The 71,915-nt window shown below is 49.2% G+C and overlaps 2 long non-coding RNA genes across 3 annotated transcripts; both read right to left on the reverse strand.

Moving 5' to 3' along the window:
- Nucleotides 1–7,542: 7,542 nt before the first annotated feature.
- On the reverse strand, nucleotides 7,543–36,658 carry Gm42359. 2 transcript variants are annotated; one of them, XR_881606.1, is made up of 3 exons: nucleotides 36,455–36,658; nucleotides 9,649–9,790; nucleotides 7,543–8,860 (listed from the first exon to the last, which is right to left on the reverse strand). It is a non-coding gene; the product is annotated as a predicted gene, 42359 (long non-coding RNA). The 2 variants fall into 2 exon arrangements; XR_881607.1 differs by lacking the exon at nucleotides 36,455–36,658 and adding an exon at nucleotides 11,656–11,680.
- Nucleotides 36,659–43,156: 6,498 nt separating this feature from the next.
- On the reverse strand, nucleotides 43,157–46,874 carry Gm31118. The gene is made up of 3 exons (XR_391001.2): nucleotides 46,432–46,874; nucleotides 45,570–45,875; nucleotides 43,157–43,723 (listed from the first exon to the last, which is right to left on the reverse strand). It is a non-coding gene; the product is annotated as a predicted gene, 31118 (long non-coding RNA).
- Nucleotides 46,875–71,915: the final 25,041 nt, after the last annotated feature.

Genomic DNA, 71,915 nt, shown 5'->3' on the forward strand with positions numbered 1-71,915 from the left:
TGTCTTGGTTAGGGTTTCATTGCTGTGAAAACATTTAACTGGGGCTGGCTTATAGCTTCAGAGGTTTAGCCTGTTATCATCATGGCAAGAAGCATGGTGGCACCCAGGCAGACACAGTCCTGGAGAAGTAGCTGAGAGTTCAACATCTGGAACCACAGACAGCAGAAGGAGAGACTACGTGTTACACTGTATGTAGCTTAAGCATAGGAGACCTCAACAGCCCTCCTCCACAATGGCACAGCTTCCCCAACAAGGCCACACCCACTCCAACAAAGCCACACCTACTCCAACAAGACCACACCTCCCCCCAACAAGCCACACCCACTCCAATAAGGTCACACCTCTCCTAACAAGGCACATCTGCTCCAACAAGGCCACACCCACTCCAACAAGGCCACACCTCCTTACAGTGCCACTCCCTATGGACCAAGCATTCAGGCCCATGAGTCTATGTGGGCCATTCTTAAGTCAAGGGACCACAAGCATCCATGATGAAGGGTGACACATGCACAGCACTTATTTATCAGATGTGTTGAGAGACCCCCCCCCAAGCGTAGCAATGGTAGCTGCAGATCCCAATGCTGTCCAAGTCTGAGCAAATCCCTCCCACCTCCCCAAGGTCTGAGGTTCATCCTAGTCATAGAAACGCAACCAGCCTTTCTACTCTCCCTAAAACCTGTTCCTCCAGCTCTTCCTGTCTCCTGTCCAAAGTCACTGTTGCTGATAATCAGAGACTCTCTCTGTCCAGTGGCCAGGATACAGTAGTGTACCCCACCTGACCAATGCTCTACACCAGGGTTCTGGTTTGCAGGACCCTCAGGGAGTTCTACACAAGAGGGAAGCCAGACCACAAACAAGAAATAATAATCACAGCGATAACACATGTTAAAGGGAATTAGAAGTGCTGGCTGGAATGGAAATCATGGAGATGGGGAAAGGGGTGAGAGGGGCTGTGTTGTGAGGAAGGAGCTGCTGAGGCCTTCCATCACAGGGCTCTCGGGTGAGAGAATCCAGAGCACTCACAATGCAATGCAAACATCCTGGGCAGACACCACGTGTTGGGCATTGAGGGAGCAAGGCATCATGAACCATGGCAGGCCCACAGCTGTGTACAATGATATGAGCTTTTCTGAGAAGCGGGGTCTGCTGTCTCAGGCCCTGCAGCCAAGGAGCCTGAGGTCAGGGTGAGTAGCTTCCAGGGACCAACAGATCGCCAAGAATCTAGAAGTGGCCTCTGGGTCTTGGGGAGAGGCTAGGGACCCATTTGCAGAGACCTAAGAAAGCCATCATCCCTGTGGTCTGGAGACCTCCTAGTGTGGCTGCATTGCAGTCACCCACCATCCTATCCATGCCCTTTACCCAACTCATTGGTTCCCCAGGATGAACTGTGATGGATTGAACTTTGGTTTGTCATTGGGACTATGTGGGGGAGAGGTAGAATGGCCTAGTCCCTCCCAGGATGTCTCGTGATAGCCTCCCAGAGCAGAGTCAGCACCCAGCCTCAGCCTGCAGAAGAGGCTCCTGGTCCAGATGATGGGTTATCTGTGTTCCCCACGACTCTCTCCCAGAACGGCTCAAATGAGGCAGCCTGGGAATAGCGTATCTATATCTCCTAGACAAAATCTTGCATTTATTTTCTGGGTTGGATTAGCAGAGCGGACAGAAATGTGTCAGTTCGGTCCCTAAAGCGTCTCATGTTTCCTTGACTCCATCCCTACACCCTGGGTCAGGTCCAGGATCTGAAAGGAGCTCTTCCAGATTCAGCTGAGATGCTGTGCTCCACGGATGGAGGTGACCCAGCCTGACAGGTGTTTGAAAACTGGGTCTGAAGCCACAGGGCTTCTATGTCAGTTCGCCTGGACAGGGAAGGGGAGCCAAGCTCAGCTACCTCCTTCCTACTGCAGGAGACATTCCATCCAGTAGCTCCACTTGAGCTAGAACAGGGCCCTCGGGACAGAGCTGGGGTCACACACACACAGAGCCATATCCTCACTCCAGGGACAATTGTGGATCCTTCTGGCCTGGATGTGGGTGTCCCAAGCTGTCCTGAGAAAGGAAAGTAACTGAGCTTCTGAGTGACATCAGACATGCAAAGTCACACTGGCAGGTTACATGTCTATGCCAAGAGGTCATCTTGCAATTAGAGTTTCTGAACCAGAGAAACCTGAGGACATCTCCATCCCAGTCCAAGAGGAAGCCAGGATGACAGGCTGTGCACCCCCTGGTGAGCAGGTCACTTATGTCACAGCACACACACACACACACACACACGCACACGCTCCCTCTCCAACCACACTCTGACCCTGCTCACATTCCCCATTCTAAGCACTGTGGTCCTTTTGGAAAGGTGCGTGCAGACTGAAGGTTCTCACCTGTGCTGTCGGGTTTTCATGTCAACCTGACGCAAGCTACAGTCATCAGAGAAGAGGAAACCTCAATTGGTAAAAACAAAAACAAAAACAAAAACAAAAAACAAACAAAACAAAACATGCTTCCATAAGACCAGGCTACAGACAAGCATATAGGACATTTTTTAAATGAGAGATTGATGAGGGAGGACCCAGCCCATTGTGGGACCACCCCTGGGCTGGTGGTCCTGGCTTCAATAAAAAGCAACTGAGCAAGCCAGTCAGCAGCATCCCTCCATGGCCTCTGCATCCGCTCCTGCCTCCAGGTTCCTGCCCTGTTTATGCTTCTGCCCTGACTTCCTTTGATGATTAGTAGTGATGTGAAAGTGGGAGCCAGGTTCTCCCTAAGTTGCTTTGGGTCATGGTGCTTCCTCATACACAGCAAGAGGAAATCACCCTAGCAATGCTTGAGTGCCTTCATGAAACAGTCTCGTGAGCATCCTCTGTGTGCCAGGCTAATTGCTCTGCTGTCCTCCCTCGGCTCAAGGGCAGCCTGCCTTTGTTCTGGTGTTGAAATATCTCAGTGTGACATTCAACGGTCTCGCCTTCTGCCTCTAAGTCATTTGTGTACCCAGACCTTTCTCCTCGATCTGTACAGACTCCTTCCTTCCGCCCTCTGGACCTGACCAGGGAGAGGGAACCCTCCCACCCTAAACCCCATGTGCTCACTTCAATTTTACCCTCTGCCAATGTCACAGTTCCAGCAGTTTCCATCCACGATGGGCTGTCATGGAGGGAAAACGTGGTTGAGCAAAGCTACTTAACTCACAGCAACCCTGAAACAGACGGGAGGGGAGGGATCCAGGGCAGGGCAGGGCCCCCAAAGTACACCCCTTAGTGGTGTATATCCTTCAGGTGGGCTCCCTCTTCATAGAGTACTCAGAAGAGGTCGGGGAACCAAGTGTTCACTACAGGAGCCTGTGAGGGACATTTCACTTCAACCTGTTATAGCCTTCCTCAGCACCATACAGCCAGAAGACCCCTGATCATGTCCCGCAGAACATGGTTCATCTCCCTTTGACTCTTCCGAGCAGAACACAGCTTGATTTTGCTCACTTAAGACTTTTATGTATTATTTTAATTATGCGTTTGTCATTGTGTCTGTGTGAACTTGCCCAAGGAAGCAGGAAACTAGAGCTACAATGGTTGTGAGTCACCCAATGTGCGTGCTGGTAACTAAACCCAGGTCCTCTGCAGGAACAGCAAGCATTTTTAACTACAAAATAAGTTTCCAGTGCCCTATGCCCAGCACCCTCATCATTGGTTGGCACACCTGTCACTCACAGCAGGAAGCCCCACCCTTGCTGATTTCATTGGCTAATTAGGCTTCCCCGACAGTGCCCTTGAAGAGCTCCGCATCCAATCTTTTATTAAAACCGTTATTACATTTGTTAACTCAATGAGGAAAAGAGAAGGATCTACGTGGCACTCACACCGTGGTGTGCATGTGGCGGTTAGAGGACAACTTGCAGCAATTGGTTCTTTCCTTCAACCACGTGGGTCCCGGCATCTCCCGGGTCCCCCTTTCTGCCTGGAAAGGGTCACGGGAGGGTAGGCCTGCAGGGTTGTGAGTTATTGCTCTGAACTGCCTCAGAAGGCAGCAGTGCAGAGGCCACCCTCTCCATTCCGGGCAGTGACCAGATTCCAGAGCGCCTGCGCTGCTCATCTCTGCTGGAAGAACCTGTCTCCTGTCCCGTAGCCAGCGTCTGGTCTCCTTCCCTCCAGTTGGAACCCAGGCTGCTGTCAGAAGGAAAGCAGTATCTTTTCCTCCAGGGGCTCTGTAAAGCCGAGCCTGGCGGGTGAGCTGAGGTAGAAGGATCATGGGTCTGGCCCCCAGCTAGGGGTGCAGAGCGACATCACTTCAAAAGAAGAGGAAGTGAAGACCACAGCAGGAAAGAGGGAACAGGAGAAATCTGAGAGCGTGGCCTCTCCTCCCTAAATGAACCACTGGGCTGCCAACTCTCATTTCCTCAAAACTGGCAAATGACATTTTAAGCCCATTCCCACTCTCCGATCTTCCCCTCTCTGAAGATGAGTTGCGCAGGGGAGGGGGCGGAATCCAGCGGAGACATTTGTTTCAGCCCAGATTGAAGAATTGCCCAAAGTAAAATATTTATGTTCTCTGCACACAACTTGTTTTCTCCCAAAACCGGAGGTCAGAGCCCTGATGAGGGAACAGACTGTTGACTTCCGTAACTGAAAACACCCAACACATCTCCCACGAAGGCCCCTGCCCCGTCCCTTTGTTCTGTCGATGTTTCCAGACAGAATTCCAAATTAGATTATTTGAATAGCATTAGCAGCTGCTGAACTGGAAGAAGTGAAGGATGGCATTGTCAGAGCCTTGAGCAAGAAAAGAGGCCTCCAGAGAACATCTGGCCCACGCCCCATGCAAGCTGGAGGGTGCTGGGACAGACACTATGGCAGATGGCCGATTGCTAACCCCAAGTCCCTGTGATAAGGCACTGCCTCTTCCTGGGTGCCCATTGCCTGCTGACCACATGCAGTAGTGTTCCTCTGAGGTGGGCACCTGCCTTCAGGAACTGACTGTGCGAAGGGGGCACTGCTTGTATCTGAAGAAAGAGAAAAGAGACAGAATGAGAGAAAGGGGAAAGAGATGTAAGAGAGGGAGAGAAGAGAGGAGCAAGATGTGAGGCAGGGTAGGAGAGTACAGAGAGAGGGGGTGGAGAGAGAGAGAGAGAGAGAGAGAGAGAGGAAGACAGATAGACAGATGCAGGGATGGGTTTTTATTCAGCATCCGAGCCACAGCCACAGTCCACCAGAGAAGAGTTTGTAGTCAGGGCCGCTGCAGTCCCTCACCAAGGTGTTTTGGACTGGGGTCTTCGAGGCAGTCTTCTATTAACAATACCTGTGACTTCCCTAGCCAAGGTGCCGATGGACAATCCAACATCCTTCAGAGTGTTCCTGCAAGTGTGCTTCCTGACATCATTTAAATGCCCAGGGTGTCTCACATGGAGATCTCAGCACGGCAGAGGCAGAGGCAGAGGCAGAGGCAGAGGCAGAGGCAGAGGCAGAGGCAGAGGCAGAGGCAGAGGCAGAGGCAGAGGCAGAGGCAGAGGCAGAGGCAGAGGCAGAGGCAGAGGCAGAGGCAGAGGCAGAGGCAGAGGCAGAGGCAGAGGCTTTGAACTTGATCCAGGAAGCAATGTCTCTTCCTGGTTCACAGAGAGAGGCCTGAGTGTTCAGGACACACCTCTTCCCTGCCTGTAACCCATAATCTCAGGCCTCACATCCTGGCTCTTTGTCTCACAGACCAGGGTCTCCTGAATGCAGAGTCTGTTCTGCAGCCTCAAGAGTAGATCCTGGAGCTACTGCACAGGAATGACCTTTGACCTCTGGAGTGACCTCTTCTGTGGTGTTGCAAACCAACTACTAAGCCCAGTTAGGGTATCACTAAAGGAACAGAAAAGTTGGAGACTGAAGACCAGTTCAATGAGCCAGTGAGTTTATGGGGCCACTCTCAGGGGTTCATGTGAGGGGCTTCTCACAGAAACACGGGCAACTCATGGCAGTTGCACCTCAGCATGATAGCTCAGGCACTCTGCAGCTCTCTTCATGGAGAAACCCCACCCCACCCCACCCCCACCAGCAGCCCTTAGCCACACCAAGGAGCCTTGTGAGTCTTGTAAGGACCCCAGAAACTTCTAAGCTTTGTTTGCTGCTTGTGCCCAAGCCTTGTAAGTTAGTTGATTTGGGGGTCATTGGGGAGTCTCAGAGAGGAAGTGTTTTGATTATGAGGTAATAGCTATAGGACTTTCATTCTCAGAGAAAACCAGCCGCCTTTTGTAAGTCTTCTGTGCATTAGGGAAAGAGGAACACTTGGAACTTCGGGAACTGTGGGAACTGGGTCAAGTGCAGAGAGGTTCTGGATTATCTACAGGATGAATAAGGAGAATTGGTGAACCCTGGGTTTTAAACTCACTCCCATCCTCCTGTGCCTACAGTAGCCATCAGTCCAGCTCCCAAGTGCCACTTTAATGGGGAGAACTCAGCTGGAGATCCCATGTCATCATGCCACCCCACGCAGTGACAACTGCCCTTACCAGAAGGCCCATAGCATGATAGGAAAGGCTCCAATGACAGCTGCCACTCTCAGAGGAAAAGGACCACAATGAGCTAAAGGATGGACGTCATGCTCCGGAGTTCCCTCGGATGCCTGTAGCACTAACAAGCTCAATGCCAGGAGCCAGGGAAGGAGACAGACCCTCTAAAGGGCAAGAGCCACCCTTCCTACCACCTCCAGAGCCTGCCCTTGTTAAAGGCTCTCATGAGCTCCATTGCTAAGGGCAAGCCTGGGCCTGGGGTTTGGCCTCATTTGAACTTTGCAGATGTTGACATGTTTGACATCTGCTTGAAAGATGTCTACATCCATGTTGTCACACTTCTCAGAGAAAACCTAAAGTCTCCTCCATCCAGAACCCAGCCTGGTGTTGAGCGCTAACATCCAAGAGTCCCAGAAGAGAGCATCAGATGCCTCCATGTGGGTGGTGCCTTTAGGCAGAGCATCTCTGCTGGTGCTAGATTATCCTCTAGGCTTCCATGCATCACACATTCTTGGTTTTTATCCTGCACGCTCTTCCTTGTCTTCTTCAAGGCTCTCCATCTCCCATGCTCTCAAATGGGAGATCAAGAAGCCAAGAACTGGAGTACTCCCCTCCCATGCATCCAGTCTCTGGACACTCAGATGTGGCTTTAGATAACCTTAGCACAGTCGTGACTCCAGATTCAGGAGCACAGACAGGATCTTTCCAGAGAGCCAGATTTTCTGTGCCCAGTTGCCTGCTGCCTTAGTTAGGGTTTTACCCCTTTGAGCAGACACCATGACCAAGGCAACTCTCATTAGGACAACATTTAATTGGGGCTGGATTACAGATTCAGAGGTTCAGTCCATTATCATCAAGGTGGGAACATGGCAGACACCATGTCTCAGTTAGGATTTTACTGCTGAGAACAGACACCATGACCAAGGCAACTCTCATAAGGACAAGATTTAATTAGGGCTGGTTTACAGGCTCAGAGGATCAGCCCATTACCATCAAGTTGGGAACATGGCAGCATCCAGGCAGTCATGGTGCAGGCAGAGCTGAGAGTTCTGCATCTTCATCTGAAGGCTGCTAGCAGAATACTGACCTCCAGACAGCTAGGATGAGGGTCTTAAAGCCCACACCTACAGTGACACACCTACTCTAACAGGCAGACATCTTAGAGCAGCTAGGCTAGTAGGGGCATGAGAAGCCAAGGCTCAAGATTAAAAGGCCAGCTCAGGAAGGAAAGCCAAAACCTTGCCATGGCTTTTTTTTTATTGGAAGAAGATGCTGATTTGCAAAACACGCAGCAAAGTTTAAGCTGGGCAGAGTGCTGCATGGCTCTGGGTGAGGTGGAGGAGGTGGCCTTAGGCTGCCAAGGAGTATGTGTCACAGCCTGCATGCTGGATGCCACACAGGGTCCAGGAAGTGCTGTGACCCAATGCTGTGTAACTTCCTGGGGAGATGTGAGCAATATCTACTCACCCCAGATAAGTCACTGATGGCAGATCAATGTTAGTACCACCAAAATACATTTGGGAAACCCAATGTGTTTTACTGGAGTTACTAATATGAATATGGGTGAGGAGTTACTTCCAGGAGTATGGCTAACTTAAAGGCAGAGGCACCATCAAAACATCCTCCCCAGCGTGGTTGCTGACTCATGAAAGCTGTAAGGCTAGGGCTCTCTGCATGACTTGCAGGAAGTCCCACACCTCAGATGGTGTCTTCCTTCTTTATCTATTCTCACTCCTTCTATAACTTTAGAGAAGAATGATCTTATGAATTTAGTGAGTTTCAGAGACTTCCTGAGACTTGTGAGTTGGTTTGCTTCCTAAAACTCTAAGTCTTAGGAGTTTCCTCTTCTGAATGAAAATGTTTTAATTTGGAGGATATCACTACACAGGGTTCAGGAAAAGAGCATCCCAGAAATGGGCTGGCACTAGACACTCCTCTCCCTAACAGTGAGAAAGAATAGAAAGAGAACACACAAACAACAAATATGATAGGCAAGGGTCAACTTCAAGCTGTGCAAGTCCAGACTGGTTCAGGTCACTTCCTTCCCCTTCTTGAAGAGCAGCAGGAGGAAGGCATCAATTTAGAGCTGTGTGTTCTGGAACTGATTCATGAACAAGAGCCAAGATGTTTCAAACCCAAGAACAAAGGCTTGAAATTGAACTAGGTGAACCCCAGGCCTTTCCCCAGCATAGGTTAACATCCTGGGCTTTCCATATCCCATTGAGTTGCTCAAAAATGAAGGTCAGAAGTAGAAACCAAGAGGAAATTAGACAACAACAACAAGTCCATGGTGACTCAGAGATGGCCAGTGTTCAGGCTTGAAAGTAGCAATGACGAATACGTTCAGTAAATTTCAGAACAAGTTACGGATTCTTGGCCCAGAACTGGAAACTATAAACATAAATCAGAAAAGAAATTCTCAGACATAAAAATAAACACCACAAATTAAGCACTTAAACAGACAGAGCAGCCCAGTGAAAGATGTGCAAAAGGCTTCTGCAGCTCCTTCACAGATGAGGATGTCCATACCAGGCAATTAAATATGAAAAGGTACTCAACCTCATTCATCATCAAGGGAATAAAATTAAGGCTGTGAGAGGCACAGCACTCTAGACTGACTGGAATAGGTTAAACTCAAAAGCCTACATGTCAAGTTGGAGATGCTTAATCATCTCAATTTGGGTGGGAATATATGTGTATATATATTTCTTTATTTCTATATCTCTACTTCTCTATCTCTATATCTGTATCTATCTATCTATATCTAAGTGGGCTTATATATAAGTGGACTTATAGATACAGATATAGATAGATACATAGATATATAGACATAGAAATCTATATCTATCTATACCTATATTTCTATCTCTATCTATATCTACAGATACCTATATCTAGAGGGATAGATAGATAGATAGATATCTGTAGATATAGATATGGAAATCTATATCTATCTATACCTATCTATCTATCTATCTATCTATCTATCTATCTATCTATCTACCCATCACTTTGGGAAAGCAGTAGTTGTACCATGGAGAGCAGAAACATGCATACACAGGGGCCCTGCCAGACCTGACACCTCACATCCACTCCCCAGGGACAATTTGAAGGGAATACCACGTGTAATAGAAAGCAGGAACAGTCTGTGTTCATTTTGTGGAGCTGTGACAACGTACCTAAGATTGACAGCTTCTGGGAACACTCGTTTACTTTGGCTCTCGGTTCCAGAAGATTCAACTGGTGGCCACTTGTCTCCATGGTTCTGGCCTCAGTTTGAGGCAGAATAGTATGGTCATGGGGGTAGGAGGAAGAATTTCTCTGTGAAGGACAATGAGCAAAGAAATTGTGCATACACAGGAAGATACAGCCCCAAGAGCAACCTCCTCTGATGGCCCTGGCTCTCCACTCCACCCTCTTCTGAGAATGTCATCACATTACAAATATATCAAGAGGCGAATCCATCAGTTATATCAGATCTGATCGTCTATGAACATGCCCCCAGAGACACACTCAGGGGAATCTCAGTCTAAGCAAACTGACACCCCAGAGTAACTGCTCTAGATTGCTTCTTGATGCTGTGATAAAAATCAACTTGGGGAGTGTCTTGGTCACCGTTCTATTTCTGTGAAGAGATACCAAGACCGAGGCAACTCTTGTAAACAAAATAATTTTATTGGGAGCTTGCTTGCAGTTTTTGAGGCTTAGTTCAATATCATCAGGGCAGAGAGCAGAGCAGGCATGGCAGGAAGGGCAGGCATGATACTGGAGAAGTAGTTGAGAGTTACATCCTGAGCCACAGGCATAGAAAGAGGGAGAGAGAGGGGGAGAGAGTCTGGGCTTGGCAAAGGCTTTTGAAACTTCAAAGCCCATCCTCAGTGACACATTTCCTCCAACAAGGCCACACCCACTCCAACAAGGCCACATCCACTAATCCTTCTAATCCTATCAAAGAGTTCTACTCCCTGTGACTAAGCATTCAACTCTATGAGCTTATGGGGCCGTTCTTATTCAAACCACTACAGGGAGGAAAGGGCTCATTTAATCTTATAGCTTTATAGCCCATAGAGACTTCAAGGTTGGAGTCCAAGGTGGGAACCTGGAGTCAGGAACTGAAGCAGAGGCCATGGGGGAACACTGCTCACTGACTTGCTTCCTGTCTTCTCAGCCTGCTTTCTTACATAGCTCAGGGATATAACACCACCCACACCAGTAAGAAAATGCATCACAAACATGGCCACAGGTGAATTAAATGGAGACAGTGTCTCAGTTGAGGTTTCTTTTTTCCAGATGACTCCAGTGTGTGTAAAGTTGACAAAGACTAACCAGGGAAGTATCCATGACGGCCACTGAGCCACACATCTGCTAGCTTAGAACAGGTGAATGTGTTGTATCATGTTTGAACATGTGAGCTGCAGAAATGAGTGAATCCCTGCCACAGTCCACAGCTGATGAACTGTTTGAGATGCTGAGCAGAAGGAGCCCATGGAGAGAACACACTGAAAGTCTCCATTGCACAGACTCTAAATCCAACAAGCACATCCCATGGCTTTAGGATTCAAAAGTAGTGTTTGCCCTAGGACAGAAGTCTTGGGAGCGAGGATTGGGGTGGCAGTAACGAGAGGGTAGACTAGGCATGCTTTGTTTGTGATGATTTGCCAAACTGTGACCTTGTGGGTTGGGTACTGTCCTATGCAAACATCATTTAAACAGAAAATATTCACACAAAACATCAACCCTTGTCTGAGAAGAAGGCTTAGCCTGTAAAGTGCTTGCAGCTTGAGCATGGAACCTGAGGATATTCCCTAGCACCCACTTACTAGCCTGATATTGCAAGGTGCATGCCTGCCATCCTCTGGGGAGCTGGAGACAGGAGAATTCCTGGGGCTTGCTGACTATCCAGTCTAGAAACCAGTTAGAGCTAGGTTGAGTGAGAAACACTGTATCAAAAAAATAAGGTAGATTGCAACTGAGATTGCCAACCTGACACAAATTAGTTACATCTGGGGAGAGAGAATCTTAATTCAAAACTTTTTAAAAAGTATCCCTAAAATGGCCTACAGAGAAGTCTATAAGGTATTTTCTCAATTAATGATTGGGGCATGTCTTAGGGTTTTACTGCTGTGAACAGACACCATGACCAAGGCAAGTCTTATAAAAACAACATTTAATTGGGGCTGGCTTACAGGTTCAGAGGTTCAGTCCATTATCATCAAGGTGGGAGCATGACAGTATCCAGGCAGGCATGGCGCAGGAGGAGCTGAGAGTTCTATATCTTCATCCAAAGGCTGCTAGTGGAAGACTGACTTCCAGGCAACTAGGGTGAGGATCTTATACCCACACCCACAGTGACACACCCATTCCAACAAGGTTACACCTATTCCAACAAGGCCACACCTTCAGATGGTGCCACTCCCTGGTCCAAGGATATACAAACCATCACAGGGCAGGAGGACCCAGTTCACATCAGATAGTGCCACCCCTGGACAGATGGCCCTGGACGATATGAGAAGGCAGGCTGAGCAAGCCACGAAGCAGTGTTTATTCGCAGCTACTGTCTCAGTTCCTGCCGTGAACTCCTGCCTTGACTTCTCTTCATGGTGAAGTAATTCAATTGCAAACTGAAATAAACCCTTTCTGCACCGAGTTGGTTTTGTGTTTTTCCACAGCAGTAGAAACCCTAAGGAGGACCATGGGTCACAGGAGCAAGGTGACTCAAGGGTACAGCACCACTGGAAAGCCTATCCCATCACAGGTGATGGCTCAAGAGAGATGCATTCCTAGGACTCTCTGTGTCACTTGCAGGCATTGACAGACTTTCAGCTGGTCCAGGAGACTCCAGGCAGCTCTGGTGCCAGTGTCTCCTCTCCCTGCTGTCTTTTGTCACATTTATCACTCGGAGAATGGACTGCAGTGAATCCTTTCCTCTTTCCCAGAAATGAGAAGTTTGTTCACTCTCTGAGTCTCATGAATCCCCATTGCTTCCTGGAATGTTTTAAGTAAAAAAAAAAAATCTGTAAAACACACACACACACATACATGTGAGCATGTGCACACACACACATTCATGCACGTGTGTGTGCATACACACATACACTCATGCACACACGTGTGAGCATGTGCACACCCACACACATGCACATGTGTAGATGCACACACACACACACACACTCATGAACACCTACATACATGTGAGCACATGCACACACACATCTTAGTGCGCACATACACACATATGAACACACATATGTGAGCATGTGCATACACACACACACAGCAGCAGCAGCAGCAGCAGCAGCAGTGGAATGCATCCAGCATGTGCTCATTTCTTGTCTCATCAGCTTCTGACACTGTCTCAACTTCCGGTCCCTCCCATCTGTACCTCTACAGTAGCCACCCAGCTATCACAACCTCCACATTTTTTACTTGCATCCTAGAACCCAAAACCCAGCAGCTGGATGAATGTGGTCTGATCTGGCAGGACTGAGCTCTCAGGCCTCTCGGCCCAATTCCATTCCATGCACCAATGTGACCACCAATCTATACTCCTGGTGTTAGACTCTCTGTCCTGTGAAGACATCACATCCTGGACACAGAGAGTCTGCACTGTCCCCACTGCCTGGTAGGCTCCCGTCTTGCCTGTGGCTTGCCATTGTTGCTCTGAGACCTCCTTGGAGCCTTGCCTTGATGTCTCAGTTGAAGAAGTCAGCTCCTCTGGCTCCAGAGTTTCATTCTCTGCAGACTGGCTCTCCCTCACTGGTGTTCTCTCTCCCCCTCCCTGCTTCCCACCCTGCCTCCCTGCTCAGTAGACAGGAACCTGCAGAAGAGCAGACCCTGTATGCACTTCCAGAACACATCAGACAGTGTTTTGCATATATATGAACATAATAATTACATGTGAAATGAATAAAACAAGTTTGGAAAATGCCCACCGCTTATCTCCCCTGGAAAGTCTAATTTACATTAGCATTTTAATGATTCTAAGAAGTCTTACAGTACAAAGGAAAGCTGCTCAGCCTCCACCAGGCATCTCCTAGTCCTTGCTGAACACAACACAGAATCTTGAACCACATCTGCCAACTCCCCCTGCCGGAGGATGTCCAAGCCTGAGATCCTTGGATGTGTTCACTTCCCTGTGACTATCTCAACCTTGAGAACCTCACCCCTGTCCCATGAAGACATCACATCCTGGGCACAGAGAGTCTGCACTGTCCCCACTGCCTGGTAGGCTCCCGTCTTGCCTGTGGCTTGCCATTGTTGCTCCCCTGCCACACATCTCTGCAGCAACCCCAGAGGCTAAGGTGTTAGCAGGGATAGGTACTAGGCTAAGGAGCGAGATTTCCAGGATCTTGACCTCCTCAGCAAAACCTGAAGTAAAGATTCACATTGATTTGCAAAAGTAGAGATGAAACTTTATTCAAAGCAAATTTTAAAAAAAAAAAAAAGAGGAGGAAGAGGAGAGAGACAGAGAGACACAGAGAGGGTGACAGAGAAAGGCACAGAGAGGGAGACAGAAGGAAACAGAGAGACACAGAGGAACACACACAAAGAGACAGAGAGATAAATGGGGAGGTCACGCTGCTTTTCCTGACAGCAGTGAGTCAGAGTGAAGACATTTCCAGTCCCCATTGCCAGTAGTCTGAGCCCCTCTATAGGGTTCAAGAGCTGAAGGAGCTTGGTTGCTAAGGGGTGTAACTTGGGTGGTTTTGACTGACAGATTACATCAGTGCACAGATCCCTTCCCATAATGCATCCGGTTTTAACCATAGACCAAGCACTTATGGATAGCGATGAGACAGGGAACAGGAGGTTCTCTCTCAGCTCTCGCTTGGCCAGTTTAACTTACTGTCACACACCCAAAGCCAGTTCCAGATGGACCAGCCTGAACTCTCAGACTAGCACACGCTGCTTAGGCATTTGAAGAAAAACTGTCTGAGTCTCATAGTTGAGTGAGCAGAGAAGAAAGTATTCCTTTCTAAGTAGGGTACGCATGCAGCTGGATGCAGCTGGGAGTCTTAGGTTGCCAGCAGGTACTAAGTGTATTGTTCAGAGTCGAGTATATGTGCTTGCGGTTAAGTGTCTCAGGCTGCTAAGGACATTACTCTAAGAGGGTTTGCATGCACACCAAATTCAGGGTGGCCCCAAGTTACTAAACAGTTCCCCATCCCTGTCAGCCTCTGACCTGTCCACCTCACTGACAACCTGGGCATCCTCCTTTTGTTTTGGGGCATGGGGAAACTGAGGCATGTTACACTGATAGAGGCAGTGATATCTGCTGTAGCGGGTGTTGACTTCCACCTCCATACAAAGCAGTAATCTCACCGTCTCAATTAAGAAAGATCATGGCCTAGTGGCCTGTCGGGAAGCACATGGAGGCCAGAAGACATCTTTGTGAAGTCTCAACTCACCCCAGAGCGCACCTCTGGCCAGCACGGGAGCTGACCCATGTGGAGATGACGCATCATAGCAGTTGTTTAGCTTCCTGGGGAAGGCACTCCGCTTCACCACCATGAGACATTCTCAGGCACAGGTCCTGAGCCACATAACGTTCTCTCTCAGGCAGACAGATTTCTGTGGCTTCCACACCAGCCTGGGCTATATACAGTGAGTTACAAGCCAGCCACGGCTGTAGAGTGAGACCCTATCAAAAATTATTTCGTGAAACTTTCACTCAAGCCGACAGGAAAGATGGCAAGCTGTAACTAGTTCCAGTTGACACGATTTACGGCACTCGATCACTGCAGGCTTCTCCTTGTCACTCATTAGGAGCCATTCTAGAAGCTCATCTGTCATGAGAGCTATAATTAGCATCACATTGGCTCTTCCCGACTGGTGTTCTGCTCTACCCAAGACCCTGTGCAGGAGCCCTGAGAGGGGTCCTCTCCCAGGTCAGGTGCTCTTCCCCCGAGGGTTTCCTGACCTCAGCATCTGTGGCTCTGCTGTGGTGGTCTGTCCAGCCTAGGGTGGAATGCCAGGTGACATAGAACATTTCACAATGTCCCCACCCCCACCCCCACCCCCACCCCCACTTAGATCTCTCTACATGAGAACCTAGCATCTATGTCAAGTTAGAAGGAAACAAAAATACCCCGTGTCTCCACGGAGCCTGGCCACCCATAACTCCATCAGAGCAAGGGACCACTGCCCCAGAGCAGAGCCCTCTGACACAGTGCACGGAGAGAGTCTGATCGGCAGTGCATGGGATCACAAGCATCGAGATTCTTCCTTGGCTCTTTATTTTGGTAGAAATATGGATTTCTACAACCAACAAACAGCTTTAAGCAATAAGTATACATGTCAGGAGTCCCAGCCCTGTGGTAAGGTCTACTGGGAAGTAGGTTAGCTGGGTTGGTAATTGGTAATGACTTGTGGATAAGAATGGTGCCAGCAGCCCCTTGAAGTAGGCTGCTACTCGGAGGAGGTCCCCCTCCCCATACTGCTTACAGTGAGGGAAACTTTCCTTCACAGGGCTCCCCTCTCTGAGTTAGCATGACTTCCAGAGTCATGTGAATGCAGGACTGAGTCTCTTGCAGCTTCCCAGCAGAAGCAAGACTCCAGGAGGCCTCAGGGTCCCAGGGGGGGCTCGTCTCTCACAAATCCACGCTGCCCTCTCAAACCCTGATCTGCTGGGCCCACGGGGACATGAAGTCACATCGGTGGGGTGGATGCGTCTGAACCAGCCAGAGCTGTGACATCTCTAGCAGGTGCTGAGGGCTCTGCGTTTCCTGAAAAAGCAGATGTTCTGCTTAAAAACAATTCCAAGGAGAAAGGCATGAGAAGAGTTCCAGAGAAGAGAAACACAGTTCAATCCTGCTGAAAACAGGAGGGAAGGGGCAGGGGCAGGGGAGGGGGAGGGGAAGAAAGAGAAAGAGGAGGAGGGAGAGGGGAGGGAGAAGGGGAAGAAGAGGGGGAGGGAGGAAGAGTGGGGAGAGGGCAGGGGGAAAGAAGAAGGGGAGGGGAGGAGGATGAAGAGGGAGAGGTAAGGGAGAGAGGGAGATGAAGGAGAGGGGCAGGAGAGGGGAAGGGGCAAGGGAAGGAAAGGGGAAGAGAGAGGGGGAAGAAAGAGAAGGTGAAGGAGGGAGAGGGGTCAGGGGGGTCAGAGAGGGAGAAGTGGAGGAAGAGGGGGGAAAGGGAAGAGGGAGAAGAGGAGAGAGGTGAATGTGAGGAGTAGAAATAGGGAGAGGGTAGAGAGGGAGAGATGAAGAGAAGAGGGGGAAGAGGAAGAGGGGAGGGAGAAGGGGAAGGGAAGATACAGAGAGGCATCTGAAGTCTCTGAACCTTGTCCTTTAGGCCACCTGCTTGGGCAATGAGCTCCAGTAACCTCCTGCCTCCATTCCCAGTGTGGATATCACAGGCATGAGCCACCATGTGGATATCACAGGCATGAGCCACCATGTGGATATCACAAGCTTGGGCCACCGTGTGGATATCACAAGCTTGGGCCACCGTGTGGATATCACAAGCTTGGGCCACCATGTGGATATCACTGTGTCTTCTTTTCATGCCTTGACCTTTGTCATGGGATGTCCTTGAGATGTCCTCCAGGGGCAGGCATTGGCACCACACGGGAAAACATAGCAAAATTGAGCAAAGAGAAAACCCTAGAATTCTTGCACACATGCCTTTCCCAGTGGGCTCCAGCTGTGGCTTCAGGCCTTGCTAGCAGGAGGTCCTGGCCCCAGGGTGTAAGTTTCTATCAAGGAATCGCAGGAATCGGGATGGGGATGAAACACCCTCATTCCTGACGGCTTTGCAGAGTGCAAGTATCTAAGTCCCCAGGACTGGTAAACACAAGGAGACATTAGTTTTAATGTTCTCTTCCATCCCCACCCATGAAACAGCTGTAAGGAGGACTCCTCTCTGTTCCCAGTGATGTGCTGGCTGCTGGCAAGGCCAGGGCTAGGCTGGCAGCCACTGCCAAGTTCTTGATCTCTCAGCTCGCCTTTCAGGTGCTCTAGGCATGTACCTGCAGCTCCTAAAGTTCCTGTTTTCACTTATTATTTCTGTGTGTGTGTCCCACCTGTGTGTGTCTGCATGTGTTTGTGTGTATATGTGTGTTTGTGTGTGTGTCTGTATAGTTTGTGAGTGTCTGTGTATATGCTTGAGTGTTCTCTGTATGTGTGTGTGTGTGTGTTATTTGCATGTGTGTGTGTTTGTATGTGTGTCCCCATGTGTCTGTGTGTATGTCTTTGTGTGTGTGTCTGTACAGTTTGTGGGTGTATGTGTGTGTCTGTGTATGTGTTTATGTGTGTTTGCATGTGTGTCTGTGTTATTTTTGTGTGTATGTATTTGTGTGTCTGTGTATGTGTGTTTGTGTGTGTGTCTGTGTGTGTATGTTTATGTGTATGTGTGTGTTTGTGTGTCTGTGTGTGAGCATGCACACTCAAGCACTTGCTGTGTGGTATGGGAAGCACATGGAGGCCAGAAGACATCTTTGTGGAGTTGCTTCTCATTTTCCTCCTTAAGTGGGTTCCAGGAATTGACCCTGAGTCTCTAGGTTTGTACAACAAGCACTTTTCTTGCCGAGCCATCTTGCCAGTCCCTGGTGGTGGTGGTGGGGGTTCTCTCCCTTAGCGGTGTGACTTCTCTCTCTCCCACTTGTTCACTGAGCACTCTTTCTGCACACTAGTGGGATGCAACGACCATAGATTACATGACGATCCTCTCTGCACACATGGCTCCATCTGTGCAGTGGAGTATGGAGTCGCCTGCGCCTGTCGTCTGTGAACACGGAGCACCCTATAAGCATCGCAGAGGGTCTAACGGATGCCAGCTCACCTTTGTTCCCCAGACCACTGTGAAGTAACCCACCAGCCAAGCAAAACTAAGCTCTTTACTTAACACAGCGGAGAGAGTTCCATCTTCACAGAGCTGCAGAGGATGGGAGACACAAGTACTCCTGAGATGCAAGTCTGCGTTTGAGTGGCTTCTCCTCTCACAGATCCAACTAAAATATTCATGTCCCATACTTTAGGTGGCCACAGCTTGGCAAGCGAATTGAACCAAATTACGATGCTTTAAGAGTTACTGGATAAACACATGGCTTAGCCCAGTAGAGCCAGTAGGTATCGTGGGAATGGGGTGTTTGCTTCGGTTAGATAGCTATTGTTCCTCCAGGTCGACATGGAGGGAGGGTGCTTCTGATGTTGGCAATTGTGGTGTCTACCAGGATGCAGCTCCTCTTGCAGGGAGAGAATCACTGGGGAGAGTGAGTGCTTCCATTTTAACTGTCTGATGAAATCAGAAGTTAACCCTGTATCCATGTGACCCTACAGAAACCAGGCAGGACCTGCACCAGCAGGGCAGAGTCACTGAGTGGGAAAGACAGTGTGTCTCCGGACGGGGAATTGTTTCAGGGAATTCACCAGGCTGAGCAGGGTATAGGCTTAGAGACACCGCCAAGCTGGAGAGTGCTTCATAGAGGTTAGAGTGACATTCTGAGGAGAGGGTGACATGCAGCTGGCTGTTCAGAGAAGGAAGATTCCCTGTAAGGAGAGGGATAAGACGATGACACAGAGAGCTTGGCTTTTGAACTTGATCTAAGAGGCCATGGGGATCCACTTAAGATTCTTCAAGGGAGATTTTCTTGTTGAGGAGGAGACTGGCAACATCCGAAGAGCCGCAACGAAGACAAGTTCAGGAAGCGCTGATGTGTCTGATTTACATGGCGTCCAGAAGTTTCCCCAAGAGCCAGCACATCCTTCATAATTGATTAGGCAAATAAAATTTTACCTCTGACTGGCTGGGATAATAGCATAGCTTTATGCCCACTCTGCCCTCCTCCCTGCAAGGTTCAGGTTCATATCTAACCACCCTGAGAGGAGGAATCCGCTGAGCGAGGAGCTTGGTCATCAAGTGCTACCTCACGCTGGTGTAGCGAGGAAGGGTGGGGGGAGTGGGAGTGGGCTGCTGCCTTCCCATATATAAATCGATTCTCTCCGCGTATTCAGGGGCCTTTAAACGTGAGAGGAGCGATCTGTCTTCATTTACGGCTGTGGGAGGGTGGAGTGGGGGGAGAGCTGACACCCGGAATAACCTGGCAGTGAGATGGTGAAGGTCATTATCACAGGGCACGTGGCCCTCCCGCGCTGTCTGCAGCTGCAGCCAGGTGAGCTGCAGAGCCACCCATCCAGCTGTGTGGTGCCTGCCCACACCCCAGACTTCCTGGGTTGAGGTTCTAAACCCTCCGGACCTCAGAATGCAGCTGTATTTATTTAGAGGCACGGCTGTTCTGTAAGTAATTAAGTTAAAATTAGGTCAATGGGATTGGCTCTGCTTCAATATGTATACTGACCTTATAAGGAGACTAGGGTTCAGGTGACCCCTGGGGTATCTACGCAGCAAACAGGGAGACCCCGGGAAAGATCAAGTTGTGAACCCCTCGTTTCCAAGGTCCTGCCTCAGGGACGAGAACAGATACACATTCATTGCTTGGGTCATACTGCTGTCGCAGTCTGAGCAGGAGACACAGTTGACACCCAACTCCATACTGTCTACCCAGTCACTATAAGGCCACACAGCATCTCACAAGTTAGCCATTCTCTGCAGGGAAGTTCGGGTTAACAGGGGAGTTGTTTTCAAACTAACTGAATAACAGAGATACTTGGCCAGTACTCCAGCAAACCTGATTGTTCCTCAGGACCTCTGCTGGCTTTGGAAATGCATTAGAGCCCGCAGGTTCACACCAGCAAGTGGACCGACTCTCTTCAGTCCTGAGACCATGGGCAGAAAGGCTGGAGGAGCAGCCCGCAGCTCTGCTGCCCGTGCTGTCTGCTCCTCCAGCTTGTGAGCCAGGCCTAGTGGAAACTGATTGACTTTAGCAAGGGACTGATCGTTCTGAGACCCTCCTCTTCTTCCCCTGACCCCCAGAGACTGGGTGCTGAGTGGCCAAAACGTCTTCCTTGAAACACCAGATACCTGGTCAGACTGCCAGACTATGAATCAGTCAGATCAGAAATATCCTCAGCCTTCTCCTCTGATCACGGGGCCTGCGTGCTCCTAAGATAACCTTGTTTTCTATAACTCAATCTGGCTATCTTTACCTGAGTCCTGTTCCCAAGTCCTTGCCACCTCAGATGGCTGCAGGGCTGGCAAGAGTGGAGGTTGTCAGCAAGAACGCTGAGGGCAGAAACTGAAGGGGACACTGCCATAGCCAGGCGGGGAGAGGGTTAACTGTCTGCTGGATGGCTAGACCTCCCCAGGAAGGGCCCCCATTCCTCCCTGAGGTAGGGACTGCAGAAATGACCTGCCATTCCAGCAGAGAGAGCAACTGCCCGTAACCCCAATTACTGGGACGGCATCTCAGCAGTACGTCAAGGTGGCTGATACTTGTATCTGATCAGCACTTTCTTCTAAAAGCTGGCTATTTATATCCGTCCCCACGCCGAGGGCCTGGTGGGAGCTGACCGAGGTGGCGTTCTCCGTAATCGGGGTTCCTTAGCCATTCTCTTTTTATGAATCGATGCATTAAATCTCCAGAGAAGAAAAATTCATTCTGTGCTTGCTGGAGTTGATGGGACACAGGAACTGCCACCTCCGTAAAGTCCACGGGGACATCCTCCAACTGCCCTTGGGAGCTTGTGGGACCTGCAGTCAGAAGCACACTGGCCCTTATAGACCACAGATACACTGGGATCCATCTATGGGTAATTAATTCTCCTTAGGACTCCACCACTGTCCTGTACTTAGGTCCTGCCCCGGTGGCAGATTTTCTCGTCACTACAAGAGTTCTGTTTTTCTTCCTGTTGGTGTGGCAAATACCAGAACAAAAAAAGAATCTTATCAAGCAAAGGGTTTACAGGCCTCACGGTTCCATGCCACAGCCTGCCGTCATCAGGAGCCAAGGCAGGGACTCAAGTGGCTTTCCATGTCACACCCCACCCACAGTCAGGAACAGAGAGAATAAACACATCTTCGATTGCTTGCTCTACCTACATAGCCTTCTCTCTTACACAGCTCTGGGCTCAGCCCATTCAATGGTGCTCCCTACATTCAAGGTGAGTCTTCCCATCTCAATGAATAGTCAAGACTATTGGCATCAGAAATACCCATAGGCCAAGATCACCTAAATAAGTCATTATTGAAATCCTTTCTCGGGTGATTCTGGGATGAATGTGGCAAGTTAATATTTAAATATTTAAAGCGAACCCTCACAATGGATAACCACTAACCATGTGCTTACCCAGGCAAAGACTAAGTGAGACAGCCGACAACTAAGTCCCTAAGCTCAAACTTCCAGGCAAGCACGGGGGTCAGCAGTGTTATGTCTCCTACATTTCTAGCTGGGATAGAGACCAAAGCTGCCAGGATCTGGTTCCCAACACAGCCCGCTCAAGAGAACAGTGGACACCTAGTTCTCATAGATATAATATCTGTTTCCAGAAGTAGAAGAGAAGACTCCAGCAGAAGGAGAAAGAGAAGCTGTTCCCAGTGTTTCTAGGGGAATCGGTGTCCTGCAGGAGGCTTGACCTAACTCTCCTGATTGAGCCTTCTGGCTAGGGGTGGGGGGCGTCCTTGAAGATGAACATTGATTTCTTTACGTGTAGGAGGATCCCAGAAGGTCCTGAGGTGGGGAAATGAAGCACCAGGCCCCTGGGTTGTCATTCTTGCTGTCTCAGCCACCAATCAGAAGGCCGTGGCAGAGGGGACTCTAGGCCTCTGTTGGCTGTGCCTCCAGACTCCTACAGTTTCCCTTTTCTCTGTCTTTGGAAAGGCTTTTGCCACCTAGGAATCAGTTACCAAGATGGCTGTACCAGGAGAAACCCAAGCTGCTTCCTAGAAAAGGAGGGATACCCCACTGCTCATGGCCTCCCAGCCACCCCAGCATGGGTACCCTGCTGGAACCTGCTGCTACCAACCCAGCTTCCCACAGCAGGAGAAGAGCTACACTCCAAACACAGGCAGGGAGACGCCAGGTGAGCGCCCCTTCACAGAGCACATTTCTCTGAGGCACAGCAGAGGCTATGAAATCTCTGTTAAGCCACTGTGGAGGGAGGGCAGCCAAGCAAGCTACACTAAGGGGAAGGATGCTTCTTTGTCCTGGTTGGTGGAATACAGACTGAGGTTCACAGTGACGCTTTCTCTCATGCCCCATGGTTCATCGGGAGTGTGGGACAGTAGCCTGACCTCAAAGACAGCTTTGAGCGCCAAACTGAGGCTATGGTGCAGTCCGTGTGTGAGAAAGAGCCTCAACCACTCACCACCTGTGCTTCAGCCACCTCCTAGCACCAGTCAGGATGGCAAGCCCAGCACCTTCTGTCAGTCTGTCCCTCCATCCCTCCGTCCCTCCGTCTGTCTGTTCGTCCATCTGTACCAGTGCATCTGAACCTGAACCTGACTGACTTGTTCTCCCCAGGGTAGAGGGCTGGTTACAGTCACCAAGGCTTGTCCCCCATCAGCCAGTCTGTGGTCACGACTATGCACCAAGCTGCCCCCAGCTCTGTGCCATCTCTAGCCACTATGTGAGCTCTGCTCTCCACGATGCCAGTCGCCTTTACCCTCTGCTCTGTGCTCAGCAGTGCCGACTCTATAGTCCGCCCAGCTGCTGCCAGGCCCTTTAAGGCTCCAGCACAAAGATAAAAGCTCCCAAGGAACTTCCTGAATGTGAGCTGATACCTTGCTTTTTGAACTCCAGCTGATGAGACCCTGGAAGCCACACTAACAAAAACAAAGCATCAAGACCAGGGTGTCCATAGGGTCTGGTCCCTCTTCCTCTGACCTTCAAGTAAGGGGGCTGCTGATCATGGTCAGAGATCTGGGGGCCCATAAATGCATGTGACTCTGGTTTTGGTACTAACCAGGCACCCTAATGAAGACCCTGGGTTCATTCTCCACTTCCAGCAGCTTCTAATCCTGGGGTGCCAAAAATGTTATTGAGTTGGTGGGGTGGGTAGGAAGTGGGGCACTTGAGGAAGATCAGCTGCTCTTACTGAAGCCATCAGATGCCCTGTGGCTTGGCAGGGTTCAGCCAGCAGGTTCAGCGGGTCGGTCACACCCTGGACATGGATACAGCCTCTCTGTCGTAATGGTGACAACAGCGTTGGCATGGATGTGGCCACCATGACACACAGGAGCAGAGTGCTGTCTGCTGGAGACACTCACAGCACTAGACAGGTAACAGGAACCACTTGGAGGCTCTGCCTGACTGGTGTGGGTGACGACCAGAGAGCCACAGACTCCAGGGAGAGCAGAAGCCCGCTCCTCCCACATGGAGGCCCCAAGTCTCTCTCATCCCTTCCAGCTTTGTTCAAGCCCATCACTGCTTTACTGTATTGATGTGCATCTGAACACGCATTATATATTCTTTTCACAAAGGAACACATTATATGCACTGTACAGAAGCTTTATTTAATATTCTATTATTTCAGTATACCCATTTTCTATTATCTGAAACTTTGCTGGTTTGGGCTACCAAGCAATGCCGTTAAAGATTGCACGACAGTCTTACTGTTTCCTTAGGAATACATTTTGTGCCTGGAATTGATGGGTCAAATCAATAGGCAGTTTTAGACTGACACCTGTTTCTAAACTCCACTGGGACACTTCCAGACCCATGGATTTCACATTGCATTTTAAACCTCATTGTCTACAAGAGACATATGTTATGTCCATTTCATAACCAATATTTTAATTTCCTTTTTAACTTATTCTTCTCTCCTATATCATATCCTGAATGCAGCTTCCCCTCCCTCCCCTCCTCTCAGTCCCTGCCCCCACCTTCCCTTTCCTCCAGATTCTCTCCTCCTCCATTTCCCTTCAGAAAACAGCAGGCCTCCCAGGGATCTCAGTCAAACACAAACACAGCATAGCAAGTTACAATATGACCAGGCACATGCTCTCACATCAGGGCTGGAGGAGGCAGCCCAGTAGGAGGAAAAGAGTCCCGAGAGCAGGCAAAGGAGTCCCAGACAGCTCTCCCCTGCCCTCACTATGAGGAGTTCCATAAGAACACTAAGCTATGCAACCACAACATATACACAGAGGACCTAGGTCAGATCCACGCAAGCTCCCTGATTGTCAGCTCTGTCTCTGTGAGCCCCTATGAGCCCTGGTTAGTCGATTCTGTGGACCATGGCGTCCTCGACCCCTCTGACTCCTATGATCCTCCCTCCTTCTCTTCCACAGGATTCCCCAAGCTCTGCCTAATGTTTGGCTGTGAGTCTCTGCATCTGTTCCGATCAGTTGCTGGATGAAGCCTCTCTGATGACATTTGTGCTAGGCTCCTGTCTACAGAGGAATCGCTTCATTCCTTTTTATTATTATTATTATTTTTATTTTTTGCCAGTCATGTTTGGTCTTATCCTAGGTCTCTGGACTATCCAGCCTCTGGGTCCTGGCCAGGGTCCTGGCTTCTGTCAGGTTCAGTGTATCTGGTTTTATGTTGAGGTCTTTGATCCACTTGGACTTGAGTTTCATGCAGGGTGATAGATATGGATCTATTTGTATTCTTCTACATGCCGCTGTCCAGTTACACCAGCACCATTAACATAGTAAAAATATCCATTTTACCAAAAGCAATCTACAGTTTCAATGCAATCCCCATCAAAATTCCAACACAGTTCTTTTACAGATTTTCAAGAACAATGCTCAATTGCATATGGAAAAAAAAATCCTGGTTAGCTAACCCAATCCTAAACAATAAAAGAACTTCCGGGGGTTTTGTTATCCCTGATTTCAAGCTGTATTACAAAGTTCTAGTAATAAAGACTGCATTTTTATTGGCATAAAAGGAGACAGGCTGATCAATGAATTCTAACTGGAGACCTAGACATAAGTCCACACAACTTTGGGCACCTGAGTTTTGATAAAGAAGCCATAAATGCACAATGGAAGAAACCAAGCATCTTGCAGTTCATCTTTTGAGACCAATGGAGTGGAGAAGAGGTTTGGTCGGGCTCTGCCTTGCCAAACATGACCTCTTCAAAGCATAGGACTTGCCTGGGAAGATGACTCCGTGTACAAAGTGTCTGCTGAGTGGGCTTGAGGACCTGAGTTCAGATCTCTAGGGACCACATAAAACCTGGGCACAGCACAGCACATATTTGTAGGTCTAGAGCAGGGTGCGCAGAGACAAGTGGGTCCATAGGCTTGCTGGCCAGACAGTCTAGCTCAGGTTCAGTGAGAGACCCTCTATCTATCCTCTGTTTTCTTCCTTTCTTTCTTCCTTTCTTTCTTTCTTTCTTTCTTTCTTTCCTTCTTTCTTTCTTTCTTTCTTTCTTTCTTTCTTTCTTTCTATCTCTATCTATCTCTATCTCTATCTATCTATCAATATATTAATATCTATCTCTATCAATATCTATCAATATATCAATATCTCCATGTCTATCGCTCTATCACAATCTATCTCTACCTCTACTTATCTATATTTATCTATACCTATCTATCTCTATATATGTATCTATCTACATAGATACATATATAAATATAGTATATATAGTATGTCTGTGTGTGTGCAGGTGTACTTATGGTGAAAAACAATTGAGGAAGATACCAGGCATCAACTGCTGGCCTATACACACACACACACACACACACACACACACACACACTAAAAAGGAGACAAAAACACCCCCCTTAAGATCTCAGGTCTTACTGCATCTTTCTTTCTCCAGGCTGATGCACCTTTGTCACAACAGCAGTGTGTCACATGTCTTAAAAAAGCCCCCACATCAGCTGCAAATCCTTCCTGTTCCTGCCACAGCTGGTGATCTGGGGCACGGTGACAGGCCCATGCTTCCCATATTCATATTATGCAGACAAGACCATCAGGCTGTCTATAGGTGTGAAAATTCAGGATGTCCAACATCGCCCATGAGTACAACCTTCAAAACATTTCCCCACAGACACGGCGTGAAGCATAATTCAAAGACTCTTAAATACACTTTTGTGATGATGGAGAAATGATTTCTACCCACATGTGAGATTATTTTATTATTATGGGCATGCATTAGAAGATTAAGTATTCAAATAAGCAAACACGGCAACAATAACTCGCGATGCTGTCCCCACATAATTTTTGTGTATGATATGTTGATTAAACTCAAGTTCATTACTCCAGGCAAGATTGACCTACTTAGTCCATTTAATGTCATCCAGACGGCTCAGCTCGCCCATGCATCCTCATAACCATCAAACCCGTCCCGGCCTTGATATACGAGTCTCTCTGGTTTGAAGCTTCAACTTTCACACAAGCCACACTGCAAGTGGAGTTCCCACCCTGCCCTGTGCCTGCTGCATTGGGCTCAATCAGCTCATTTGGAGAGGCAGACATTACTCTGAGATGAGGATGTTGGTCAAGAAAACCCATGGAGAAGGGAGGGCTTCAGTGTACCCTCCCCGCACCCCCAACACCCCACCACATTTCAGAAGTCAGACAGCTGCCAGTGGATACACGGAGTGAGTGCCAACAGCCAAGCACTTCAGCTGAAGGGCAACCTTGACCATGTTCAGATGTCATTTGCTTCTTGGCCTCACACACAGCATACTCTAGGCTCTCTCCCTCTTAAGGCAGAGTTTTCCTCCTGGGCAACTGCCCTTTTGTCACAGAGCCTTCCCAGAGAGTTCAGCCTGGAAAGTGTTGACTCCTGCATGGAGCTATCCTCTCCTCAGGGCGCATTCTGATAGCAACACCACTGTTCACACACTCACCACACACACATACACACATACACTCACTCACAAACACCATACACATATACACACATACATACACATACGCACATATCACATAAACACACCACACACACATACACCTACACACACACCCCAAACCACTGACATTGGAGTTTAGAAACCTCCCTTTGTTTGCTGCACTCTTGTATCTAGCACTGGGTCTGAAAACCTGGAAACATCCAAAAAAATACTACTTTAAAAAATGGATTCAGAGCCAGGTGGTGGTGGCCCATGCCTTTAATCCTAGCACTTAGGATGCAGAGGCAGGCAGATTTCTGAGTTCGAGGCCAGCCTGGTCTACAAAGTGAGTTCCAGGACAGCCAGTACTATACAGAGAAACCCTGTCTCGAAAAACCAAAAAAAAAAAAAAAAAAAGGATTCAGGACACTGATCCTAGCACTGATGTCATTCAAGGGCTGACTGAAGTCCCCCATGCATTAACCAGTGAACAACCTGAAGCTTACAAGAGGATCTACTGTGCTCTAGCAAGTCCCACAAAACCGATCACCTTGTGGGACATAGCCTCAACCGTGGAGGGAAAGCATCTCTCATGTCCAGTAGAAGCCATTGTTGTTCATTAAGAAGATCAAATATTGTGCATGTTCCTGAGTGTGCAGGTACATATGCATGAATAAGTACATGTGTACATGCACAGGCTGGAGGTCAACCTCTGGCATCATTCCTCAGATTCTACCCACATTCTTTCCTTGTGAGATAGGACTCCCACTGGCTTGGGGGTCACCACTTAAGCTAGACTGATCAGTAAACCCCAGGTATCCCTTCTTTGCCTCCCCATAGCTTGGATTATAATTCTGCAACACCATGTCTGGCTTCTTACACAGGACCTGGGAGATCTTCCCATCCTGGTGTATAAAGTTGTTCTCTGTTGCAAGAAGCAATGGAGGCTTTGAGCATTGACTCTGACATGTTTCTTCTCATGAGAGTAGTGTTCGGGTTGTGGTACAAGAGCCCTAAAGTTCTGATATAAGACAGCCAAGGGTGTGTACCATGGCAGGAATAGAGCTGATGGGGTCAGGGGGAGCGAAGATGACCAAGAACCTTGGGGCATGCGGCTTCTATTTGTGGAGGTTGTTGAGAGACTAGTCTGTAACAGACAGGCAAACATGAAGGGGGCTCAAAAACTCCAAAAGCAACCTGTGGATATAGACCGATTAAGAAAGCGATAGGTCTCAGAGGTGATGGAGCTCTCCTGCAGGGAGAGAATGTGGGTGACTCTGACCTTTGGTGCTGGAGAGATTTCAGAGCATTTGCTGTTCTTCCAGAGGACAAGGACTTGATTCCTACTGCCCAGGTATTGCAGCTTCATAACCTGCAACTCCAGGCCAACAGGATCTGATATTCAATTCTGGCATACATGACAGATACCCATATTCATACATACACACATAGACACACACAGCACACAGACATATACATAGTCCTGCATACACACGGCATACAACACACACACCTGCACACAGTGACATACACAGGCACATATGAACACACATACACACATACCTACACACACATAGGATGCATATATACCTGCTCACACATATGCATGCACATACACACACATGCACACATACACATACTCGCACATCTACACACACATAGGATGTATACACATCTGCACACACATACATATATGCATGCACATACACACATACACTTGCACACACACACCCCTACACACATAGGATGTATACACACCTGTACACTCACATGCACACACACATGCATGCACGTACACATACATGTGCACACGTGCACACACACACACACACACAATCTTTAAAAATGACCCAAGCATTTGGAGCATGCAGAGAAGTACGTTCCCAGAAGACTAACAAGAAGCAGCTGGAGTTAGTAACATCTGTCTTCCAGGCCAGACTCTCCTCCCAACGTGCAGGGCAGCATCTGTCTAAGTGGTCCTGAAAGTGCCCAGGACACTGTAGTTACTCAACAAACCTTTCTCCTTGAACAGTAGGAGTGACGTGGAACTGATGGTTAACAATGAGGAGGACTGGGAAGCAAGAAGCCATTGGAAGGTGAAGGCTTGTCATGTCCTGGCATTTCTTCACACTCATGAGAAAGCTTCCCCCAGGTGACATCTTCACTCATATGACATCAATAGTGGAATTCTGACACTAGAAGAGGAGCTCTGCTTCCAGGAACAAAGACTCCCCAAGCTCTCGGCTTTCCCTGTCACTAGCTACACTGGTTTGCTTTTGTCAGCATGACATGGCTAGGACCATCTGAGAAGAATCTTCACTGAGGACATGCGTCCCTCAGACTGGCCTATGGGAAAATCTCTGGGGCATCTTACTGGTTAATGACTAAGCCCATGGTGAGGGGTGCCTGGGGAGGAAGTCGCGAGTGTATCAGAAAGCAGGCTGCAGGCTGAGCAAGCCACAGAGCACAAACAGTCTTCCTCCATGGCCTTTGCTTCAGTTCCTGCCTCCAGGCTCCTGTTCGGAGCTCCTGCCTTGACTTTGCTCTGTGGACTATGATCCACAATATGGTGTTCAAACAAACCCTTCCCTCCCCGGGATGCTGCGGCTTCTTGGTGTTTATCACAGCTATGGAGAGCCGATCAGGACAGTGCTCACTCTCAGGCTCAGCTGTGCCTCCCTGTGTGTGGCACGTGTGTGCATGCACACTCTAGCTGCCCTGTGCCACCTTGACGAGGGACCAGTGCTACACAGAATGGTGGGAGTTTTGTGTGCCACCCTCCAGCTCTTCAGCAACTGTGGGTGCACACCCCACACAGAGCAGACCTGGTATCCCGCAGTGGCCTCGGGGTTCCCCTGAGCTCTTCACAGCTCGTGGTATATCTACTATTCACTCTTGCATGCAGTGAATTCTTTCTAGTATATTCCAGGATACATTTCCTATTAAAACTGCAAACCCCCACAGGAGAGATTTGCTTTGTTTTAACCTTCTATCAGTTGCGTATACTGTAATGTGCAGCGAGGATCTAAAAAACACCCAAGATCAGAAGGAGACCCAGGGGGGTCCTGGGTTTCTTACAAGAGAAAAAGGTTGGTAAAGCAGAGGGCACAAGACCAAGAACACAGAGTCTGAAACCCTCACTGGCAACTCTCTCCTCAGCAATTGGTAGAAAAATCTAGATGATTTCAGCAGATAGACTCACAGAATCTCCATTGCTTGCTGTCTTACCTTCAAATCTAGACTCCAAGGTCCTCATGCTAAATGCTACCAAAGAGGCTCCCTGACATAGTTTAGGATCCTGTTTGAGTTTTTCTAAGACCTAAACAATAATTGAATCCCCAGATACTTAGCAGACTCTGACCACACACAGTGAAATTATTTCTTAGTCATAAACTGAAAAGTTAATTGGCTTCATTTCTTTAAATAGATTCAATTATTTAAGCAACAATGAATCTTCCAGAGGTATTTACAAGTCAGGGATGCCTCCAGGAGATGAAGGCTGGAAGCTGGCTACCCAAAGGCCTTCGCAAACTGCCGCCAAGGGGCTTGCCGATTGGGAAGGGATTTATTTGTGCTTATAAAATATAAAAATTGCCCTCAGTGGCATGATTAGATCAGATGCAAGCAGCTTATTAAAAATTAACGCAGCCAAGAAATGGAGCCGTCTTGAAGAAGAGCCTGGTGTTATTGAGAACAGCGGGGGGTTTCTAGTAGGGAGATTTGTGTGTTTTGTGAGGAGTCCACCACCTCCTCAGTGGCTCAAAGAGACAGCAAAGCCATTTCTGAGTTCTCTTGGGCTGCCCCTGTTTCCACTCACTGGTCTGTGACTTGATCTCCATAAATAGGCCTCCATCTTGGGCTCTGAAAGAGATTGTTTCCTAGAGGTCACAGAGGGAAAGGCCACGAGGGATTAGACTAAGGTAGAGTGTCATCCTATAGGGTGTATGTCCGAGAGTCTAGCTCATCTCTCTCTTCTCTCTTCCAGAGCTCTGGCCCTGCTTGGATATTAATTAATCCCAGAATAGTGCCTGTAATTATCAGAGGCTCCGGCCCCACCTTCACCCACATCTTCCCATTGCCTTAATAAAAGTTGCTTCAAAGTGCCCAATCCTGTCTCAGGGTGTACAATGCCTCTCCTCCGCTCTGTCCTCCGTAGGCAATGCCTTCTGTAAGGACATGCCGGGGAGCACGCCGGGGAGCACGCCGGGGTGCACGGACAGATCATAAACCTCAGCCCCAGCTTCCACCAAAGCGAAACTACTCACAGCTGCAGGGTTAGCTGGGTTAATTAGCAGCCAACATATATCTTTCTAAAAAACAAAGGAAGACAAGATATGAGGTCAAGGGACAGATGGGCGTAGTGGACCACACAGGATGGAAGCGGGGGTGGTCTAGTGTTTCCTCTCACGAATCAGAGAAGACAGACAGGAGATGGGAAATGGTAACAAGTTCCTTCTGAGACTCATCACCCGGGACAGCGCTCTATGAAAGGGACCCTCTGCTCACAGACAGACTCTGACACCCCAGAGCTAGCCACAGACCCCGTGCTGAAAGCAGCAGCTACTGAAAAATAGCAGTCCGTTGTGAAATGACAATTCAAGTTGTGCTTGTTCTTGGTCCAGGGTCCAGCAACCACTCCATAGAGTAGCTAGTTGTGCTCGGTCACCTTCCGTGTAAGCTTAAGGACCTGGGTTCAGTCCCAACACTCACACAAGAGTGACAGGTGTGAGGGGTTCATTGCACATTCCAGTGTGGAAGAGGAAGCGATCACAAGACCCCACCCCTAGCTGAGGAGCTAGGGAGGGACAGTTAGCTTTCCTTTGGGGTGTGCCCCCCCCCTTGTAGGTCAACCTTGCTTCAGTGGATGGCACCACCCTCACAAGTGTGTGGTAAGTGTGTGGTCAGCAGAAACTAGACTCTGGGCTGTAACAACAACAACAACAAAAAAGAGGACATGAAGTTACAGGGGAGTAGGGAGGTGGGTTAGGGAGGAGTTAGGGAGAGGAGTGAGTGAGTGTGTGTGTGTGTGTGTGTGTGTGTGTCTGTGTGTGTGTGTCTGTGTGTCTGTGTCTGTGTGTGAGTGTGTGTGTGTGTGTGTGAGTGTGTGTGTGAGTGTGTGTAGTGTGTGTGTCTGTGTGTGAGTGTGTATGTGTGTGTGTGTGTGAGTGTGTGTGTGTGTGAGTGTGTGTAGTGTGTGTGTGAGTGTGTGTGTGTGTGTGAGTGTGTGTAGTGTGTGTGTGTGTGTGTGTGTGTGTGTCTGTGTGTGAGTGTGTGTGTGTATGTGTGTGCTTGTTTATGGGTGTGAATCTGGGAGTACAGACGCCATGGGGGTGTATGTGGAGGTCAGAGGACAAGCTTAAGTGTCAGTCTGTGGTTTCTAGCTTGTTCTCGTGTCTTGTCTGTGGCTAAGCTTCTGGGGAGTCTCCTGTCTCTGGCTTCTGTGTCTCCACGGGAGTGCCGAGATTACAGATGTGTACTACCACATCTGGTTTCCTGTGGTTTCAGAGGATCTGACGTCAGGTCTTTGAGTGGGAGCCGTCTCCCCAGCCACACACCTGCCAATCTTTAAATGGGTTAATGAGGAGCAACACTGACCGGCCCATCTCTGCCTGAGTGGGATTACATCACAGGGCAGTGTGTGGACTCTCCTGCCCTGGGAGTCACGCCTGTTACAAAAGTTCCCTCGCAGAACAATGCCGGAAAGAGGCTGCCATTTCATTGTTTGCTGAACACGTCTCTACACTGCTTGCCTTTCCAGGAGAATCGTTTGACGTTCGAAGTGCCAAAGCCCATGTAAATATGGAATTAATTAAATTTGCCTCTGCTTGAGTCTTTTCAGAATTAACTTATGAAACGTTTGCCAGTTAAATTATTAACATGTAACTCTAAAATAATGAGTCAGTTTAAGGTAATTTAATCGTTGGAAGGATTACAGTGTGTACACCGGAGTCTCTCCACACAGCTCTGTTCTCGGGCATCCACACAGCTCTGTTCTCGGGCGTGAGAAGTTGCTCTGGGGTTTTCTAGTCTAGCCCCTGCAAATGTGTTGTTTCGATGGCTATTTTCACCCAAAGTGATAACGTTTATTTAACAACCGGCTCTCACCCGATGGGTGTGTTCTGAGCCCAGCTCTACGTTGATAGAAAAGTCACTAACAGAAACTGGTCACCGTGCTGGTGTGCTGAGTACCTGGGAAGGGGTAGGTTTCATTTGGAAAACTCAGCCCTGGCTCCACAGGGGCAACTCAAGGGGAGATTCAGCTAATGTAAGGTGTAGGTTCTTCCTAGAAGAGCATGATGGGGAAGGGGGCCCTTCACAGAGGGGTGCCTGGCTGCCTCTGGCACTGATAGGTAGTGCAGGAGTATCTTCTTGTCACTACTAAGAGCTGAGGTCTCCAGCTGCTGGCCTGGGACAGTTGTCCATTGTATGCATCAGGGCTGAGCAGCAAGCTCTCTAACTTTGTCTGGAACAATCCTTATATTCCATGGGAATGCAGCCAGGGGCTGGAGCTGCATGCTGGGACATAAGACCCACACCCCTATCCTGTAGTGCTATTAAAGGTGCCAGCCATGGCAACACTTCATGTTTTATACTGCTTCTCAAGCCAACTGCCAATCACTGGTATATCTCTAAAGACAGAGAGAAGCAGGACCTGTTTTCACTGATGGTGACAGCCTTGGGGAGAAACAAAAAGACTCCATGCCCTCAGCCAGGCTTCTTCATGAATGGGGCTGCAAGAATAGTTGAATATGGTCTGATCTAGAGAACTGGTCATATATTTGAGAGAAAGCTGACACATTAGAACATGCATGACATTCTGTGACACAAGCAAACTTGGGGCTCCGGCTTCAGAGGAAGCCTGTGGTGCCCTGTACTCCCCCACAGAAGCATGAGGACAGCCTTTGAGAAAGGAGGGACTGTGTCTCAGGGTAGAAGATGCCTTTCATGCTGAGGAGAAAGCACCATCAGCAGGCACAGGGTCTCCTTTCTCACCTAGGGCCCAAGAACTCACAGCAAACAGCCACACCCTACTCCAAGCCTCCCCTAGTGAGGAATGTCTGTCTGCCTCTGGTATCCTTTCTGTCTGGATTTCCGTCTCAGTCTGCTCCGTGTTCTCTAAGCACTTAGGGAAGCAGGACAAAGCAAAACGCTACTTCGTGAAACATTTACTTTCACAAAGTGGAAGCCAGAGGCAACTGTATCTCCATCCATCCCTGCTCCAGGAGACAGGAGCTCTAGGCTCTAAACTCAGGGGGCGGAGACTTGAAATGCTGCTGTCTCTCCCCAGGAAGCTCTCTATCTCTGAATGCCAATTTCATGCTTCGGAGAGTTGGCGGCCCATCCGTGGGGTCAGAAAGGACTCCTTTCAGGCTTGGCCCAGACACTTTATGGTGGATGGACAAACAGAAGTTGCAAACTTAGGATTTGCCGTACATGACCAGAAACTAACACTGAGGGGGTGGGTACTAAGGATGGTGGGGAAAGACATGAAAGAAACCAGCTCGGAGATGCCCAAGGGAGGGGAGCGGGTGCCTCCGTATACCTCCACCCCCTCTCGTTTTTAATACCAATGCTTCTGTTGCAATATGATCTTCATAATTCTCACCGCACCCCTCTTGCCTTTGTCTTCACGTGGTCATGCTGTAATTTTCAATTTAATTAGTGAAGTTCTGTTAGGTGGCACTGGGTCTCGCTTTATCTTTGAAGCTAATACCACTAATTGTTCATCCAGCCTTCGGTAATATCTCATTAACTTTATAGGCTATCGTTTCCACATCATCTACGGAATTAATTTTCTGAAAATCTAGAGACGTGGTGGCGCCTGCAAACGTTTTCCTTCGGAAACAAAACAAAACCATTTTTTAAAAAAAAAGCCAACTGGTAAAGTTAAAGAAGAGACCATGTTTGCTGCTGTGATGTCCCTCAAGGAACGTACATCTAAAACGATTCCTTTAATTTTTTTTTGAAATCCTACCTAAGCAATTCATCATTTTTATAACAGCCATTACCCATAAGGCACTTATGAATGCACAGATAAAAGACGGTTTTGCATGCCGAATGTTTGGAGGCAACACGACGGGGACCCTCTGATTATTGGCTTTAATATAATGAAGTGTCACCCAGATGACTTTTATGACATTCATATGATTTCTCGGAATGTTTAATAATAACTATCCCACCGCCTCCTTGGAAACCTCCCCAGGGAGGGTTAGCAGATGACAGAGTGAGGACCAGCTATAAGCCACCGTCACCTACACCCAATCTTTCACACCCCGACTTTGCTCTGGGCTCTTCCCCTGTGCCACGCTGCCTTTAAGCAAGAAGTCTAGCACACTTCTCTTGCCTGGTCCCCTGTGTGTAAGACATAAGGGGGCATGTTAAGCCCCACACCCCAGCACACCCAGGGGATTGCAGGTCCCCTTTCCTGTGTGGTGGACAGCAAGAGGTAACATTTTTTCATTGTCACATATACAAGACACTTTACTAGTGGGACACATCTGCAGGCAGAGGGTACATCTCACCTCACAGTGGAGCCTGAAATCTCTGGCTTTCCGAAAGGCCTCAGAATCTCAGGCTGGTAACGCTGCCTGCGTGTGTCCAGAGGGCCACATCGTCATTCTCTTCTCTCTAGAGGATGCATGGCTTCCTCCATTGCTGGGAATGTGTTTCTGGACAGCTGTGTTTTTATGGTTGCTGCAAACTGGGAGCTGTGACTAGATACCTCAGACTGCAAGCCCTGGGAAGGGGTGTGGTCATCAGTCAGCAGGCGGGGTTGGGGAGGGGCAGCAGGACAGAGAACAGGAAGAATCAGGCTCTGGCTGCCATTGACCTTGGCAATCAGGGCACGGCGGCGGCTTCACTGGTGTTGGGAGAATCTGACAGGACAGATTCACAATGGATGGACAGAGAAGGACTCCAGATGAGAGGTCTCAAGCTTGGGTAGATTGCCCGTGACTACTCACCTTGGATAAGGGTGGTACCCATGCCTCAGCAGGTATCCATGGAGAACTACATGTGTAACTGGAGCACACCTATGTGTCCTGATTTATCTCCCACAGTCCCTGTTCTCTCCCTACTCCTCTCCAGGACCTTACACACCAGGTGCCTTCTGTCCTATCCCCCCCTGAGCCCCCAAAGTATCCTCTAACCCACAACTAGATAACCTTAAGTTGAGGTATCAGCTTCAGGCACATGTTAAAAATGTATCCAGCAACATGTCATGAGTTAATTTTGAGGAGACCCACGCAGAACCCCTGCAGCAGGAGGGAGGCACGGGGTGAGAGGATCACTTTCCAGGGCAGGAGCATCTCTCTCCAAAATGGAAGTGGCTCTCCCCAGAGCACACAGATCACTCACATTTGGGGATTCGTGGCACCAGCAGTCATTCTAGAATCCATGTCTGAGAATCCAAATCGGCCAGTAGTCTCAGAGACTGATCAGGCGCGACACTCGCAGCATAGCATTACGTGACCCAGGGTGTCCAGAAAATGGCTTGACAAACAAGCTTCTGGGGCCTCCATTTTCAGTCTCCCTGGAAACAGCCAGGGCAATTCAATTCCACAAATGTTTCCGGGCTTTGATGGTGGGCCAGAAAAAGCTACGCGCTGAGTGCTTTTACATAACAGTGGTAGAAACCAACTCAAAATAGTGTAAGCTAAAAATGGGATTCGTGGGCTCCTGTGGCTGAGACACCACGGAGCAGGGAAGTTGGCCTTGAGGACCCTCATATTGCTGCGGCATAAACAAGTCCCCTCGAAACATTTGCAGACAAGTCTGTGAGATCCGATTGTCTTCAAAACCGTGGCTGTCCTGGGCCTGGAGAGAGAGGGCTTAGTGATTAAAGTTTGTGCTGGGGAAGTGTAAAGACAGGAGTTTGGATTCCCAGAGACCAAGTCAGATGCCCAGTGGGCATCCAGGTTGCCTGTCGTTCCAGCCTTGAAAGATGGGGGGAGGGGAATCTCCTCCTAAGCAAGTTGGCTAGCAAGACTTCAGAAAGCTTTCAATATCCTACTATTAAATTGTATTCCCTTGAATAACACCCATTGCCCTTCTCCAGATCCCAGAAACCACAGCCATTCTGATTCCTGTCTCTGGGATGCACAGACTGCGGGCATGTCAGATAAATGGACCCTTCTCTCTGTGGTCTCTGACCTGCTGCCTTTAAGATCCCCCTTTGCTGTAATTTGCGTTAATAGTCCATTCTTTTTCTTGCCATGCAATATTCGATTGTATAGGTCTGTCACACACTGGTTAATCCTGTGCCAGTATATGGGTATTTGAGTTAAGTCTACTTCTCAGCAACCAAGACTTAGGATAAGGGTTCATGTGTGTTTGTGTGTGCATATTCCAGTGAACAGGCTGGTCTCCAGGAATGGACATGGTGAGCATATTTGTTTCTTTTGGCTGTTGTAACAAACTGCCTCAAATCGAGGCACATGGACGAGCCAATGGCTCTGGCAGTCAGAGCCCAGCCCAGCTGCACTGGATAAAAACACGGGTGTGTGCAGGGCTGTGTCCCTCCTTGGGGCAGAACCAACTCTTGGCCTTGTCCAGCAGCTCTCTGGCACAAGGATCTTTCCACAACACTTATCCAGGCGTGACTCCCTCTCTCTGTCACTTCTCCCTGTAACAGAGATGCTGTGATTATACTGCACATACCCGGGTAATCCAAAGTAGTTGCCCACCTTGGAACTTCAGGCTTAGCCACCATGGCCCCTGTGAAGACTCCTTTGTGCTATGGAAGGTTTGAATTCGAATTTGAATCTGGGGGTTGGGATGGGGACCTCTTTGAAGATGTCACTGTCATTTGCTACATGTGATAAATAGGATCATGTGACGGTTACATTTTTAAGTTCCAAACTGCCTCACAAAATGGCTGGCTGTGCCATATCACAGCTCGAACCACCGGGTTGGGCCAGTGACCTGCACCCCCAGGGCTTTGCCAGTGTCTGTGTTTATTTATATTCGGTTCCATTTGTTGGTAGCCATATCAGCCGATGGGAAGTGGACTCTTGTTTTCCTAAAGATCAGTGTTATCAAGCATCTTTCCACAGGCCTGTGGGCCATCAGCAGACCTCCTGTGATGAGAGGCAATTTAAATTCTTTGCCCACTGTTATTTGGGTCATTGTTTGCCTTGCTTTGGTTTGTTTAATGGTGCCAAGGATTGGACCCAAAGTCTCCAGCTTGCTAGACCGGTACACTACTGCTCAGCTGTGTCCCTGGACCCTCACATGTCATTTAAAAAAAAAAAAGAATTGTTTGTTTTTTTAGTTTATGAGTGTTTGCCTGTATATGCACGTGGTGGCTTGATATGCTCGGCCCAGGAAGTGGCACTATTAGGAGGTGTGGCCTTGTTGGAGTAGGTGTGGCCCTGTGGGTGTTGGCTTTAAGACCTTCATCCTAGCTGCCTGGAAGTCAGTCTTCTCCTAGAAAGCTTCAGATGAAGATGTAGAACTCTCAGATCCTCCTGTACCATGCCTGCCTGGAAGCTGTCTGTTCCCACCTTGATGATAACGCACTGAACCTCTAACCTGTGAGCCAGTCCCAATTAAATGTTGTCCTTTATAAGACTTGCCTTGGTCATGGTATCTGTTCACAGCAGTAAGACCCTAATTAAGACAGTGTGTTTGCACATCAAGTGTGTGCACCACAGAGGGCAGAGGAAGGTGTCAGACCCCCTAAAACTGGAGTTACAGACAGTTATAAACCACCATGTGGGTGCTGGGAACCAAACCCTCCTTTTCAACAAGAGTAGCCACTCTGGACCACTGAGCTAACTCTCCAACCCCAGCATGAGTCTTTTAAACTATGTAGCTTTAAATATATACATTTATAAATCATGTTTGTGCTTTGCTAGATATGTGAATTGAAAAAGTGTTTCCCCTCTGGGTGTGGTGGCTCATGTCTTCAATCCTAGGACTGGGACAGGAGGATTACTGTTTCTGCAGCCAGCCTGGCCTATCTAGGCATAGACACACCATCCACCTTCTCATCCTTTGAAGGCCACACATTCTGTAATTTTGAGGAAATTCAACTTATTTATGTAGACTTAAATGCTGCTTAGAATTCAACCTACGAAGCCATTGCCTGGATGAGTTTTATGCGGGGATCTTCAAGATGTGCCATAGACTTAGCTTTCACACTTAGACATATAAGCTACCTAGGGTCCTTTCTGGTATACGGTATGAAGTATGCATCTGAGTTTACTCTTTAGTATATGTCCTTTTAGGTCACTACCATTAGCTAAACAGACGGGGGTGGGGCTGGAGAGAGGACTCCATGGTTAAGGCTACCCTGCTGCTTTTGTAGAGAACCAGGTTCCATTTCCAGCACCCGTGTGGTGACTCACAACACTCTGTAAAGTTAGTTCCAGGGGATCTGACACTCTGCTGGCTTCCACTGGCTTGTGTGTACGTGCACACACATACACAGAGAGGGGTGGGAGAAGAGAGAGGAGACAGAGACAGAGACAGACAGAGAGAGAGAGAGAGAGAGAGATCCCTGACTCTACTGTGTTGGGACCCTTGTAAAATTCTATTTGTCTGGATTCCCAGTGCTACCTCGACTGGTCCATGTGACCATCTTGATGCCATTACCTCATAGCCATAACCAATGCTGTGCCTTTACAGTTTGAAACTTGCCCACTCTGGTCTCCTCTCCCCTTTACATTTCCATCCGCACTTTAATGTCACTTTATCAGTCAGAATGAAGCCACAAGTATTTTATCAAGGACTTTATTGAATCTGCAGGGTTGTTACAGGAATTTTCCATCTCAGCTGCAGAAAGTCGCCCGTTCCGTGGGCTTGGGATGTCTTCCCGTGCTCATTTTTCTTCCGGTGGTGTGGTGCTGTTTGGAGCTTCCAGTACACAAGACTTGGGCTTTTTTAAAATGCCACTTCTCGGTGACGTTTCTCTTGTGCTTTGGTACATGCGTTGGGTGTTGGCTTCCTTCTAAGTTGTTTCCCTGCTGCTGGTGTTGGATCACTTGGTTCATGTGTGTTGATCTGTTACACAACACCGCCAAGCTGGCTTCTGAGCTTGCATGTTTGCTGTGCATTGCTTAGAAATCTGTCTACAAGGCCGTGCCATCTGCAAGGGGAGCCAACTATTCCCTTTTTGTAGTCTTCTCTCTCTCTCTCTCTCTCTCTCTCTCTCCCTCCCTCCCTCCCTCCCTCCCTCCCTCACTCTCTCCACCTTGTGTGGCTATATTTGCAGTTCTGAAACAGCACATCCTAATTTGGGAAGGTTTTGTCTTAACTCAGCATAGTAAAATTTATCAATTATTTTTTTTCCTGTGGTGTTTGCTTCCTTTCCTCATTAAGAAATATATCTTCACTCTAGGCATCCTGAGACCAGCACCTGGTATTCCAGCCATTGCCATACTCCCAGATGCAAGCAAGCTTATCTGAAGAGCGCCATGAGTTTCTACGAAATTGTCAACCACGTTGAGGTGGGACTTCATAGTGATGTATGGGTTTGGGGGTCACTCATACCCCCATGCAACCCCTTATGCATGCTCTGTAAGAAAGCCCAATAAACTCAATGGTTTCACCAAAGACAAATTTGAGAGAGAGAGAGAGAGAGAGAGAGAGAGATTCTGTTCTGAAATCTTGGAAATGGTTTCAGCAGTTTCCCAATGTTAGAGCATTTTGCCTTTCCCAGTTAGATGCTCACAGAACTGGAGTTGGATAGGGCAAGAGGCGGGGCCTGAGTTGACCTCATTTACATATGAGACCAATTGTCCACGAGTTGCTTGTGGTACCTCTGGTCTACAGTATATGCCTTCCTGTTGTAACCGCTCTTGCTTCTGCAGACCTGACACAGCCACTCAGCACCTGGGACTTTCTAGTGCCCAGTTGACTGGATTCTCTCTTCCACACACCCACTCAACTGTCTCTCTTCAGTATTTTAAAGTACATCTTTAATTTTCTCCATACAATTTCTATCATCCTCACATAGATGTATTTTTTTAACCTTTAAAAATCTTTTTTCAATGTCCATTTACAAAAATATAAATTACACTTTCCCTTCCTTGCTGACATGTGAAATTGGCACTTTTTCTCTCTTCTTTTGGCTGTCCGTGTGCCTGAGAAATTCGTGTTATATGTCCCTAAGTACTATTCATTATTCCTCAGACAAAGAGGGCATAGTGTTCCAAGTGGCCCTCGTCCTGAGCCCTAAAGCTAATCCTTTCCTGGTGGGGGCGGGGGCAGGAGGCAATCTCTGGTGTTTCCCTGTCTGTGGTGAGTGTCCTATGGAGGGGAGAGAGCAGGGCTTGGGGGTGAGGCAAGCCTTTCAAGGGCATCACCCTGCTGAGCTGGTGGTGTCACATTTGAACCTTAAAGAAGCAAAAGTAAGAGAGTGACCAGCCCTGTGGCTTTGCAGGACCTTTTCTTGATTGTTTGTTTAGACAACTTCCAGAAAAAAAGAGTCTCTCGTGTGGGTTCCGGGGATAGAACTCATGCCCTGGGTTTTGCAGCAAGCACCTTTACCCTCTGGGCCATCTCACTGGCCCCTGGCCTCTTCTTGTGTCTGCACAGGTCAAGCCTCTCTACACCTCAGACTATGACCACGGTCACCTCTGCTGCTGTGTTTCCTGCTGTTGGACCCAGGCATCACTAGCTGAGAGAATCCTGCTATTGGACCCAGGCATCACTAGCTGAGAGCAGAGAGCTGGATCCAGACATCACTAACCGAGAGCATCTTGGTGGTGTTGGTTGGGTTTGTGTGTTTATGTATGTTGTAAAAAGTAAAATGTATATTCACGAGTCCACATGTATGCCTTGGCCATCATTCCTCTTTTGCTACCTACCTTGGTTTGTGAGGTGAGATCTTTCACTGGCCTGGAACTCTGCTATTAAGCCAGACAAGCTGGGTGGGCAGCTAGGACCACAGGTGCTTGCCGCTACTCCCTGCCTTTTTCTGTGGGTTCTGGATACTCAACTCATGCTCTCAAGAGATCAGTTTACTGATAACCCCATCTCCCTCACCTTGAAAGCATCCTGTTTATACATGTATGATGCACACTCTCCCTTGTCTGCCTCACTAGAAGCAAGCCCCCTGAACAGCAGCGGGTGACTGCCCAGCACGGAGCCACTACTGGTCATCCTGGGATCATCGACCTCCTTACGGTCTCCACTAAGCCTGCCATATCCCTGGGCTCCTGTGTGTGCCACCATGAGGGGTCACGAACCACTGCCTTTTCTTTTTCAGTTCCAGGATTTTAGGTTTAAGTCTCGAGGACAACTTTCTCCATCACTGGTACCCACGTGGGGTCGGCAGGTCAGGCACACTTACTGCCTGAGCACATTAAGGATTGCTCGCCCAGATTCTGCATCACGGAGAGGGAGGTCCCATGTGTTTATCTTAGGTTCAGAGACTGCAGGATATGCCTCTTGCATCAAATGGGGCTTGGGAGAACCTAATCAGCAGTAGATTGGTAGATAAGGGACTTAAGCTCCTCAAATCCCTTCACTATGGGAGACTCCGGGTCCATGCGCAAAGCCAGAATAAAGAGAAAAATGAGCCTGTGTTCTAATCAGCCAGCAGATCGCTCCCCCCTCCACAGGTCACCAAGGAGCCAGTGCCAGCCTTGTTCAGGCGCCCATCCCCAAAGCAGGGACATCTGCTTTCACACAGCACACCACGACACTCCTCGTGTAAGTCCCTGCTGATTCCACAATACCTTCAACACTCTCTTGCAAATTATCTTCCTTCTATACTTTCTTTATTGTTGTGTTTTGTTTTACAGTTTATTTAAATCAAAATCCAAGAGGGATCTGAATGCTTCAGTTGGTCAATGTATCCTCAATATCTCTCTCTCTCTCTCTCTCTCTCTCTCTCTCTCTCTCTCTCTTTCTCTCTCTCCCCCTCTCTCTTTCTCTCTCTCTCTCTCCTCCCCTCCCTCTCTCCCTCTCTCCCTCTCTCTCTCTGAGTCTGTCTGTCTGTCTGTCTCTGTCTCTGTCTCTCTCTCTGTGTTCTCTCATGCTGCCTCCTCTCTCTGTATCTCTTTGTCTGTCTGTCTGTCTGTCTCTTCTCTCCCCACCTCCTCTCTTTCCCTCTGCTCACCCTTCCCCTCCCCCTCCCCCAGTCATTCTGGAGTTCTACAGAATTTGGATCTCACCGGCTGCCTTGTAAAACACTAACTAAATCTAAGAAGCTGATCTCATTGGCTGGTTTGGGGTTGACTCTTGAATGTTACTGCTCGGGCGTCCCACTGCCCCTGATTGTCTTTGTGTGCAGTACAGAATCCAGCACATGCAGGAAGCATCTTCAGGGTGAGCTCGGGCTTCCCTCAGAGTGACCCCTGCTTCGCTCTCCTGGAGGTATCAGAGGTCAGAACCCATTATCCTCCAGAGCCTGAGAGATGTAGCTGTCCTGTTGTCTCCCCTCTCTGTCTCCAGGCTGGGATAATTGCATGAAAAGAAACTTCAGTTCTCCCGAGCAAGCTGGTGGTTTGGGTTTCTGGGGATGCTCAGAGGGTGCAGGTGACTGCGGCACCAGCCGGAGGATCTGAGTTTGATCTCTGGAACCCACATAAAGGTGGAAGGAGAGAGACGAAAGCCTGCTGGCTGTGCTCTGACGTCATACATGGGCTGTGGCAGAATCTCAAAGGGAAAACAAACCTGCAATGTTAAATGAATAAGATAAAGTTTGGGGAGATTTGGAAAGATGAAAAAGAACTGCCAAGTAGCCCTGAGTATGCTGAAGCCAAAGAGTCTCCAGGCCACCCAGGGCTGCACAGAAAGATCCTTCCCAGAAAGTAAATGCTGTCAGTTTCCTTTTCAAGTATCTACTTGGCTCCCTCTTTCCCAGGGGTGTGTGACTTCTAGTATACATACATGTATCTGTGTATCTGCGTATATATCTATCTTTCCATTCATCCATCCATCCATCCATCCATCCATCCGTCTATCTTTGTATATGTGTGTTCTGTCTCTGTTCTGTTCTCTGTCTCTCTGTCCCTCTCGTCTGTTTCTCTGTCTGTGTCTCTGACCCCCACCCAGCTCTCTGTTTCCCTACTCTCTCCCCCTTTCCTCTCAATCTGTTTTTTCTTTTCTCTTGGTCTTTCTGCCTGTCTCTCCTTTCCCCAACCGCTTTCTCTTTCTTTGTCTCCCTCTCCTCTACCCCCCACCCACCCACCCACACTTTCATTTCCCTTTCTCCTTTGAGATACCATAAACCTGGGACTGTAAACATCTCTCTTCCTCCAGTTGATTTCGGCTGCTAGTGTGGATGGCCAGGCTCAGGTCTGACCTGAGTGAGCTCTCCCAGCTGTCTCTGGGGCTTTGTCTGGTTACACTACAAGCTGTTATTAGCATTACTCTGACTCTGGTCACTGGAGGAGTCCTTGCCTCTTCTCCTGTACAAGGACTGGGAGAAAGGCTGTTTGACCCTACCTCAAGGCTGTAGTTGGCAGAAGCTCAGGGGCCTGGGATAGACAAAGACTAGACTCCTGCCTGTGATAGACAAGGATTGCAGTCTGTGGGCTGGAAGCGCCCATTGTTGGCCAGGAGTGCTCACTGTGTGCTGAGAGTGTCCACTGCTGCTACGTCTTTCTCTTTTCTGTAGTGGACACTGGGTATTCAAGGATGTTATTATTCACATTGAGTATGCATGTGAGTGAGTGAGTGTGTGTGTGAGTGAGTGTGAGTGTGTGGGTGTGTGAGTGTGTATGAGTGTGTGTGAGTGAGTGTGCGAGTGTGAGTGTATAAGTGTGTGAGTGTGTGCGTGTGCATGTGTGAGAGTGTGTGTGGGTGTGAGTGTGTGTGTGTATGAGTGTGTGAGTGTGTGTGCGAGTGTGAGTGAGTGTGCGAGTGTGAGTGAGTGTGCGAGTGTGTGTGAGTGTGTGCGTGTGCAAGTGTGTGAGTGTGTGTGTGTATGTGTGTGTGTGTAGAACAGAGGACACCTTGCAGGAGCTAGTTCTCTCCTTCCACTACGTGGGTTCAAGGGTAAGAATCAGGTCCCTGGCTTGGCAGCAGAAGACTTCACCTGCTAAACCTTCTCGCTCTCACTGGCCCCTACTTAAGGGATTGTTAGTGAGACAACATAACAGTTTACGCGGATATATTTTACTAAAGGCAAGAACCATGCAATATTTATTGAGCCCCATAGATACTTAGCCCTCCTACTGTGAAACTCCTTTCACACAGTAGGACATCAACAGGCCACCCGTGTTATGCAAGAAAATCTCTCAGAGATAGTATCACCACTCAAAGCACTATTAAGGAAAATATGAAAACTTTTAGTTTTATTAAAAAGTATGAGTGTGTCTGTCTGTCTGTCTGTCCATCCATCTACATACACAAATATGTGTATCATATACTGTGTCACAATAATTTCTGTCTCTACACACCATCTGGTGGTTTACACCATTGCTGTGGATACTGCTCTGGAGCTATTGAAAGGTCTCCTTCCCCCTTTTCCAACTGCAGAACCCCTGCTGAAGGTGGCACCGGGTTGTTTATCTACCTCCAGAGATGAAGGCTGGGCTGTGGCTGGCTTTATCTGGTCTCCAGGTATGTATATTGGAGTTTTCTGGATTTAGCCAAATCCTCTTTCTTACACATAGTGCTGTGGTGTGAATCCAAGGGCTCAGTGCTGGGAGGTGAGGGCTACAGCAGGTGTTCAGACAACAAGCTCATGGGTGGGTCATTGCTGCAAAGAAGGGCAAGCTCATGGGTGGGTCATTGCTGCAATAATGAGATCTCACGGAACAGGTTGTTCCCCCATGTCCCCTTTGTCACAGCAAGGAGAGTCTCTGCTTTGTCCTTAGAGCTGTGAAGTAAAAGAACAGAGAGAAAACTCCTAGCAGAGGACTGGACCTTCTGGTGCCTGACCGCAGACTCCCAGACTCAACACAAACCTTCACTCTCATGAAGTATCTGGCTAGTGGGGATGGGCTTCAGCAAACAGCACACAACATTACACTTTCTCCCATGATGCTTCCCTACCGCGAACTGGCAGCCTGTTGCCAATGTTGCCAATGGGCCAACATCAGCTGATCTGCAGGCAGCTAGCATACAGTGCAACCAAAGCTTTACCTGGCAAACAAAAGATTAAAAACCAGAGCTCTCTGGGGATTACTGCTCTCCCCTCACCCACGCTAAGTGGGAATAAACCTTGGCACATCGCAGAGCATGGTTCGTACCACCCGATTCCTTATCTTGGTCATTTGTGTTTGGGATAAGGATGCTGGCTTGTCTAGAGAGGTCCCCACCCAGTCCTTCCTACAACTTTGCAAGATCAGTAGCCCTCAGCATCTTTCACAGAAAAGAAAAATGGGGCTCAGAGGAGCCATGGCTCCCACACCTCAGTTAATGTCTAGACATACCAGAAGTTGATCTGAAGATTTTGTCCAATTTCAGGAATGTTATTCTTCTGCTAGCAGATAGAGCTCATGCCAGGAGCAAAGCAGCCTTCTCACACCATGCATCTGCTTGAATGTCCTTTGAGTGGCATGATCTGTCTCCAACTGCAATGGTTGCTGGTGCTGGGAAGGAAGGCTTTTTGCAGTTGCTAGGCGAGGCTCACACAGGACCACCCCTCCCACGCACTCTGTAGCATCTTCGGTGTCGGTTGCATGTGCTACTCTGATGTCGGTCTTACTTCTTCAGTCATGATAAAGACAGCGGGAAGGAGCCTGCCTGCCCAGTCCTGCTCCCCCTCTGCTAAGGAGCTTCTGTTCACAGATGACACCACTCTGGATAACGACAGAACAAATACGATTTGCAGCGACACTATGAGTTTCATCCCCAGTATCTCGAGTGATTGTGACAACTGGAGTGTTGGCGCTGGAAGCTGCCGCTTTGATTTTGCAGTTATGAGTTTGGACACCTGCTGGTTTTCTTGAAGCTTCTAAAATCCTTCGCACACTCACTTTCCTTTCCCCGTCTGGATGCCTCCTGCATCCCAGCCGGGTTTGGCACAGACTAAGCAGCAGATGAGGGAAGAGGTTTCGAGTGTGTTTGTAGGGTGGCCTGCAGGACTGGATTCTGTTCCCTTCCTAAGGTTAACGTGAGCCTAGAAACCATCCTGACCTATTCCAGCCCCTCTTGCCTTCCACAGGACACTAACGAACTGGCAACCTCGCAGGACAGCTGTGATTACTGGGTCTGTAGGACTCTTCTGAGACAGAGCCAATAGAACCGATGTAGGCAGAGAAGAGGAAGTTTACCAACGCAGTGACTGCATGGCAGCAGCTGAAGGTCTCCCTTGGGTCTTTTGCAGGCTGCAGACCTTTGAGGGTTGGAAACGTTGTCTGAGGGCTTTCGGGTCAGGAGAAACAATGTTGCAACTCACAGACTGAAGCTGGAAGCGGTAGAATGCAAAAAAGGAGACGAGCCCTGCAGTCCTAGGGCCAGAGAGCCTGAAGGCTCAGCGTCAGGGTGCAGGCCAGTTTGGCTTGCTTTCTGTACCTGTCCTCTCAGGCCCTCTGACCTGGATGGTCTCTCCCACACAAAAGGCAGTTTTTCTGCACCTGGTTCAACTCAGCCTCTTACCCCAACCTCTTCTGGAAACTTCAGAGACTCGCCTGAAAATAATGCTTTTCTAGACGTCTCTCTGCCCCACCCCTCCACTCCTGTTCTTTCTTGAAACTACTTCTAAGTAGATCGGGCTGGCCTTAAACTCACAGAGAACCTCCTGCTTCTGCCCCTGGAACGCAGGAATTACTCCTGTTTCTCATTCATCTTACCTGATGCCTAAAATTAGTCCTCCACGGGGGCCCTTGGCGGTTATGCACTTGATCAGACAAAGCAAGGTGTTTTAGCAGGACATCGAAGGGCTAGAACTGTCACATCATCATAGGTGTCACAGTGGACAGAGAGTCAGCTCTGGGATGGAATCCTAGTCACCTCTATGCTGCCGTTGACATGGAGCCAAGTACGAGGTACTTTATCCAACGTCACTCAGCCCTTGAGTCTCACTGTTGACTGGTAATGCCCCTGTGGAGACCCAAATCCTGGTCAGCCCTGCAGCTCACAGCTCACTGGTGGGCCAGCTCTGGTGTCTTCATCAGCACACAGAGACCACGTTCCCAGCTTTCCAGGGAAGGAAGGTGTCCTAACTCATACGTGATTTTCAGGAAACACGCCTTGTAATAGCCAACTCCTCCAGAGTGTATTTCCCAGCCTGGATCCCTGCAAGCCTCAGAGATTGCTATTCTTTCAAAGAATGGGGTTGGGTGGGGAGGGTGGGGCACGCTCGCATTTGTGCATGTCAATGGGGGAGCCAGCTTCAAGAAACTGTAATTACAAAGATACCCAAGCTACCTGGCAGGCTAGAAGCAATCACGCCAGCTCCAGCCATAAGGTCACTCACAGTGAGTTTTTTTTTTTTTTTCTAAAAGGACTCCTCCCCCTTTCCCCTAAGGTTTCAACTTAGCTTCTGCTTCCCAGTGCTCATCTTCTGCTGGGATGAACAGAGCCATCCCAGAGGCTCCACCCCTCCAGAGGGCCTGTCACCTTCCTCAGGGGAGACCTGACACGTGACAGGTCACTCCTAGTTTCTTTAAAAGTTACGTGGTTGTCCAGACTTTGTTTCCCATGAACAGATCCATCTTGAGTTGCATTGGCCCTGCGTTCCTCGAGTGCAACCTTCCACCGGATCTTAGTTGGTCAAAGTGAGACTGTCTTCACAGGAAGAGAATTTTACCAGCTTCCTGCTGGATACTAGATTTTCCATAAACAGAAGTATCAGCTGTACTAGCCAGAGATTTGTGAACTTGAAGGTGATTTTTAAAAATAGCTCGCAGATACGTGTACTAATAAAAGCCAGCGAGTCCATGCTCTGGCGTCATTCGGATTTGATGTTAGCTCAAAGACGCCATCTGGGAAACTCCTGCAGATGGCCATCTGCAGCTGCTGCCTAGACTGACCAGCAACTCACGTGGGCTGCTCTGCGTTTTCAACTTGGCATTCAGATCCGCACCCTCTCAACTTGCCGTAAGTGGCTTTCCTTGGATATGTGCAGCTGGCAAAGAGAAAGAGCAGGCACAGTGTCTGATTGGCTACTAAGTCCAGAGCTCTGACGCTGGTGTGGGGCCTGGCACCTCCCCTATTCTCCAAGTTGTTATCATACCTCTTTCCTACCAACATCTACCCAGGATGGAGGGGTTTTGTGCCTTGCAACCCTGGCAAGATGAACAGATACCCAGGAGTTTAACAGTTATCCCTTCAGTTCTGTTTTGTTCTCAAAGCCCCTGGAAACACCCTTAGGGACAGCTAGGAGAGCAGGCTCACCATCTAAAGCTGTGAGAAGAAAGGCAACAGGAGTGAGGTCCTAACAGAGGTGGGAGACGGTCCTGTGGCCTCTGTCTGCAATGCAAACACTATGCACGCACACACACACACACACACACACACAGAGAGAGAGAGAGAGAGAGAGAGAGAGAGAGAGAGAGAGAGATGCTTAAAAATAAATAAAATTTTAAAAGAAAGAAAGGAAGAGACATCTACTGAGACCCCCACTGGGCTCTTGTCCACCTCCTAAAAAGCTCGCTGAGGACCTCCAGGACCTCCCAGATTGCCCCTGTGCCTCCTTGAGAAACTCGACTCCCTCTCTGTCCCTCTGGCGGTATCCCTTGTCCCTGAGCATCATCATCCATCACCTTCATTGTTGCAGATCCCCGAACTGGGCCCCGTGCAGACACTGGCTTTATTGCTTGCCTGAAGGCTGGCCTTCGTGGGGCCTGACAAGCCAAGGTGACTTTGGTTGGCAACAATTTAATCATATTGCACAGCCTCCCTCTGTCCTTGCTTTGTCTGAATGAAGAAAGAGGGAGTTTACAGTTCTTGGATCTCCCATCCCCCTCTGCACCCCATTCCTAAGCCTGCTACTTCCCAAAGGCCTTTGGAAATGTTCCCCTGGATCTGAGAAGCATGAAAGAAAGGCAGCGTGGCCTTTAGGCAGCGACCTAGCTACATTCGCATCTTCAGTTCACAGAGCAGAGCTGGCCACAGCTTCCAAACTTTGGGCAACAGAGCCTTCGAGAAAGCTTGGTGTGAAGGATTAGAGGTGTGTGGGCCTCCCGTAACTGGGTTGTTACAGAGTTGGTCCCGACCTCACAGTCGTGTGTGTGCCTCCCAAGGCTCATTGCAAGCCTTATGGACAGAGTGTGTTACTCAAGGCTCAAGCCTCAAGGGCAAGTTACTGTGCTGACATCCACCGGGAAGTGTGAACCAGCTCTGGGTTATAGAAGGCTTTGGAGCAACAGTGAACAGTCCACTTGGGGCAGGGCTGAGTGAGCACTTCCTCTCTCGCAGACTGAGGTGAGGGAGGGGCAAGGTCTTCTCTCGCACTGGAGATTTTCAGTCTCTACCATCAGCCTGTTTTATGGGCCTTGACATTGGATGTCTCCACCAACTTGGTAGAAGTGAATTCAGCAACCCTAATCTAATCACCATCCTTGCCTGGCCAATCAACGCATAGCAGAATCTTTGTGGCTTCCCTGGAAGCCCATGGATGTCTGGGAGCCAAGCCGGATGCCCAGCTACCAAGACTCCGCTGGACCACAGATCTATGTGGAGAGGAGAAAGAGCCAGCTTCTACTGAGTCTGTAGAATCCTGAATGGAACCAGAAGGAAGTTGGGACTTTCGGCACAATCTGTGCTCCCATCTGCAGCCAGGTCCAGCAGTGCTGTGCTCCCATCCAGCAGTGCTGTGCTCCCATCTGCAGCCAGGTCCAAATGTTGACCTTCACAGCCAGCAAACACTCAGTTCCTAGTCAGATACAAAGAAACCTTGAGCGTGACAGTGAAGCCAGGCATACCAGCACCCGAGGGACACAAGACAACCTCCTGATTCTTGCTATCAGATTTGCAGCTTCAATACAGTGGCTATGCCTCAACACCCACCTTTAAAGTGAGCTTTGTCCTGAAAGCCCAGTGAAAGCTGCTCTTCCCAGACAGGACTCTATCAAGCACTGCATAATGGGTATCTTCTCTCTCCATTCGTGTGTGTGTGTGTGTGTGTGTGTGTGTGTGTGTGTGTATCTCACACATAACTATGGAGCCTGGAAATCTTTCCACATTGGTCCCCAGCAAACGGTCATGTCCTCTGACTGAAGCTGTGCTGGCCCCATCTCATGGGCATGTCACGGTGTAGCCAACCCATTCTGTGAGGAAATGTTAGGTATATCTGATGTGTTTAATCATAAACATCCCAGTAATGGAGTGTTCTGTCTATATTTATTTCTAAGGCGTCTTCAGGGAGAATTTCTGAAAGTGTGATTCTGGCTCCTGGGCACCTGGCTGTGTTATCTTGTCATGAATCATCAGATCCCCGCTCAGAGGACTAGTGGAGCCTGGAGTCACTTCATTTCACTTTTGGAGCTGAATCTGGGGTAGGGGGTGGGGGGGTGGGACAAGAGCCTGTGCAGAACTTAAGGACTGAGTTACATAACAATTGGAACAAGAGCCAACAGCCCATATCTGCTTTCCAGAAGCACGGGCCCTGGTGAGCTTCCAGGCTCCCTGAGGGACAGCAGACTGGACTTAGCAGAAATGTTCACCAGTGTCCCTAATGATTCCGGATTCTGTCAGCAGCGGGTTAGTCAGAGAGACCAGCAAAGCTACGTCAGCCCCAGTTACAGGATGAGACAGGCTTACCCTTATGCTGAAAACCTTCGAGCTGCCTCCAAAGTCTCGGGGCAGACCTACGGAAACACTCAATGCCAGCTTCCTCTTTGACATCTTTCTTTGTTAAAGATTACTTTTATTTTCTATTTGGGGCTTGGTGTGTGTGTGTGTGTGTGTGTGTGTGTGTGTGTGTGTACCTGTGGAAGTCAGGAGAGGGTGTCAGATCCCCTGGTGGTTGTGAGTCACCTAATACAGATGCTGGAAACTTAGCTCAAGTCCCCTGAAAGAACGGGGTTTTGGGTTTCCTTTCTGTGGCTGTGATGGGGAGGGAAGGGTTTGGCTTATACCGTTAGGTGACAGCCTATCATTGAGAGAAGTTGTGGCAGGAACCTAGACGCCAGAACCATGGCTAAACACTGCTTACAGGCTCTCTCCTCTGACTCGGGTTCAGCTAGCTTTCTTAAACAGTATCATATCATCTGTGTAGGCATGGAGCCGCCCACAGTTGACAATCCCTCTTTCCGGACTACTCTGGACTGTGTCAAATTAAAAATAAGTATAAGCTAAAGTATAAGCAGCAAGCATCTCGACTACTGACTGAGCCACCTCTCCAGCCCCTTTGATTCAATTACCTTGAATTGACAATGATCATTGCGTGCATTTGTGGTGGAATGCACAGGGTGGTTTCTGCTGTGTGCTGTGCACCTTTCGATGATCAGCTCAGCAGTGTTCAGACTCTGTCTTCTCCAACACTGGCTATTGCTTCGGGCTGAGAGCATTTGAAACCCGTGGCCATTTTGATTTATACTATATGACATCATTGAGCATACATACTTCTCCGTCATAGAACACCGGGGCTTACTCTCCAAGCCAGCAGCTGGGGCTTCACACCCACTAACTAATCCGTCTCTACAAACCCCTCCCCTGCTCTGACAACCTCTGGAAGCCACACCCTTCCCTCTGCTTCCACGCCCTGTACATGTAGACTTCTTGTCTACATGAGACTGTATCATGTCTGTCTTTCAATCTGTGATCCGCATGATTGCCATTATCAATGGGTACAGTCATTCTCATTGACCTAAATTGTGACCTAAATTTGGCATCCCACATCCTCACCACTGTAAAAAGCCTCCAGCCCTCCCTTTCGAGTCCCAGGACTTACCAGGAGCCATATCAGCTGCTGTTCGCAGGAAGAGAGCTTTCCAGAATGGTGGCCTTTGGGGAATGGCAGAGAGCAGACTGGTGTAGAGGGGTAGATACCTACTAATTCTCTTTCCTCCATCTTCACAAAGAACCCAGGGCAAAGGGAACCTCTGGTCAGTCTCAGAGTGAGGAGAAATTCGTGGTGACTTTGAAGGCTTTGCCATGGCCATCTAAGTTCTCTGTCACCTGAGATGGTGGCATACGTACTGATGCTTAGACAGGAAGTGTCGGGAAAGCCAACCACTGCCACTAACTACAGCTGTTCAGAGACTGACTTTTGAAGGACGGGGTCCTCAGGGTGGAGTCTCAGGCCAGCAGTTTATGGGAAATGTGGGTTTCCAGTGTCTCCTATCCTATATGCAACAGGTGCTAGGGGAGACAAATTCTCTACTCCAGGGGAGATCCTGCTCCCCCATAGCTCTCAGGGACCATTCCTGGCCAGGGGAGGAGAAATCCTTCTGACCTGCGCAGTGTCCAGAGCCAGGAGGGTGGCTCACATGGGGGCGCCCGGTCATCATACACAGGGAGTCTTGGTTCTCCTGAAACTCACCTCCTCAATAAACAAAGAGCTCGCTCGGGAGGGGGTGAGTTTAAATGAACAAAGCTTACGAGGAAGCTACTCAAAGGGGAAGATCTGGTTTGTAGATGTCTTATTACATTAATTGTCTCCATGCAAATCATTCCGTCTAATTATAAACAAGCGTGCTGCTAGAACAGAACATGGAAACACACTGAACTGTCTCTGTATGTCATGAGAACCCCCAGGTCTCTCCTTGCTCCATTCGCACGGTTCCAGTAAGAACTCTCTCTGGTCTGGGCCACACAGAAATTCAGGCTGTCTCATTCTGCAGCCCAAGAGCAGTGTCGAGCTGGAGCCTGGGGGAAAAAAAATCTCCGTTTTTGCAGACTGACAGCTGAGAGGTTCCCCACCCTCCACCCAGGTTGTGGAACATCTGAAACAAAGCTAGAGAGAAGATCTTGGAATAAGTAGATACAGGCTGCTTTCCCCAGCACGGTGGCAGAGCCTCGGAGAGAGGAGGTATACATGGGGCTAGTCCCCTGCCCCAAACCAACACTGGCCTCTCAAGTCAGTTTTCCTTATTAGAGAAAGAATCTCCACGAAGGATCAGCTACGTGGAAGCCAGATAAATTATTTAAGCCTTACATTATCTCCCTTCTAACTAGTCATAGTCAGAGATTTAATAGGACGGAGTGCAGCCTAAGGACTTGGAACAAGGTCACCCTCCGAAACAAAACTGAGACTCCAAGGAACCTGCAGAATAAAGCTTTAAGCTGAGAAGTGGACTGGGCACCCACAAGGCATAGCTTCTGTGACAAGGACTGGGACACAACTCCTGGCTGAGCAGGGAGTTGGGTCATCTGAGTCTGTGTGATCATATTTGGAATCTGAAGCTGGACGGACACACACACACACACACACACACACACACACACAGAGAGAGAGAGAGAGAGAGAGAGAGAGAGAGAGAGAGAGAGAGAGAGAGAATTTTAGGACTCAGAGTGCCCTGTCTAGTTAACAGCAGACTTAGTGTGACAAGGTGGAATTCTCCTTAGATGGTGTCACTTACAGAGGTATATAAGGCAGGGTTCTCCCAAGAGATAGAGGAGGCAATCTTGGGAGAGAAGGAGGGGAAAGGAGAGGGAGGGGAAGATACATGGGGCGGGGTGGGGTGGGGTGGAGGGGATGGAGGCACAGATTGAAAAAGGGAGAGAGAGAAAAGGAGGGAGGGATGGAAAGAGACAGAGAGAAAGAGGAGAGGAAGAGGGACAGAGGAAGAGGGAGGGAGCAAGAGGGAGGGAGCAAGAGGGATGGAGGAGAAAGGGGATAGAAGAAAGGGGGAAGAAAGGGGTGGGAGAAAGACAGAGGGAGGGAGACAGAGCAAGGACACATACAGAGACAGAAACAGACAGACACAGACATACACACACACACACACACAGAGAGAGAGAGAGAGAGAGAGAGAGAGAGAGAGAGAGAGAGACTTTGGAGCCAACTTCCCAGCAGGAAGGTGTTCACTAGCTCATGCCAGACAGAAGCGGGAGGTGAAACAGAAGCCCTCCCCCTTTGAGGGTCCCTACCTATTTTTCTCTTGCAGCCGCTGAGTGGGTGAGGCCCAGACACATTATAAAAAGGTCATCGGCATTATTCCAAGTAACTGATTTAAATATTAATCTAAATATCACCCTCTGTGCAAGATCTCATCTGCTGTTTGATCAAATAAGTGAGCCCAGAGCCTAGCAGAACTTAACACTCGCTCAACTTGACGGGGATCCCAAAAGAACTTAGAATCGACAGCCGTATGGTAAGGGTGAGCCAACTGGCTTTGTCTGCTTACAGTCCTTCTTCCCTGGGGAGACTGCTTTCCTTCCCAGACTCCATCCATGGCGCTGTGCACTTAGGGCTTCAGAACCTTGACTTTCAGAGGGAACTCCTAAGGCAGATCTGACTAGTCAGTCTGTTTGTTCCTTTCACACCCCAGCCTCATTCATTCCAGGAAGCCATAGGGATTGGTTTCCAGGAGATCTACTGGTGTCTTGACCCTATTCCCTATCGCCCACCACTCTTGGCCATTGTGGCAGCCTTAGGGTTTGCTCCTGGTGTGCTCTGAGGGACACTGGGTGGTGTGCACAGTCAGTAAAGTGTCTGCTGTGCAAGTGTGAGAGCCTGAGTTTGGATCTTGAGTCTCCAGGTAAAAACTGGGTATGGTGGTGTGCACCTGAAGTCCCAACCCTGGGGAGACAGAGACAGGAGGATTCTTGGAGTTCCTCAGCTAGCCACCCAACCCAAACCAGTGAGCACCAGGTTCAGTGAAAGACCTTGTCTCAAAAGACAAGATGGAAAGAGACTGGACATCGACCTCTGACCTCTACATACAGGTGCACTCACATCTGCATACACACATGCACAATTCCCTCTAGCATACACAATAGCACACATACGTATCATATATATGCACTGTGCACACAGACATACACATACACACTCCTGAAGCTTGTCCTTACATGCACAAACACACACTTACATGCACACTCCCAGTGCATGTACACACACACACACACACACACACACACACACACACAAACTCCTGAAGCTTATCCTTACATGCACAAACACATACCTACATGCACACTCCCAGTGCATGTACACACACACACACACACACACACACACACTCCTGAAGCTTGTCCTTCCAAATCCCTGCAGATGTCTTCCTGCACCTCGGCTGCTAACAAAAGCCCAGCCTCCTGGGCATCTACCTCCTGAATGAGGCATTCTTTGCAGGCTTGCCATGATTCAGAGCTACTGATGTTTGCATTTGATGAAAAGATTCACAAATGAGTTTAAAGTTCTTGCTACAAACGGGTTTCAGGATTCTTTTGTGTTGTGTTTGCACAAAGAGTTAGTTCCCTCCTTTCAGATGAACCATAGAATTCATCAGCAGAAATTGGCAGAGGAAGCTGCAGAGTTGAGTCACTAGATTTGAGTGGGGCAGGTGCAGGGAGGTGCAGGGCATTGTGGGGCAGGTGCAGGCCTGTGGGGCAGGTGCAGGGCATTGTGGGGCAGGTGCAGGCCTGTGGGGCAGGTGCAGGGCATTGTGGGACAGGTGCAGGCCTGTGTGGGGCAGGTGCAGGGCATTGTGGGACAGGTGCAGGGCTGTGTGGGGCAGGTGCAGGGCATTGTGGGGCAGGTGCAAGGTGAGTGGGGCAGGTGCAGGGCATTATGGGGCAGGTGCAGGCCTGTGGGGCAGGTGCGGGGCATTGTGGGGAAGGTGCAGGGCTGTGTGGGGCAGGTGCAGGGCATTATGGGGCAGGTGCAGGGTGAGTGGGGCAAGTGCAGGGCATTATAGGGCAGGTGCAGGCCTGTGGGGCAGGTGCAGGGCATTGTGGGGAAGGTGCAGGGCTGTGTGGGGCAGGTGCAGGGCATTATGGGGCAGGTGCAGGCCTGTGGGGCAGGTGCAGGGCAGAGTGGGGCAGGTGCTGGGTTGTGTGGGGCAGGTGCTGGGTTGCGTGGGACAGGTACAGGGTGGGCTGTGGGACAGGTACAGAACTGTGTGTGGTGGAAATGGGGTGTGTGTGTAGTGAAGATGGGACATACACGACAAAGATTGGGTGTGAGTGGTGGGAATATGGAGTAGTGTGTGTTAGAGACAAGAGCGGGCTGTGTGTGGGAGAGATGGGGCACTTGTGATGAAGTAAGGCATGCAGGACACATATGGGGTATTGGTGAAGAAGAGGGCATTGTGATAGATGGGGACATCTGTGGGAAGATGGAGCTGTGATGAGGACATAGAGGGACCCTCTTATACCCAGGCCTGAGGTCACCTGCAAAGGGGACTCTCAGAACTGAATACAGGACAGCCCTAGGCTAGCCTGGGTGCTTGGCCAAGGGGGAACTCACACCCTCCTCCCATCGGCCAGGGCATTGCTCACCACGATTTCCCCGAATGGAGCACCAGGATGCTCTCATTCGGATCAGCTGAGGAAAGATGTATTCATAGGAATGGACACCTTTCTAAAGATGGCATGGCACGGCCATCTGACTCAGGTCACCTCACAGGAAGGAACAGAGTCGGGGGCAGGGTGGAGCTGATGTCCCCGATTTAAATTCGGGACTTGTTGATGATTTCATTTTCCAACATGACTCAATGGGAGATCTGACCCAGGGCTGCTCACACCCTCAGGGAGGACTTGTTCCGATTTCTTTTAAGGTTGAGGTAATCATGCTCAAGGCTCAAGATGGATAGGAAGTCAGGGAAGCCAGGGCTCAGGATGGACGGCGTCCCAGATTCCTGGTATCTCCTGTACAAACACATATACCCCAGCGTCCAAAAAGACCCCAGCATGCACACTTCTCTCGCCAGCTCCCTGAGGACAGAACAGAGGCCAGCCTGGGCCAGCTTGGGCCAGTTGGACAGGGCCGCTGCTCCTGAACCCTCATTTCAATCTTGGATCCTCCAGAGTCTCCTCCCTCTGGTTGTCCTTAGAGATGTGGTTTTCACTACAGCGTTGCTCTCTTTGGGGCCGCCTGCATCTCTCCTGTGGTTGTACCATGTTCCAAGACACACCTGTTTGGGGACAGACTCCCACCAACCCAGTCTGTAGAAACATTATGAATGCTATAACAAGATGCCCAGAGCCTGGGCAGCTTAAGGCAGCAGAAATGTGCTACTCCCAATGCTTGAGGACACAGGTGAAGTTTTCACGGGTACGTCTTCGTTGCACTCCTGGAAGCACCTACCCTTCTTGCCTGGGACTCCTAGTGATCCACAGAAACCTTTGGAAATCCTCGGCTAGCGGTTGAGACTAGTTACCATAGCTGCAGGGTCACATTTTCCTGAATCTCCTCTTTACACTCTCTGGCGTCTGATTGTGCCCAAATGGACCCAGTTTAACTGGATTGGCACCACCTTGGAGACTTATGTCTCATTTTTCATCCCTAGATACCTTTTTTCCAAATAGTCATATTCTGAGGTATTGCATGGTGGGTACTTCCACACATTTGGGGCTTTGCACAACTTGCACTTTCTTCTATCCCCCAATACTGTGGTCTACTCAGTAACAGTAGAAAGAAGCATCCAGGAGAGCCACCAGCCAGGGGGATGGCACTTTCCTACAGAGGGTCAGCCAAGATCGTGGATGTCAACGTCTGTGAGTGCTCATAGGGCCCATACCTGACCCCTTTCTTCCTAGGGAAGCTTTGCTTGGAATTTTGTGCCTCTCTGGGAAATACTTATCTTCCAACCTAACATTAGTTTGAAACAATGAACACAACCTTGAAGCAGAGGACTCTGAGCTCTCTAAGTCACTGGTCAGAGCATACAGGACTCAGAATGGGAAAACCAGACTTGCAGAGCCCCACCACTGTACTGGCTAGTTTTAACTATCGACCTGACAGAACCTAGAATGAATTTAGGAAGGGAGTCTGAAGGAGAAATTTTCTAGATTAGTTTTGCCTACAGACTGGCCCATGAGTTGTTAATCGATAAGGAAAAACTCACCCCACTGTGAGCAGTACCATTCCCTAGGCAGGGATCCTAAAGTGTATGAGAGAGGAGAAATCTGGACCACAAACAAGAAATCAAGCAACACAGAAGCATTCATTTCTCTCTGATCTTGGAATGGGGTGTGACCAGCTGTCAAAAACCTTCTGAGACTTGCCCAAAATGATGGGCTGCAACCTGAAATTATAGGCTAAAATAAACCTTTCCTCCCCTAAGCTGCATTTTTTAATCACAGCCACAGGAAGAGAATTAAAAACATGACCATCACAGATGGCAGCTCCCCTTGGGGATCTTCAACTCGGAATTTCTCCCCAGCTCCCTTTCCTGTTCTTTGTACTATTCCTTCTCTCCTAAATGGCATACTAATGCTGTCCTTGGCCCTAGTGACAATTTAAAAAGGCGATCTCTCATGCTCCCAGATTAGAGTCTCTTCTGTTGGGTAAGATGCTCTGTGCTACTTCCAGAGCTGAGGTCTGCTGGTGGGATCTCTTGGAATGGCTGAATCAGATGCTGGTCATGTGACTCTCGTGGAAGCCTGGCATGGATCCTAAAGGAATCCCCTTCTGATACTACTATCCTGCTAGGGACAGTGAACATGTCCCTAGCAGCATGTTCTTAGGAACGACTGAGCAAGAGGAGCATGTGGGTGAAGGTTGTCTGTGTGGCCCTCAGAGACTAGACTGGAAGAGATAAAGCCATCAGGCAAGCCTGGGAGCCTCCAAGAGGATTCTGGGTAGTGTAGAGAGAGCACAGCAGCGCCAGTCCACAGCTGTGGGGGCTCACAAAGATCACCGTGGCTCTTTGAAGCTGATTCTTGTGAGACTTTCTTGAATATTACTCTTTCTCTTACCACAATTGTTCCTAGAAGGATTCTACATGAGTCTTTAAGCCCCAGGATTCTAGGTGATAGCAGCCTCAGCCATCAGAACAACCTGGTGTGAGGGGGCTGCTGGCTTGTCTCTGTAGGATGATGCCCGAGACATTCTTCTTTGTGTTGAGAAGAAGCCTTTGAAGAGCCCTCTTGGAGTCATGGGAAACCTGCGTGCTCTCAGATCCTCCTGGCAGGACATCTCTCGTGGAATGGGTGGCCATCCAACACAGGTCGCTGCAGTTGATACAGCCAGCAGGGTGAGGGTACCGCATAGTAGACCATGGCTCATAGGAACCACAAGTGAGCAGCGTGCACCATAACCAATGCACGCCTGCATCTTTAAACCTTCTCTTTCATGTGTAAGAATTGATAAAACTGTACAGAACTGCCCACAACAGGATTGCCTTGCTTGGGAGCCCTTGGTGAGGTCAGGCTCTGATCCATAAACACATTGGTGTAGGCCCCTGGTTGTTGATTTAAAGGTGTTTTTCTCAGGATGAGAGATTTCATGAGACTGGGTGTTTAGAGTGTTCACTTGCCTCTCTGACTCCTAAGATCCAGTCTATCCAGTTAGACTGTCTTTTATAAAATATTTATTCTTTGACCATTTCATGCTTTATACAATATATTGATCCATCTGTCCATCATCACATCTCTCCAACCCTCCCTGTCACACCCAACCCCTCCCCCTCCCATTCTGGTCCTTTCTTATTTTTACTTTGTTGTTGTTAAGAACTGTGATGATTTGTATATGCTTGGCCCAGGGAGTGGCGCTATTTGGAGGTGTGGCCTTCTTGGAGTAGGTGTGGCCTTGTGAAAGTAGGTGTGTCTTTGTGGGTGTGGGATTTAATGCCCTCATCCTAGCTGCCTGGAAGCCAGTCTTCTTCCAGCAGCCTTCAGATGAAGATGTAGAACTCTCAGCTACCTCTTCAGCACCTGTGTACCAACCATTATGCTGTCTGCCATGTCAATACTAGACTGAACCTCTGAACTGTAAGCCAGCCCCAATTCAATGTTTCCTTTATAAGAGTTGCCATGGTCATGATGTCTGTTCACAGCAATAGAAACCCTAAGACAAGAGGGATAAGCACACTGGCCACTACACACCTAATAGGTCCCTTTCCTAATCCCAACCTCAGTTGTGTGTCTTGTGCCTGACAGGTACTCTGGAGTTGATTGCCTAAGGCCTCATAAAGCAGAAGTTTGTATCCAAGTTGTATCCAAGTGAGTCAGGAAGGGTGCTGAGAGGTGCCTGCCGCTCTCTATGGAAGTATTTTACATTGGCTTTGGGTTTTTTGTTTTGTTTGTTTTGCCCACATACAGACATTTTAAGTATTTATTTATCTTATTTATGTGTGTATGTGAGTGCCTGTGTATGTCCATGAGGGGTCTGCGGAAGCCAGAAGATGGCATTGAATCCCCTGGAACTGGAATTGCATGCTTCTGAGCCGCCGCACAGATACGGGGAACTGAACTCAGGTCCTCTTCATGAGCAGTAAGTGCTCGGAAGCTCTCCTCCACCTCTTCAGCTCCCATACAGACATTTTTATGTAAAATAAGTTATTGAGAGTTTCAAGGTGCACAAAGTTTCTGTTTGCTCTTCAGCAAGGACCCCCTCCGTGAATATCTCATACAGACAAGACTCGTCCAACGTTCACAAAGCAACTAACAAATCCTCGTGGTTAAATACAGACTTAATTTTGGGCTTCCCAATTTTGGGGCCATGTCTTTCTGTTCCGGACTCCATCTTTCATTTAGCATATTCACTTGGTATATTTTTTTTTCAACAAATGATTCTCCAGCCCTTTTCTAGGTAGTATACACTCAGATCTCTTCCTATTTCCCAGCATCGAAGGGCACCGTGTACGGAGAGCATAATTTATCAAAGCCCTCTCAAACAATGTTTTATTTTTAATTTTGACACTAAGTCAATGGCTGCAATCCTTCCCATTCTAAAGCATGTTCTTGGCTGTGTGGACAGAGGAGAGAGGCGGATCGCAGGAGGTAGCAATTAGCACGCCCCATCTACCCACCTGGTGCTATTTCAGATCTGTCTCAAGCTGTGCCTCGTTGAGCTCTTTAGTGTTAAAACCACTCCATATTAAAGCCCAGGTATGTGGGGACACAGGTTGGGGGCTGGGTGATGCCCACCCAGTGGGAACAGCGAGAACCCCTTCTAGAGGAGCCTTGGGCTTGTGCCCAGGGGGCGTGGTCTCATTGAGCCTGCGCCTAGGGGGCATGGTCTCATTGGGCTCGAGCCCAGGGGGTGTGGTTTCAGCCCAATTGAGGCTGGGTGAAGCCTGAGCTAAGAGCTGGCTCCTTGTTAAGCAGGTGTGAGGACCCTGCTGTCTGCCTCCTCCACACACATTCTCCTCTGATGATGCTCCTTGCTCAGAGGTCACAAGCCACAGCCTCAGCCAAGTGGGGGCCACCAATTGTGCTGGAGAGCCTGACAGCCAAGGACAGCTCTGACATTTTCAAATGGCCAAAAAAGATATAAAAAGAGGAACAGTGTTATGTGACATAAAATATGAGAATCGTATTTTTACATCCACAGACTCGTGACCTTGAAATACAGTGGCGTTCACATGTGAGCACAGAGCCTATAGCTGGTGTCGCTATGAGAACTGGAAACGGTGGCTGTGACAAGCCAGGCATTGCAGACCCACACATATGTGCACACACCAATCACATACACACACACACCAAACATACACATACACATACATGAAAGGGAGAGGGAGATGACTGTTCATTACAGAGAAGCCAGCTGACCTCTGCTTTTTTTTTTTTTTTTTCAGAATTTAACACTCATGGAAAAAAGGGGGAGGGGTCGAAGAATAGTCAGGGTTTGGTTAGCTAGATGATTTGAAAATAAATTTATCCCCTCGTGGCTCCAGAGTCAAGACAGCTGAAATCAAGGTGTCACGGGCTCTGAACCCTCTGAGCTCCTTCTTGCCTCTTCAGCTTCTGAGCAGGGCTCCAGCCTCTCCGTGACTCCAACCTGCATGAGTCTGACTCAAACTCTGTACTTAAGAGATGTCTTCTCTGCATCCCAAAGTCCCTTTATCTTCCCATAGTACTCTCAGGGCTCCATCACCTTACAGATACTCAGTCTGAAGCGATACAAGTCCTTCACAGACCACAGTGCTGTGTTTGCACACAGCATACGAAGGTCCTCTGGTATTCTCTTCCCACCAGTTAGCTGGAGGAGGAGGGGTTCTATGGCTCTACCTGGATAGAAGCCCTGTAGGCAGACTTTTTAAAAGTCTGGTCTCCAGCAGCTTTTGTCTGCCCCGGTTTCTGACAGCAGCAGACGGCAGCAGTAGGCAATCAGTGGTGCCAACTAGTGTTGCAGTCCCCATGCAACCAGTGGTCTTGGCAGCTGTCAGCATTACAGGGTTCTGTCTGGGGGCTGAGCTCCATGGTCCTGAGGCTTCTTAGCTCTCAAATATTCTTGCGGCTTCCACCTGCAGGTCCTTGTCCTGGCTCTGACAAACCCTCCCCATCTTTCATCCTCTCTCTCCTTTCTGCTCTCAAACCAGTCAGCCACGTCTAAGGCTGCAACCAGGATGCTTCAGGGTGCCACCTCTGTTCAGAAAGCATTCAACTGCCAGGGTATAAGCTTGGGAGCTGGCATCTTGTTGAGCACCTACTTGTATCCAAATTTACCGAGTCAGGGGCAGCCTAAGCACCCCATGGCTCAATTTTTGCTCCTCAAGGCCTTGTATTCAGTCACATCCCAAGCTATTGGGGGGTGGAGACTTCCACGCGTTTAGCTGGGTCACAGCTCACACTCCCTTCTGTCCCTCAGAGCTGTGGTCTGCACAGCAGTGCTGTAGGAGGGAAACACATCTAGAAGATCTGTCATCGAGGTCCCACAGAGTCATCCAAGAGAGTGGAGACACTGTAGATGTCTGTGCACGCCCACATCACCCGTACCTGATCCCTTCTTCCTATGGATCCCTGATGGAGAGTCTGCTCCAAGATGCTACTCATCCTAATGCCTTCAGGTGGGGCTCATTCAGACACTGGTGTCCTCTCCCACCAGCAAGGGTAGAATCTAAGCAGATGGATGAGATGCTCACTGGATCATTATCAGGCCATGGTGCCATACCTGTCACATCAGACAGGCCTGCAGGGTAATGGCGGGCAGATAGCAGACAAGTATCCACTTCTTCAGTTGTCAAGCAATCTTGACAAGACCTGGCATTTCTTAACCATCTACATGGGAGTAGCCAGTGCTTGGTACTGGGAAGCCAGGGCCAGGGGCTCAGGGCGGTAGCCTGGTTCTGAAGACTGGGAAGTGGGAAGTGGGTGGTATCAAGTCGGTCCGTGTGTGGTGGTAGTCGTGGTGTGGGGGGTGGGGGGATGAAGGAATCTGTTTTGTATTGTGACTGTAGAATCGTCAGCTGAGCAGCAGCAGGACAGTGGTCCCAGTGCCTGCAATGGCTCTTCTTTGCGATCAAGCCACTGAAGGCAGGAGCTTGTTCGTCACCCTGCTCTCCGCTCCTCTACCACCGTCCGTTCAGGTCAGCAAGCAAGAGAGCACACATCACTGTGCAGGCTAGTTTATGTCAGCTTGGCAGAAGCTAGAGTCATCGGGAAAGAGGGAACCTCAATGGAGAAATTGCCTCCATACGCTTGGCCTATGAGCAAGCCTGTAGGGATGACTCCAGGGGGAGGTGCTGCCCTGGGGTGTCCAGGGATATATGAGGAATCAGGCTGAACAAGCCACAAAGCATGAGTCTTCTGTGGTTTCTGCTTCAGTGCCTGCTCCCAGATACCTGCCTCAGGTTCTTTCTCTGGTTTCTGGTCCCGGTGGTCGGGACAAGTAAGCTGAAGCAACCCATTTCCTACCCAAGTAAGTTGCTTTTAGTCATGGTGTTTCATCAGAGCAATAGAAACCCTAAGACGCTCAACTTCACAAGGGAAGATTTGATTAAATCTGAGACTTCAACCCCAGAGGAGGTCTACCTGCATAGCCTCCTTAGACAGCCAGCGAAGGGATGCTTGGACCAATCATCGCTGATCCTTTTGCGTCAATCACAGCCTCTTGCCTTGCCTCTTACACCCATCAGTCCTTAAAGCTTGAATTTTAGGCCAATCATGGCTCTACCTTAAGATGTCATCCATCCCACAATCAGCCTCCAAACGCTGACACCATTGCATACACTAACAAGATTTTGCTGTAAGGACCCAGATATAGCTGTCTCTTGTGAGACTATACCCGGGCCTAGCAAACACAGAAGTGGATGCTCACAGTCAGCTATTGGATGGGTCACACGGCCCCCAATGGAGGAGCTAGAGAAAGTACCCAAGGAGCTAAAGGGAACTGCAACCCTATATGTGGAACAACAATATGAACTAACCAGTACCCCAGAGCTCTTGTCTCTAGCTGCATATGTATCAGAAGATGGCCTAGTCAGCCATCACTGGAAAGAGAGGCCCTTTGGACTTGCAAACTTTATATGCCCCAGTACAGGGGAATGCCAGGGCCAAAAAGGGGGAGTGGGTTGGTAGGGGATTGGGGGGTGGGTATGGGGGACTTTTGGGATAGCATTGGAAATGTAAACGAGGAAAATACCTAATAAAAAAAAGATTTAAAAAAAAAAAAGATTAAAAAAAAAATGTCACCGTAGTCCTCCACTAGGGGAAGTGCCTTGGTAAAAATGGTCCATGCAGACTTTCATCTGCAGAAAAGATTGCTTCAGACAGCAATGGTTGGGGCCATCACTTTGGAGCCAGGGCACCCACTGTGACCTTTCACAGTGGTCTCTAGGCATCTGTGGACTGTTTGTTAAGGACAGACTGTGCTGGCACACGGGTGGTCAGGCTGGCTCTTAGAGCGATGGTTGGTTTGCTCAAGGCAGCTTGCACAGCAGAAGAGAATTCAATAGCTGTTAATTAGGGAGTCAGGTTGCCCCTTCCCAGCGCCTTTGCTCCTTTACAGGAGTATTTACACTAGAAACATACATAGAACTTATCATTATCATGGAAAGTGATGTTAACACTCAGCCCCTGCTGGGTGCCCAGTGAGCCCCCTGGTCTGCTTTACTGTCAATCATCCTGGCATTGTGTAATACCTAACCCAGTGTAAATATATGGTAGATTATAGTGTTTGGGGAATAATGAGAAGGGGTTTGTTCATGTTCAATGCAGATGTGACCCGCTGCTGATGGTATCCAAAATTAGACCTAGAACCGGCTTTCTAGCAAGGATGATTTCATTTCATCCTTTTTAAAAAATTTTTAAAAAATATTTATTTATTTTATGTGTAAATTGTATCTGTCTTATGTATTTACTTTATGTGTAAAAGTACATTGTAACTCTCTTCAGACACACCAGAAGAGGGCATCTGATCCCATTACAGATGGTTGTGAGTCACGATGTGGTTGCTGGAAACTGAACTTAGGACTTCTGGAAGAACAAGCAGTGCTCTTAACCTCGGAGCCATCTCTCCAACTCGTTTCAAGGCACTTTGCTGAATTTCAAAGACTTACTTTTCTAACTAACATCCACTTCACAGTTCTGGGCTTAGGACATGTCTATCTCTTGTGGATGGTACTCCACTGAAGGGCCAGCAGCTTTGTCTCAGATGGGTCCTTGGGGCACTCTGCCCTTTGGTTCTATGGTCACACTTCCTTCCCACGGTTCTGTGGCTGGGACAATCAGCTGGGACTCCTCCCTTGATTCTGCTCCTAATGGTTATTGTCTATCTTGGGCATCAGCTTCCTGCCAGGTTGGCTGGCAGCCCTGGACTGAACTCAGCTCGGTAGCAGTACTCTCTAAGTCCCTGAGCATCGAAGAGCAGCCACAGCCTTGGGCAGGGAGCTCCCTTGTTCTTCAGGCAGTCCATTCACAGCATCTCACTCTGTGCTGAGAACCCTCCATCACCATCCTCTCCCTGCACCGTGGGGAGTGGGGAAAAATGGGCACCTCAAGACTCAATACCTCATTAAAGTCCTGTGTGGGCTGCTGAAAGGTACACACAGACTGGTCACCCTGAAGAAGGTCGGAAGAACGTTCTAGATGCTGGCCGCTGGAGATTGCTCACACATGTGCCTGTGCACGGTTACACCATGACCCCCGACTTCAGGAATACCCTTAACCTTTCGTCTGGAGAGCAGACATGTAACCATGACCATTATTCCCCAAAGCAATGACAACTCAGGACAGACATCCATGTCTGTCTTCTCTAGATGCCATAGAGGAGAGAGAGGAGCCAGAATAGAGCCCAGCTCTGCTCTAGTGAATCAGGGGATTCTGTCTGTCATGTCTCCTCTCCCAGGACCTGCAGTCTGCTGAGAGGCCACCCTGAAGCCAGGAAGGACACTGCACCAGCTGCAGAATCCTTCCTGGAGCCTCGCTGGAGCCTAGCCTGCCTTCCCTCCCTACATGGGCCATTCATTCCCTCCAGAAAGCCATTTTGCCGGGAGAGGAGCCTGTTATTGGCTGGGTAATAGAAAATCTGCCTGCCTTGCCTCATAGCTTTATATGCAAATTGCATTTAGGTCGTTAAACCTGCTTTCCCTCTCATCTTCAGCAGGAATAGAAATCAGTTCAATTAACACACCACACAAAGCCAGGCAGGCGCAGGAGATGGGCCAGTTTCTGGATTCTTGGGTTCTTTCTCCTGGGTCTTTTTGGGGGGGAGGAGAGATTGTTTATGCTTCCTGGCAAGCTAAGAGGTTGGGGAAAGAGTTGTTTGGAAGGAGGGCACCCTGGTACGATGCTGGCTAGGGTGAGTCTTCCTCAGAACACACCAGGGCTTCTTCCCAACCTGGGATGTGTCCATTGGTGGTTTGGGAAGCCTAAGGCAGGTGGTTTTTGTGTTCCAGGTTCTCACCTATATGACCTGGATCAATAGACACGCAGTACTTTTCTCAGCAGTTAGCTGAGAAACCAGAGTCCAGGACAGATGATCTCAGGGTGGTGCCTTGGAGGGAGTTTTCCCTGTCTTATCTCCTATTCCCACTATGTGGGAGGATGGAAGGGCAGGAGGAGCATGCACCCTTTCCATCTTTCCAACATCAGTTTCCAGATCTTTCTCAGGGGATGCTGGTCAGCATCCAGAGCTAGCTTAAAGGAGGGCAGAGGTCAAAAGAGTGGGCTTCCAGGAGTTGATGAGACCAGGCCAGGTGCCCCATGGGCTCCTTCTTTCCAAATGCCAACAGCTATGACTTGTCTTGCCTTTTTCCAGAGTATTCTATCTAAAGGGTTAAAAGAGACCCTGGACAAAGCAGAGGCCGACCAATGTGAATGACAGCACTGAACAGCCCCAGCCTTCCTAGCTCGGAAGCCCTAATTAAAAACAAAAGTATCTAAGGAAGCAGTTTGGACTAGCAGGGAACAGAGAGGAGTCACGCAGCAAAGCTAGGTGTGACCAGACGGCTGCCATGCTGTGGTCCGGACAGTAGACTCGGAGAACACAGTCTGCCGAGTACCAGGTGAACAGACTGGCTTCTGGCTGACCCACCCTCTTCTGTCTATTTTACCTCTCTGTGCGCACTGTCTCCTTCCTTCTGCATCAGGCTTACGTAAGCAGATCAGCTGTCGGGTGCTAAGAGGCTTGGTTTCTTCTCCGGGTCTCAGGCTCTGTCTCAGAGTCCAAGGCACTCTCCAGGCAGCAGAGTTGGTGCAGAACACCAGAAAGGGCTTCTGAGATGTCATTTCTGGCTTCTTCTGCTCTGCTCTGAACTCGACCCCTGCCTCCCCAGCTCTCTGTCTCTCCGCAGCCCACTGACATGTCAACCACTGGCACTCCACAGTGTTGAGCAACAGACCAGCCTGGCTCCCTGGAACTCTTCACACTTCCTCCTGGAAGCCCCCCCTAGCTGTTCATCCCAACCTAGGTGTTTTCCCCGAGCCCTAATGGGGAAGTTACACACCATGGGGAGAGAGAGCGCCAAGCCTGCAAGTGCTCTGGCTTCAGGCACACTGCAGTCCTGTGCTGGCTCAACTCAGTCCTCTGCCTGGAGTGCCGCAGCGCGGTCCTTAGCATGGGAAGGATAGACTCCTGTCATAGTCCAGCCAAACTCCATTGCAGATGATGAGGTTGGTGAGCCTTGGTGACTCAGACTTTGAACATTACTCTGCAGGGCTCCCCGTACTCCACCACCCACCCATGGCCCTTGCCACCCTCTTTCTACTTTCTGCCATGTCCCACTCCTTTGGATCTGTGGGATGCACTCCTGTGGCTCTGTCTCCTGAACAACCTGACTCCTTACATTGGCCTGATTTGGCATCTCTTGCCACGGGAGATCTGAACACAAAATGGAGCCACTAACCACACGTGCCTGCCATGCCACTGCTGCCTTTGACTGTGGCCTACTGTGTGGCCCCAGGGATTCAGGTTTCCCGAATATATGACACTTGGAGGTGGAGTGGTGATGGAGAGAAAGTGGGAGACGATGTCTGGGACTCTACATGCCCTTCTCATCCACTGCCGAAACAGTCTTTTAAAGTCCTTGATTCCTGACAATGGCCTGGGGCCAGTCTAAAACCCAGAGGCTGTACTGAAAGCTCACCTAAGTCAATTCTATCTAAACTGCAGCCTCTTTGAATTGGCTTAAGACAGTTTCACGCAAACACACACACACACACACACACACACACACACACACACACACATGTCCCAACTGCTTGGGAACCTGAGGCCTGCAGCTCACATGCAGAGGATAGCTGTGACCCGGACCAATACAAAATTGATTATAAACTTATTTTAAAACAACACGAATTTTCTTTTTGAAACATCCTCTCTAGCCCAGGCAGACCTTGAACTCACAACATGGCTGAGTGTTATTTTAAACTTCTGATCCTGGTGCTACACCAGACATGCAACACCCTGACTATTCACACGGTGCTGGGGTTTGTGCATGTTAGATAAGTGGTCTACCGACTGGGCTACAGTCCCAGGCCATCAGGAAATTTCTTTGTGATTTTGTAACACTGGTTGCGTAGTCCTCAAGCGTGAACTTTGTAGATGGCAGTGCCCTGGTGTGATGTCAAGTCTCTACGTGGAGTCAGCTGACCATTTAACTAGACAAAAGGTTGTCTGTGTGTCACCTAGAGTCTGCTTTGAGGGAAACTTGGAAGATTCTTGACCAACAATGGTTCTGTCCAGTCTTGTTGGGCCTTGGACAACAGCAGACTGCTTTTGTGAGCACCCCTGAGAGGATATGGGGTAATGTTCAATGTCTGGCAGGCACAGAATGGCCCCATGACGATGATAAGATGCTACAGTCAGGGAGCCCTGAACACACTTTCTCCAGGCTTGGGGACATGTTGGAGTAGACATCCCTTCAGTCTGGTCACTCGGAAGCCTTTTCAGGACCCATCCTTGGTCAAGGTCCCCCATCATGTCCCCTTAGTCTCTGTCTGGGAGGAATGGATGTGTAGGGTATTGGGGCCATCTCCAGTCTCTGTGGGTCCCGAGTGAGCAAGGCATCTCCGAGCTCTTAGGAAAGACCCCTCAGCCTGCTGTCCCTATCCAGGCAGGCTGCTCGGGCATGGCCGGCATGGCCGGCATGGGACAATGAAAGACCTGCCTGTTTGCTGTACCAGTTTCTTTACACATATCTCAGCCCAGGGCCACGAGAATATCAGGATGGTGACATCACACCACACTCCTTCTGAACACCCTGTGTGAGGGAGGGCAGCCAGTGGGAAGGAGGGCAGGTCCAAGAACCCAAGGCTGAGCTCTTAGGAGCCAGCCTCCACCAAACCTGACCACCTTGGGATTCTTCTAGACGTGTTATGTCCCTGTGAGGTTGCCCCTCTTCATTTTGAACATCCTGAGCCCCAGGCCCCAGCTCTCTAGGATGTGGAAGCAGTGGGAGGCATTTGGGGTTGGTCATGAATTGTGAGTTTGTCACAATTCAGAGAAGACACTGTGTGGAAAGACAACTTTGGGCTCCTTTGGCCTGGAGAAGGGTGGGGAGGCCCTGCTATCTCCCTCTGAGGCTGTACCTGGGTTCTAAAAAGCCATCTCTGCTAAGGTTTTCCTCCACTCTGAGTATTCAGAAGAGGGGGGCATTCAGTTCCCCAGGCCCGCCTTACCCCCTCTAAGTTCAGCCACCGAAGGAAGTCTCTGACCTTGTGGTGGTTGTTCCTCACCTGGACAGCAGCCAAAAGGACTCCTTTACCCAGGGGAGTGGAGCAGCAGCTGGTTAGCTACAGGAACCTGGAATGACTTTCGTGTTGGTTAGCAGCAGCCCGAGCACAGCAAGAATAGTGTAGAAGTAGGCACTGAGGAGATGGGGTCCTGGGGAGAGTCGGGTGGACCTCAAGCAAGCAGATGGGGGTGCTAATCCTCAGTAACTAAATATGTCCTGGACCGAGGGTGCAGCCCGAATGGCTGGAAGGTTAGAGCTGGGCTGGCCCTGCCTGCTGGCAGCTGGGACAATGAGGTGGTATCTGGACCTCTCAGAGGAACCTGTGGGATGCTCGCTCCAGAGCCTTCTGATGAGTGCAAATGAGCTGAGATGCTGAACACCCGCGTCTGCCGCTCTTCACACCTCCCCTCTACCCTGTGAGACCACAGAAGGAAGTGGTTCACACACTCCCCAGGAGTGGGTCCAAACTATGAGCTTTCCTGGGAGAAAATAGATTCAGAATGGAGCCTGACCTGTACCGGCCTTTCGCATCCCAAAGTGGGTCCTGTGGGAACAGCCGGTCCTGAAAGGAGCAAGAAGAGAGAAATGGGGAGACCCTGGGGTCACAGTCCCAAACACATCACCTGTGTCATTTTCTGGTTGCCCCTACCTAACTTGAACTGAGTTGAAGTTCAGCCTACAGCCTGGCCCAAGAGTATGCTTAGGGTGTTATAATTTCAAAGCCCCAACTTTGGCCTCAATGAAGTAGGTCACATGGCTGCTTTAAAATTGAGAAGAGCCAGGCCATTGTCCCATGAGGGACGCCAGGCAGGAACCTAGGAATCCATGTGGCTGCCCTGGGAAATGAGGGAACTGTTCTCACACCAGGTGGGGTCAGGAAGCCCTGCAGGGAACAGCGTGGGGAAGCTGTGTTGAAACATCTTAGCTGACAAGCATTTCTGAAAGCAAGGGCTTCTCATTTCTGTGAGTCCTGTTTGTATCACCGTTGAAAATTTTCTAATGCATTCGTCTCTCCCGCTGACTGT

The sequence above is a fragment of the Mus musculus genome, chromosome 4, assembly GCF_000001635.26.
Source record: "Mus musculus strain C57BL/6J chromosome 4, GRCm38.p6 C57BL/6J".
Lineage (NCBI taxonomy): Eukaryota > Metazoa > Chordata > Mammalia > Rodentia > Muridae > Mus > Mus musculus.